Source organism: Sinocyclocheilus rhinocerous, unplaced genomic scaffold (assembly GCF_001515625.1).
Source record: "Sinocyclocheilus rhinocerous isolate Xijiao unplaced genomic scaffold, SAMN03320098_v1.1 scaffold287, whole genome shotgun sequence".
NCBI classification, from domain to species: Eukaryota; Metazoa; Chordata; class Actinopteri; order Cypriniformes; family Cyprinidae; genus Sinocyclocheilus; species Sinocyclocheilus rhinocerous.
In genome coordinates this window covers 726,271-798,359 of record NW_015633524.1, presented here as the reverse complement: position 1 = coordinate 798,359, position 72,089 = coordinate 726,271, and the positions used below count along the sequence as shown (strand labels likewise).

The 72,089-nt window shown below is 36.8% G+C and overlaps 3 protein-coding genes, 1 long non-coding RNA gene and 2 pseudogenes across 4 annotated transcripts; 5 read left to right on the top strand and 1 right to left on the bottom strand.

Moving 5' to 3' along the window:
• The first annotated feature begins 1,274 nt into the window (after nucleotides 1-1,274).
• On the top strand, nucleotides 1,275-3,277 carry LOC107744094 (apelin receptor B-like). Its single transcript, XM_016557581.1, has one exon. It carries the CDS (start codon nucleotides 1,353-1,355, stop codon nucleotides 2,430-2,432), a length of 1,080 nt encoding a protein of 359 aa, XP_016413067.1. The 5' UTR covers nucleotides 1,275-1,352; the 3' UTR covers nucleotides 2,433-3,277.
• Nucleotides 3,278-7,562: 4,285 nt separating this feature from the next.
• On the top strand, nucleotides 7,563-8,161 carry LOC107744095 (uncharacterized). The gene is made up of 3 exons (XR_001640459.1): nucleotides 7,563-7,743; nucleotides 7,856-7,956; nucleotides 8,081-8,161. It is a non-coding gene; the product is annotated as an uncharacterized LOC107744095 (long non-coding RNA).
• Nucleotides 8,162-19,396: 11,235 nt separating this feature from the next.
• Nucleotides 19,397-22,292, top strand: LOC107744168 (membrane-spanning 4-domains subfamily A member 12-like). The gene is made up of 3 exons (XM_016557676.1): nucleotides 19,397-19,506; nucleotides 21,407-21,463; nucleotides 22,089-22,292. The coding sequence occupies exons 1-3, from the start codon at nucleotides 19,399-19,401 to the stop codon at nucleotides 22,257-22,259; spliced, it is 336 nt and encodes a 111-aa protein (XP_016413162.1). The 5' UTR covers nucleotides 19,397-19,398; the 3' UTR covers nucleotides 22,260-22,292.
• A 9,057-nt stretch (nucleotides 22,293-31,349) lies between these two features.
• Nucleotides 31,350-36,998, bottom strand: LOC107744148 (Golgi phosphoprotein 3 pseudogene; annotated as a pseudogene).
• Nucleotides 36,999-38,643: 1,645 nt separating this feature from the next.
• Nucleotides 38,644-41,852, top strand: LOC107744147 (insulin gene enhancer protein ISL-2A-like; the record flags this gene model as incomplete). The annotated part of the gene is made up of 6 exons (XM_016557656.1): nucleotides 38,644-38,668; nucleotides 38,808-38,997; nucleotides 39,879-40,120; nucleotides 40,413-40,666; nucleotides 41,515-41,628; nucleotides 41,707-41,852. Coding segments are annotated over 6 exons (942 nt in total), but the record flags the coding sequence as incomplete, so codon positions are not given.
• Nucleotides 41,853-62,524: 20,672 nt separating this feature from the next.
• LOC107744092 (integrin alpha-1-like) overlaps nucleotides 62,525-72,089 on the top strand; it is a 49,509-nt pseudogene continuing 39,944 nt past the window's right edge.

The window sequence follows — 72,089 nt, the reverse complement described above, 5'->3', positions numbered from 1 at the left end:
TTTATTTATTTACAAATAAATAAATAAATCAATCAATGATAGATAGACAGATAGATGATAGATCGATCGATAGATAGATAGATAGATAGATAGATAGATAGATGATAGATAGATAGATAGATAGATAGATATTGTTCTCATTGTTCACTATTTATTTATTTATTGTTTAAAACATAAATTGTATAACCTTTGAATATTTAAAACATGCAATGAACTTACACTGATTTTGATATTTTTAATTCTATAAAATAATTATATTTAAAATAATTATAAGGTAGGCTATTTATTTATTTATTATTTTAGGTTATAGGCTATTATAAGACACTGTTTGTTCAGCACAACATATGTATAAGTTACTTTCAGTAGGCTATTCTGTATACATTAGCTTCATTATTTGATTATTTGACACTCTGTCATTGTACTATTTCGTTCTTAATGGTTCTTTATTTTTTAAACATTTTTGTAAAATAAATCGAGGGAAAGCGCGGAGGTTGAGCATTTTGTTAAAATTATTGCGTAGTTATCCTACAATAAGTTATGGGCTACGGCGCGTAATTTTCAGCATGAAAACTGCGTTAAGCACGTACGAGTTCTTAAACTTGAACGTTTATGACATGCATTGTTGATGCTGCATAATCATTTTTCGGGTTAACTTGGACATATGTGATCTTGCTCGGGCAAGTCCGTGGGTGCTGCATGTCAAACGCATTGGGATGGAAATGAGAGTCCTCGAATCGTCCAACTAATAGACAGTTGTTCACACCTTCGCATCCGTCCATTAAAATATCAATTTATCCGTACAGGGCAAAAACACAGGTCCTGACATGTCAGACCGAGACGTTCCATGTTTAATGTTAAAAGTAGTAAACCCCCCGAAAAGTTAAACCTGTATCCTCGGGTATGCAGTAGTATAGTTTATTCGCGATAAATAAATAGTCTAAATAAATGAATAAAACTGTAAAGCTGAGCTCTATCAAGATAATCCTCTATTCTCTTTTTGCAGCCTTATTTACAGCAGTGATTTGCGACTGTGATGCCCCTTCTGAATGTACGTGCTGTTTATCAGCAGTTCTGCTTGTAAAATATTTGTGTTTACTTGTTATTTTTATATTTCATTCTCTAATCCGCTGGGTTTTTCCTGAGGAGCTGCAGTGCTGAGATCGATTTATGGGGCGGGGTCTCCGGGGCAGAGGGGCGTGGCCAGGGGCGAAGGGAGGGGAGTGTGAGATCCTGAGGGTTTAAAAGCCACAGTTTGTCCAGCTGAAAGCACATTCTGACCTGAACACATCACAAGCTGACTTCTCTGTGATCATTACTTTAGATACTTTAAACACCGAAAGATCCTCGGTGGAATGAATGCCATGGACAACACGACTGCTGACTACAGCCAAGATGACTACGACGAAACAGTAAACAACTCAATGTGTGATTTTGACGAGTGGGAACCGTCATATTCGCTGATTCCTGTGCTCTACATGCTCATCTTCATCCTGGGCCTCACTGGGAACGGTGTGGTCATCTTCACCGTATGGCGGGCTCAGTCCAAGCGGAGAGCTGCGGACGTCTACATTGGAAACCTGGCTCTTGCTGACCTGACCTTTGTGGTGACCCTGCCACTGTGGGCTGTCTACACCGCCCTGGGATACCACTGGCCCTTTGGCATGGCCCTCTGCAAGATCAGCAGCTATGTGGTGTTGCTCAACATGTACGCCAGTGTCTTCTGCCTCACCTGCCTGAGCCTGGACCGCTACATGGCCATCGTTCACTCCCTCACCAGCACACAGCTGCGGACCAGAGGACACATGCGGGCCTCGCTGGCCACCATCTGGCTCCTCTCAGGTGTGCTTGCTGCACCCACCCTGCTGTTCCGCACCACGTTGTACGACGCCGAGACCAACCGTACCTCCTGCGCCATGGACTTCAACCTGGTGGTGAGCAAACCAGGCCAAGAGCCCTTTTGGATCGCCGGCCTCAGCATCTCCTCCACCGCTCTTGGCTTTCTGATCCCCCTTCTGGCCATGATGGTGTGCTACGGATTCATCGGCTGCACCGTCACACGTCACTTCAACAGCCTGCGCAAGGAGGACCAGCGCAAGCGTCGCCTACTCAAGATCATCACCACATTGGTGGTGGTGTTTGCTGCCTGCTGGATGCCCTTTCACGTCTTGAAGACCATGGATGCTCTTTCGTACCTGAACCTTGCTCCTGACTCCTGCACCTTCCTGAAACTCCTTCTTCTGGCTCATCCCTATGCAACCGCCCTGGCGTACGTCAACAGCTGCCTCAACCCGCTCCTCTACGCCTTCTTTGACCTCCGCTTCCGCTCCCAGTGCCTCTGCCTCCTCAACCTGAAGAAAGCCCTTCACGCCAGTCCTGCCAGCTCCCTTTCTTCACAGAAGACCGAGGCCCAGTCGCTGGCTACTAAGGTGTGAGGAGGTGGGTGGAAGGGTGATCCAAACAAGTCAACAACTGTTACATCCTTCACAAGAACTCAATTGTTGGGGACAAGCAGACTTTCCTTTTGTATCTGACTGTGGGAACTTGAGGAACCAGCTTCCCCTGTCCCGGGACTAAACATTGGTACTCTGTGAACCGTTCTGGTTCTGAAGAACTTGATGTAGTCTGTTTGTCCTGGAGACCACAAAAGCAGACCGGAGCAGACCCCCACTGACAGCTGCGCTCCAGACGTGTGGGACAGAGTTGGGGAGAACGAGCGAGGGCTTTTCTGCTTTTCTCTTAGTTGCCTCTGGAGCTTCATAGACTTACAATGGAGCTGCAGGGTGGTGGGTGGTCCACGGAGGGGTTCGAGAGCAATTTATGGACTCTGTACTTTTGAAACTGTATTAGTGCATTTAACCGTGCTCTTTACCATCTTGTTTTTCTCGGTTGCTTGTTTAATTTTTTGTCCTTTAAGCACTTGTTCATATGGTGCAGAGATAAGAACGGTGTCCAGTCTGTCTTATCTAAACCATCAAGATAGGGTGGGAGGGATGGGTGCCTTACTTGAGAAGAATTGTTGCAGCTTGATTAAAGACTTTCGAGGGGGAGGTGGGTGAGACGAAAACATGGAGGGGGTGAACTCAGACAGACAGATGGCAGTTGACAAATGTTGTCGGGGAAAGGGACGTCCAATTAATAGGTGGCAGCTTCGACAGATGAGATACTGTGCGTGTAAGTGTGAGCTAATGAAATGTGTGCCAGTGAATTTTTTATTTTGACATAACCTTGTGGGAAAAAAACTGCTGTATGATGCTTTTATGCAGTACTCTATGAATAAAACCTGTATAATGAATTTCTCGTTTGTGCCTCATCCGTTAAAACTCATGGATTCAACTGGAATGTTTGTAACGTTCCGTCATGTGTGGTGTTTTCCTGTTAAATGCGGGAATGAGGGTAGTTGCTTTGTCCCTTATTGTCCTCAGTCAGTTCAAAATCAAAGCAAGTGACTGACAGGAAATGCATGTTTAAATCTGATTTCCTTGTGTTTCTTGTTTTGTACTTTTTGTACGTCTATGTTGCATACTCAGACTCAACACTAAGGAGCAATTCATTGAGAGTATGCATGTATAAAAAAAGATCATGACCTAAAATATTAACCCCTTTGATGTCAAGTAATAAGCCTTTCAATAAATATCTTCACGTATTTGGTCATTTTAAAAACCATTTCAATTAACCATTTATATAAGTGTTCCATTTTGGTTGTATTTATTTAATGCATTTAATTACTTTAATATATGAGTCATCCTTTTGGTATTTTGCAAAAAAAGAAAAAAAGAAATGCCTACTCTGCATATGGAGGGTCATCAGCCCCTAAACAGACCTCTGATGATTAAGCTCCCTAATAAGCTTTGGTCAGGACATAATCATTGTCGGAGAGACTGTGCTAATCTGAAGTAATTAGTGGGACTGATGTCTTCAGCATGGATTAATATCTTCATAATAAAGGGTGTGGTTATTATCAATAACAGAAACAACAGAGATAATTCCAGTATGTGCATCAAGATTAAATTTAAACCACAAAAGTTGAAAACAATGAGTTCAGAACTTTATTTGCTTATATATTTACCACTTATGTAATAGTTAGAAACACAATAAAAGACAAAAAATAAAATAAAAGCATAAAAAATGAAAACATTACTTTTTAATTAAAATGTAAAAATCATTCATTTGTAAAGACATTTCACTATTTGCGTTACATTCCTCACTCTGGATAAAATGTATCTGCTAAATGAATAAATGTAAATGTACACAACCCAATAGCTGGGTTTGTCCCTTTTTAACCCAGCAATTTTTAGAGTGTAAGAAAACACTAACAGGCAGTTGATGAAAAAGTGAATTATATCCTTTTTAACCCAGCGCTGGGTTATATTTAACCCAGCATTTTTTAGAGTGTAAGAAAACACTAACAGGCAGTTGATGAAAAAGTGAATTATATTTAATCTGAAGATTACCACATAATAGATATTAAATAGCAGACAGACTGAACACGCTACAGTACAGAGATTATGAGGCGGGCAAAACACATGGCTGTTGAGTGGAAACAAAAAGCAGAAGCAAGAGGGAGGGACTTTAAGATAGTAGAGGAAAATGGAAAGAATAGAGGGTGTTTCTTTTATATAAATGGCCCGTAGAGACAGCACAAGTGTGTTTTGTGTGTGCAGTTGCTAGTGTGTGTGTGTGGGCTAGTGACCACCTTTGTGTTTATTTTGGTTTGTTTATTTGTTTCCTGTCAGGACTGTGAAGTGAACCATGGGTAATAGAAGACAGGAAACTGCTGCCTGTCTTAGATGCCCAGTGAATTAAATATTTCCTAACAGTAGAATGTGAGCTTGTATGGATGAATGATTCAATAAGGAATGTATAAGTGAAAGAACAACACTAGAACAGGGTCATGTGAAGCTGCTGCATGTTTCTGGTGTCTGCTGCAAACATGTTCCATATTTCTCTGCTAACAGCTGCAGTATGTGGGCACAGATCTAATGCTGGGCTCAGTATTGCCCGCAGGTGTCAAATTATACCTTGGGGTTTCAAAGAAAATCTGGATGATATTTCCAGGGACATTTTCAAAGATGCTGTAAAGATTTAGAACAGTAATTTAATCTCCCTGATAAATGTGAATTTCATGGTGTGAAGTTGCATGTGTTAAATGAGCTGCTTCCTGTGCTTTAAAGCGAAACATATATATGGTAGAAGAGGCAAACCTGACGGTGTCAAGTCAAACAAAGGGAACATGAAATCAAACATCAAAAATCTTTTGTAACTCACTCCACTTAAAAAAGTTAATCTCTACACCTTTAGAACACCTCTTTGTTGCCTAAGTTACATTCCTTATTCCTTATCTTGGCATTCTGCTGTCTTGTGCTTCACAATGTGTGTTTGTAATAAAAAATTCATCAAGACGTTTTAACTTCTTCGTCTTCTTTCGTCTTCCTCTAGTGATTGTTGCAACCTAGAACTATCCCTTTAATATACTCAGAGAATGAGGAAGCATTTGTGAAGCTTTGTAAATACCTTGGAACAAATCAATGTTCTGTTTATTTGAGCATCGTCTCAACGAATAACATGAGTTTTGGTGGCAGAGCAGTTTGGAAGATCGGGGCAACTGTTTGAGGAAACATGTTTGAAAACAATAATTTCTGTAAATCTATCGAGTGACACTAATGGTACAGAAATCACACACTTTTGTATTAGAGAAAAGACAGAAAACAATGAGATGATTGCTTGACCTACATCTATGTTTCGTGTTACCTCTCCCCCTTTCCTTTCCTGCCAGCTTTAATGTCACATGATTCACACATTGGCCACCAACGCTTTCAATTTGATTGTAGTTCCATGAAATGCAACGCAGTGCAACCTAAACAATCTGAAACCAGACAGCGTACACACATTATATTATGCAACATTTATAGATCAGAGATAACTGAGATTATATGTGATAATGAGGACTGAGACTGTGGAAATGGACAGAGGAGAAAGAGTGGAGATGATGGTGGCTATCTATGACAGTGCAGATACTGTGAGACATCATGATCTCAGGACTCACGCAGAGAGACGACAACCACTTCAACACACAGGTAATGTAATTTATCAGTCAGACAAAAGTACTGTAGAATGTCTTGCAGTTTTTCCTCAGTCGTTTTGGCTCATTTTTGTAAACATTCTTTAAACTGCTCACTCTTAAAAAATAAAGGCTCCAAAAGGGGGTTTCCACAGCGATGCTATTGAGAACAATTTTAGGTTCTTCAAAGAACCTTTCAGTGAACAGTTTTTAAAAGAACCATATTTCACACCTAGAGTGAAGAAGAGTTCAATAATATCCATTCCATGGATGTTAAAGGTTCTTCAGTGAAGATAAATATTCTGAGGAATCTTTTTCCACTATATCTTTAGTGGGATAGAAAGATTTCATGTATGTTACAATTTTTTCATGTCACTTTACTGCCATTTTCATTAACTATAGATGCCAATAAAGTACCTTTTTAACCTATCTTTAAGAGTGTAAGTGCAAATGTCTGCAAAATCTAATAATAACTCATTCAAAACATTTAATTCATATTTCAAAGCCTAGTCATAGTGTCAGTAAATTTGCCTATACCACCAAAATAAGATTTTTTTTTTGTCAGTGTTATAAGATTTTATTTTAGCTATTTAGATATTTAGCTATTTCAACAGAAGGTAAAAACTGACTGCTAAAAATGAATACTGTAGTACACAGTAGAACATTTATATGATCATTTGTAAGTAAACAGTACATTTTTGTAGAAATGTATTACATATAAAATTCATGTATCAAATTTTGTAACTCAAAAATGTAGAGCTCTCAGACCCTCCATAGACAGCAACACAGGTTTCTGGACCTGGGAACATTGCAGTTGTGTTGCTGTCTATTGAGGGTCAGAGAGCTCTCAGATTTCATCAAAAATATCTTAATTTGTGTTCCGAAGATGAGCTAAGGTGTTACGGGTTTGGAATGACATGAGGGTGAGTAATTAATGACACAATTTTCATTTTTGGGTGAACTAACCCTTTAACCTCATGTTTGTTGTCCACAGGAAGTGTCTCAGTGAAGAACAGAACGCACAGAGCAGCTGAAGTGTGTTTGTGTCTGCTGTGTTTTCTTCTGCTGACTGCTGTAATAGTGCTGTGTGTGTGTTTCACCTCTGAGAGAAAGCAGTTACTAACTCACATCAGTAACCTGACTGAAGAAAGAGAGAAGACACTTACCAAACATGAGCAGGTACTGAACAATAACAATAACCTGACTGAAGAACGCAAGCAAATACTTTCTAAATATGAGCAGATACTGAACCACAATAATAAATTGACTAAAGAAAGAGAGCAGATATTTACAAATAATATAAAATTAATAGCAGAGAAAGAACATTTACTGAAGGAGAACAAAATTATGACTGAAGAAAGAGAGCAGATAAAAAAGACCGGTGAACTCCAACAAGGACTTTTGGAACAAGGTAGTTCTGTGTTCATTCAAAATATTTCACCTAATTTAAATAAGTGTTGACTTAAACATCAAGTGAGAATACTGCATATGAACAAAGCTAACCTGTCTAAATTAATATCTAAACTATTCTATTAACAGATCAGCAAGAGGATTCCTTCAAATGGATTTACTACAACTTCAGTTTTTATTATATTTCATCTGAGAAGAAGAGCTGGAGTGACAGCAGCAGAGACTGTCAACAGAAAGGAGCAAATCTGGTGATCATAAACAGTTCAAAGGAACAAGTAAGTGATAAAGAAAAAGATTTTGCATTGACAGATTTTTAACTAGTAATGGTTGGTCTGTTTTTAAACATTTGAGATGTTTATGGATTATATTACTGTTCTTTCAAAACAGGATTTTGTACAAAAGATTGCTGTTTCTGATCATTTTTGGATTGGTTTGGGAAAGATGGAGGGAGAATGGAAATGGATTGGTGGCACCATAATGGCAAATGGGTGAGAGATCACTGAATTTAACTGATCATAAGCCTGAAACCTTCTCTACAGTCAGTATCATGTAGTATTCAGAACTGACTGAAGTCTACTGAAAATAAAACGATCTGCTTCATTGTTGTTTCAGGTACTGGAGTTCTCAGTATCTGCATTCATATGGTTCATACTGTGCTCTGATGACTTCATCAGGTTGGATAGATGATAAATGTGATTATAATAAAAAATGGATCTGCAAGAGAAGAATTTTAAAATAGCTCATTACATAAAATAAATATGTACATGCAGTAAAATAAACCCATCATGTTTTGGAAAAGCAGTCACTCTGATTTGTGATTCTAACTGTATTATTGTACAGTACAGTAAGTCATTTTGAAATATGACTTATGACATTTGAAATATATATATATATAATGTTATATATCTAAATGCTATATATATAAATAATTATAGAGATCAACTCCATTAAGGTCTCTGGATATTGGTCATGAGAAAGTGTCAGTGGTCTGGTGTCTTACTGTGAAGAGGGTCTTTTAAGCAGTTTTTCCTCCCTGCTGGTCATATCAACAGCAATCAAAGCCAGCAGACAGACTGTACTGGGAAATAGTTTGCGCAAAATCGTCCCAGTACTTTAGTACTATACATTTAGTTCGGGAACTAAAGCGGTGCGAAAGGCCCTATAGTCCCTCATTCTGCTCTGTGACTCTAGTGATAGATGGATCACTGCTGATGTGTATTTGTCTTTCCTCATCAAAGCCTCAGACTCTTAACCACTGCAATTCAATTACAGAAGCTTTCATCTACTTCCTTTTCCAAAAACAGTGAACTCAACAGTATCAGGTACTCAGATCCCAAATACTAATTTTACAAAGAGGGATGCTTAAAAACAGCTTAAAGGGGTTCACAACGAAACACAGCGTCACACACGGCGGGCTAGAGTGAGCGGCGGCGGCCTAAGGAGATGAGCCATTTAGTACACAATGCACTCATTAACTAATAAACATCACAACATATCAGATGGGGAAGTCGTGGCCTAATGGTTAGAGAGTTGGACTCGTAACCCAAATGTTGCGGGTTCGAGTCTTGTACCGGTAGGGATTGTAGGTGGGGGGAGTGAATGTACAGCGCTCTCTCCCACCTTCAATACCATGACTGAGGTGCCCTTGAGCAAGGCACCGAACCCCCAACTGCTCCCCGGGCGCCGCAGCATAAATGGCTGCCCACTGCTCCGGGTGTGTGTGCACTTTGGATGGGTTAAATGCAGAGCACTAATTCCGAGTATGGGTCACCATACTTGGCCACATGTCACGTCACTTTCACTTTTCTCTTTCAACATCACATTCCTGCCCCAATGGGCAATTACAAGTCCTGCCACAAGAAGCAAAAGCCAACATAACAGTTTTGATGTAACACAATTGATCTGTCAATAACACTACAGCATGTACTGTCTGTCCACACTTAACAGCATAACTAAAATACATCTTTTGCATCCAGTCCTTGCTTGCTTTATTTAAGTCACATCAGCTAACCACAGTTGTACATCAGGGCTCGGTGCTGGGCCCACTTCTCTTCCTAATACACACAACCTCAATGGGCCCAATCATTCAGATTTTCTTATCACTACTATGGCAGTAACATGCTCTTCCCGTCATTTCAGTCGGATGGCCCCATGGTACCCGGAAAAATCTCAATTTGCCTTTCTGACAGATTGACCTAAATGAAATAACACCAATTTCAGCACAGTCTAATGAAGGCTAAGTCGTTTGTCATCCCAGACAGTCTGGAATTCAATACAACATCATCAAACAGCTTAGTTTAACAACACTAACACCATTGAGGCCAGTAAAAACCTTCAGACATACGTAAGTCAGATTTTGAAAAAAAAAATCATATTTTTGTTCAGCAAGGATGCATTAAATTGATCAAAATTGACAGTAAAGACTTTTACATGGTTACAAAAGAGTCATATTTCAAATGAATGAGGGAGCATAAGAGACTTTAAAAATCTTGAAAACATTAAAAATCATATAAACCTTTAAACAGTAGTGTACACTAAAATGACCTGGGACAAGTTAATAAAATATATATTTTTAATTGACTGGCTATTTGATTTAATATGTTTTGTGTAATGCTCCGATATTTATCCATTTTCAAGTGTCCAGATACTTTCTGGGCCTACTTTTACTGGCTGACCTATCTGGACAAGTTTGGAAATTTGTATTGCAGCGCTTTATAGGTTGTAGCACTTCTCATTTATGTTGAAGAATTCCTAATTAGAAGTCACTTTGGATAAAAGCCTCTACTAAACGAATACATTTGTAAATGTAAATGTTCCTGATGGCCACAAACTGTAACCACACCTATGCAAACTGCCACACCCTTATTAATCCTTGCAATGAATATGCATTAAAACACAGTTGGACCATGCTTAAGTATTCATATGGGGTGTTGATATTGTAGCAGAGCTAAAACTATTGCAGTAGATGTCATTGAAGCTTGGTCAATGAGGCTTTGTGTTGATTGAGACTGTTTTGTCACTGCCCAGGTCAATCGTGAGCACAGGAAAAGAGGTGAACTAATCCTAGAGAACTAAAAAAACAGTCCTCTTGTCCAAATAGCTCCAAAGCTGTACATCAAGGCAGTGAAGCTCATTTTATTACACAATGGTATAAAAGTGGACAATGCGATGTTCTGGAATAATAAAGTCAATGGAAACCTCCACCCTTGAGGTGCAGTTAGCGAAATTTCAGTTTGCAAAAACAAACTGTCCGTTGTCAATAGTGTAATGATGTATGAAGCACAGATTACAAATAAGTCACTTTCAAACCAAGTAGTGTTCGTTTGTTAGCTCAGCAAATTCACTTGACTAAATTGAACATGAGTGAAATATGCATGGGGAACTTTTCACCCTCACGTAAAACTCCTGTTCATGTGGATTCCTATTGAAATGATTTCATCCACAAAATCTCATCAAGCAACAATGTGACCGCACCTTTAGAATAAAAAGGGAAAGACCCAGTCGAGACACAATCCATTATAAATCAAGGCAACAGAGCAAGTCAGGCAAAAATAACTCTTGAGGAAACGTGTGTGGCTTTACTAGGCCAGAACAATGGAACGAGAGGGCGGCTTGAGAAACAGCCTCATTCTGGAGGTCAGCGATGGCTACAGTAGAGGGAAACTAGCGATGACCCCCAAGGAGCTTGTGGAAGACTCGTGGCTTCCTGCCCTGGTTCATGCCTCCTGCGCCTCCTCCAGTGTGAAGAGGGGCTCTAGTGCACAGGATAGGGGTCGCAGGGCCAGAGAAGGTTGGGGGTCCAACGAGGGAAAGGTTCCTGTTCAGGGAAATCCTGTCTTTCAACTGCATCACGTCGTGGTTCAGGACCCTCACTGTGTCTTCGGGCCCCTTAGGGACCGTTAGCTCAAAAATGCAGATTGTCTGACAAAGCAAGCCACACTTCCTTAACACTTTATGATTGAACTCGAGGTCACAGAGAGCATACGCCAGGAGCAGAAGAGTTTCCGAACTGCAGAATCAGGCCAAAGATCATCAATACCTTCAGCATACACTTTTAAGAATAAAGGTTCTTTATTGGCATTGATGGTTCCATGAAGAACCTTTAACATCCATGGAACCTTTCAATTGCACAAAAGGTGCTTCATAGTAGAAAACTGTTAAAATGTTCTTCACATTAAAAAAAAACTGAAAGGTACTTTGAGGAACCCAAACTGGCCCCCTTTTAGAAGCTTTATATTTAAGAGTGTAAGCAGCATCTTCAGACACCTGAGGTTCATCCTGCGTGAGAAGCGAGACTAAAGACTGAATATAGTGGGTTGTAGAGGCACGTCGGCGGTATGCATGATGCGATCGCACCGGATCTATGGGTGTGAGACCAGGAGGACTCATCCTCCCTGATGAACAAAGCATCCCTTCATGAGCGGCTCTATTCTCTCCATTGTGAGCGCTGGTTTTAGGGCCGTCTCAAGCTCTCCCTCTCTCAGGCCTGTCACTGGAGCTAAATGACTTCCCTGTCATCAGCTGAACCCACAGCCGGTTCAGCTGCAGGCATTCAAGCGAGCTCAGCTGACAGCTCACTCCTGATCACAGAGGCTCACAGAGGCACATCTTAAATGGTATGCAGTAAATTAAATGAGGCTGAGCTACATTATGGCCTTAATGTGAAAACATTACCTGTCTGTCAGAACTAGAATGCCACATTGTCTAAAAGCAATGATACACTGAATATGTCTGTGTGTGTGTGTGTGCACCTGGTATACCCTACATTAAGTTTAGTAATACCAGTAAATTTTGACCTTGTGTGGACATTTTTGGTCCCCATGAGGAAACAAACTTATAAATCATACAGAAAGAAGTTTTTGAAAATCTAAAAATGCAGACAGTTTTTTGTAAGTGGTAGAGTGAGGGTAAGGGGATAAAAAATACAGTTTGTACAGTAGAAAAACCATTACGCCTAAGGAATGTCCCCATAGTGATAGGAATACCAGTGTGTGTGTGTGTGTGTGTATGTGATATGTTAATTTCAGTGTTGTTTACATGTTATTTTCGGGGTTCATGAAAGTATGTATGTATAATTGGTTTGCGAACTGATCTGAACTGAAGAAAGTTTGCAAAAAAAAAAATTTTTTTAAGATAATTGAAATATAAATTCCGTTTGTTTTGACAGAAATGAATGATTTTATTCAGCAAGGACACATTAAATTGATCAAAAGTGACAAAAATACTTATTATTTTTCAAATAAATGTTGTTCTTTTACATTTCTTATTCATCAAAGAATCTCTTAATAATTGTATCACAGTTTCCACAAAATATTAAGCAGAAACTGTTTGAAACATTGACAATAATAATGATGATAATCATAATAATAAATGTTTTTGAGCAGCAAATCAGTATATTAGAATGAAGACTGGAGTAATGATTCTGAAAAGTCAGATTGGCATCACAGGAATAAATTACAAATAAATTATAAAAATGAGAATTGGAGAAAGTTTTCTTATTGTATTTTAAACATGCATTTTGAGTTTTAAATCAGTAAACAAATGAAACAATTGTATTATCTAAATGTGCCATCTGGGGGCAGAAGCTCTAAACTAAATTTGAAGTGTGGAACTCTCCATAGGCGTAATGGCTTTTATACTGTACAAACCGTATTTTCTATCGACACCAACCCTACACCTTAACCTACCCCTTACAGAAAATGCAAAAGTGCATTTTTAGATGAAAATAATAATAACAAATCAAAAAAATTTAAAAACAACATTTATTATGTTTTTTAATCCTTTTGAATTATGGAGATAGGCAGTGTCCTCATAAACCACCCAAACACACACACACACACACACACACACACACACACACACTTCCGTTCTGACTCCTGATTAATGTGATTTGAGAATTTAATAGTGCATCAAATTACTTAATAGTTTTTTTTTTTGGTTTGTGGTTTGTTGGTTTTACACTTGATCTTGGTGTCAGTACATTTATATAGTTTAGTTGAAGACTAGTCGTGTTTGAAATGTCTGGAATCAGAGTTTAATGTCCATTGAAACAGGATTCTGTTTAATGAATAAGAATATGTCCCTGTGCATTGCAAGAAAACATGAAATTTGTAAGTGTGTGTGGTTTGCGGTCAGTTCTTCTGCATCCGTTCTCACCGTTTCTGACCAATGTTTCAGTAAACAAGCTAATGGCTTTTATACCTCAAAAGTAGATATTGATCAAAATATGGCATCATGTGTATGTTGCTCACAAGTTCATATAGTTAACTCGTCTTATTCTTGATTCCAATTTGGTCAGTGCTGAAAATGATTTTAATGATGTTGCAAAGTCTGCTCAGGTTAAGTCGTATAGTTAAATATTTTACATGACCCAAAACCAGAAAGGTACAGCTAGCAGACTGAGAAGGAAATATGAGACAACCACAAATGTTCCATGATGAACCGACTTCAACTTGACACTAGGAACATCTGCTGTAGGTGTCTGAGCTTGTAAATGTGACTTACATGCTCTACAGTTTGAACTGTAGCAACACCAGATTTCTGTTCAGTTCAGATCTTGGAGCAGATCTTAAGAGCTTTGTCCCTTTTTTTTTGTAATATGGTGTATTGAATAGTCTCAATATGGTCTGTGGCTGTTGTTGATATATTAAAAGTGCTAAAGATACAGTAGACTAAGTAACTATTTGAGCTTAAACAGCACAGCAAAAAATTATGTAAATATGGCTTTCAACTGATGAAACATTTACTTATTTGTATGTAATATATAATTAATTTACTGTATGTGTTTGGATCCTAGTGGATCCTAGTGCTCTATTATTATTAGTTTAAATAATAATTCATAATTCTGTGTCTAATTGTGTTAGACACAGAATGTCACTGATTGTCTTACTTTTTTTTCTTTTCAAGCCCCTCCTTATCTATTCTTCACAGAGTCCAAACACTCTAAGATTACTCTAATATTACACTCTAATATTATATAAATAACTTTCACAAATCTTTATATATATAGTTATATCTTTTTTGTTTGGTACTAAATGTTTTGTGATTTGTTTTTACATTAGGCTGGACAAAGACATCTTTGTCAAGAAAGTATTTAGCTACACTGTAAAAAAAAAAGAATCAATTTTAACAGTAAAAGACTGTAAAATGTTTACTTTCAAAATCTATTATTTGCTTAACAGTAAGTTTCCTTATTCTATATGATGAAAAAATGTAATAAAACTAAAACAGGACATTTTATGTTTTATTTTACAGTAAAATTACAGTTCAGTTTACAGTTTTTTTAAGTTAAAAAGACAAAATCATCTTACAATTTAAAGTGAAAATGCTGCTGTATTTTTATTTGTGTGCACCGTATATGTTAGTATTCACCTTGTGATGCGCTTTGATTCATCATGTGACTTTCTCATTAACCACCTGTTATTGGTGGTTGTATTATAAAGATATGAAACAGATTTTAGTATTAATATTATTTCTGTATGTTAATGGAAGATACATTTACAGAACATTCAGTTTTATTATTACTGTAAATTTAAGTTCAATCCATTAAAAAAAATAAAACCACCATAAAGGCTTGTGTGTGTGTGTGTGTCCAGTTTCTAAGAAGAGATATTTTTATACTCTTTAAACATCATTTCTCCTGTATGCAAAGTACTTTGCTCACATTTTTTATTGAACTTGACATGCATATTACAGAAATGGAAAACTTTTCCAAGAATGGAAAGCAGCGAGGTCATCTCAATTGACAAATCTACAGTTGTTATCCAGTTAAATCCGGCGGGTGACACAAGACGGGGTTATTTGTAATGAGGGACAGAAGGCTGGTGGAGAAAAACATGATTTTTCAAAGCAGAACCAAAGGCACTGGGGGTAATGCATTGAATGATGAATTATAATTATATGATGTATGGTTTGGAGAATTATCTGTTAATTTAAATATGTCTAGATCGCTGTGTCCAAACATGCCATGATGAATAAAACATCTAACTCTAGATAATGGTTGGACTGATGGTCTTCTTTCTTGGTATTGTACTCAGCACCAGTGTCCCTGATTACAATTACTATGCTGTTCTTGAATATAGTGGCATAACCTACTGGGGATCCCTTGTTGTAAGTTTAACTTAATGGTTTAGCTTTTTTGCTTCTCATTTCCAGAATCTTTGAAATGTCCTGTGTTTCCTTCTCATTACATCAGTGCTGGATCTCTGTCTGTTGCTGCGCAGAATAAACTTCATCCGTGTCTGGTATGTACAAATCAACCACCAATTCAGCCCATTATAACTCTTTATTTGTAACATTGTTTTTAATGTATTCTCACACTATTATCAGTTGTAACTTTAGGATGTCACAATACCAAGTAATCATGTAAGTTTACATCCTCAGGTATGCACAGTGTATGCAATATTTTGCATTCGTGTTTAATATGCATTCATTTGTTTTTAGCTTGTAATTACTGTGTCAATTGCAATTGCTTGTGTGTTCTGATTGTTGAGATGCTCTAATAACTAGCTCAATATACCTGCTTCAATACAATTTTTGTAGTATCGTTGTAATACTGGCATTCACCATCCTTCAGTTTATCATCTCCATCTGTATCTCAACATTTGCCTGCAAAGCCATAAGCTAAACTGACTCTACAGTAGTAAATGAGGCACTAAACCAGTTAAATGATTTAGAGATGATGTTATTATTCCCATTACCAGGGTGGCAGTCAGTCATTTGCATTGAAGTCAATTGAGAGAACGATGCAACTCCACTGAACAAGCCACAAAAGCTATTAGAATGAAAAGGAATGCAATAAAGCAATGTTTCATGGTAAACTGCCTTCAGTGCACATCATACTGTATGAAATGGGTATAAGAATATAACATAGCATGCTTGATTGCTTTTCTCTTTATAATTTAGCAAAGACAGTACAACCTAAAAAAGGTCTGTATGGTGTGGCTCTTAGCAGAATTAAAACTGAGTCTCTTCTGTACTAACATACAGTATCTTGTCTGTTGCTTCTCAGGAAAACTGAGTCACAGTGAAGAGATCAAAGGCTGCAGGAAATTAATATCTCACATTGTTGCTTTTTTATAGTGTTACAGTGTTGTATTCATGCATATATGAAAATTATACTAATGCATCTGTCCCAACGTTTTGACATGCATTTTCTTTTTTATGTTTGACATGGAGAAAAAGATGGTATTTGTTAACCAAGTTTCTGAATGAGTATATTCTGAAAGTATTTTAAGATCAGTGTTGGGGGTAACACATTACAAGTAGTGTGAGTTATGTAATCGGATTACTTTTTCAAGTAACTTGTCACACACTCACTGTTTGGACCCTGTTTGTGTTTGTGTAGTAAATTGGTTGTCATGGTTGTTCATTATGATGTTTAGGTGTGTGCCATTATCCTCCCTACTTAAGTTCAGTTCTTTTAGTGTTTGATTGTTGGGTCTCGTCTCTGTGTAGTTGTGGTAAATGTACTGTTGGACTTACCCTGTGGCATATTAAAGCCTGTTTACCTTCATCTTATTTGTGCATTTTGTCTCTCGTCTCACAGCCCATGACATATTACTTTTTAATTTACAGGAAAAATGTCAATAAGTCAACTTATCAAATAAGTAATGCCAGCTACTTTGTTTTGCCATTTATTGACTGACAGCTCTTCTGTCCCCATGTTGAGAGAAATCAGGAGTAAGTCTAGAGGCGTTGTGTGAACATGGTGCTTCCTGTAGTTCTAGACTAAATGTGAACATGCACTTGCACAAAAACAATAACACTCCAAAGAGAAAGGAAGAATTGAAATCGCATCATATGACCCCTTTAAGTAAAAGAAATATCCTTCATTTATTTAATCCCATTTTAATAATCAATGTCTTCGCTGCTGACCAGCGATGATCCAATTCCACCATAATAATAAAACAATAGATTGCTGAAGAGTGTTGAACTTTCTTCTCCTGCATCTTTTGCAGTTCAGAATGGCAGCACAGCTGAAAAGTTTGTTTGAGCTGCAGCCTCTACTGAATAGCTATGACTTTACATTTCCTTCCTCTTGAGGCTTTTTCAATTCACTTTAAGTGTGAAAGGTCTATTACATTTGCCAAAAGTGCATTTAAAAAAAAATCAAACAAACAAACATGCAAGCCCAGCCCAGATGAGAAAAAGTAAGGTAACGCATTACTTTCCATAAAAATAAGTAACACAATTAGTTACTTTTTTAAGGAGTAATGCAATATTGTAATTGTAAGACTGTTTTATCTTAACGTATGTTAATACAGCGGAAAAAACACAAACGCAGACAAACACACACACACTAAAAACTTTTTACAGATATTTGTGTTCACAAATATCTATAATTTATATGCTACCTTGTAGTTTTTATTTGAATTTCAGGAGGAAGAGTGTTACATAATCATTAAAAGTATAAAGCAAGTTCATATGAACATATCAAGCTCCTCCTTAACAGTTCTTCACAGAGCACACAAAGATCACAAGAGCGATCAGACATCCTCATCAACACAACTCATTTCACTTCAGGTAAAATATTTCATGCATCCATTAACATCTATGATTAGTTTAATTTAAGTCTATATTTATATACACACTTTGAAATACATCATTTAAAAATCAACCATCATCTTTTGAAATTTGTGATCTTTCACACCAGTGATTGTTTTAGTGTAAGTTTTTGCTCATTTACTGTTATATTTTGCTATATGTCAAAAATACTCTATACATTTTTTAAGTGTTTCTCAGACAATCAAATGATTATGATATGAGTGAGAGTGACAACATTTTTAGCTGTCCTCTTTTTTACTTATTACATTGCAAGCTAATGTAAGCCTTAGAAACATTCTTGATTTAGAAACCCTTGCAGTATGCCAGTTTTATAAGTCACTCTAGACAAGAGTATCAGATAATGTTTTAAATATTAATGCAGATGTACCGTACATGAAAAGCAGAGAAAATGAACTGTAAATGAATTGTAAACTGCAGAATTTTAATGCTTAAAGGGTAAGTTCATCCCAAAATGAAAAATTTGTCATTAATTACTCACCCTCATGTCGTTCCAAACCTGTAATACCTTCAACACAAATTAAGATATTTTTGCTGAAATCTGAGAGCTTTCTGAGCCTCCATAGACAGCAACACAACTGACACGTTCAAGGTCCAGAAAGGTAGTAAGGACATCATTAAATTATCCATGTGACATCAGTGGTTCAACCGTAATTTTTATGAAGCTACGAGAGCTACATCATTTAAGTCAGTTTCTTTCTTCTGTTGAACACAAAAGGTATAGTATTTTTATTTTTATTAAAGGTAGAGTATTCTGTTTTTTTTCCACGCCAATGGTCACCGGCCATTGGTGTTGATTACCAACATTCTTTTAAACATCTTTGTGTTCAGCAGAAGAAAGAAACTGATGTAAATTATGTAAATGATGACAGAATTCTCATTTTTGGGTGAACTATTCCACTAATTCCAGGTGAAAACTTTGCCTAGAATGGAAAGCAGCGAGGTCATATCAACTGACAAAGCTACAGTTATCATCCAAGTCAATCCACAGGTGGCACAACATACTGTTATTTCTGAGGATGGACAGGAGACCGGAGGAGCATATCACAATACGGCTCTTACAGAATTTGTCAGAGCACAACCAAAGGCACTGGGGGTAATGCATTTAATGATTCATCATAATTATGATTGATTTGGGGAATACTTTTAGTATCTAATTTTCTTCTGTGACAAAATAGAAAAAAATGTTGTCATAAGTCCTTAAGTGAATAGATGTGTGCATTTCTGTTTGTGTTTAGACTGTAGTGCATAAAACATTACAATACTGTAGATTTCCTTTGTGTGTGTGTGTCCAAACATGAATGATAATGTTATTAAAAACAAACAAACATTTGACCCTTTTCTGCCCTGTTTAGACTGTCCAGATAATGACTGGAGTGCTGGTTTTCCTATTTGGTATTTTACGCACCAGTGACTACAATTACGGTTACCCTATATCTGTCATTACTGGCATAACCTACTGGGGATCCCTTATTGTAAGTTTCAGTCAGTCACGTTCGACGTTACGTGACGAATTGGGATCTCGCCTGAGAGCCTAACCATCTTCGAGTGTAACAAAACAAGCCAATGGATATGTGAAATTTGCATTGCACACCGCGCCCCGCAAAGCAGGTATATGGAAGAGCACAGGCAATCGCACATTCAGCTTTTCGCTTTGGAGCTAAGTGTTTGTGCTTTAAGTAATCATCTGATAGTGACGAGTGTACGAGCATTTAAAAGTTCTTTATACAAGTGTGGGTGTGATGGCGCGTCAGCGGTGGTAGAAATCTTTACTGTATTTCCTGCAGCCTTTCAAAAAAGAGCTTCTTTGCATGCTGCAGATTGGAAACTGCCTGTCAGTTGTGCTGCGACCTTCCCCTGGGCACTTTAGCACTTAAAACAAAAAGAGCAGTTTCCCTAAAAGAGTGACTCAAATGTGACATTGCATCTTTTTAAAGATGCCATTAAACATGTCATTTACAGACTGTTATTCCTGGCCCCATCTGACAGTCACAATCACTGTCTTGCGTGCCTGGGCTTAAAGCACGCTGAGCTGGCTTTCGTGGATGAGTCATGTTCCCATTGTGGGAAGATGACCATTCCGATGTTGTGGTCAAAACTTGAGTACCTCAAACGAAGTGGAGTCCCTCAGCTATACCCCGACCTAGATCCTCCTTACGGGGGAGGACCACTTCAGCAATTAGCCAGGGTGGCCTGAGGATCACAGTAAGGGCTCCCCTGCCGAGTACAACTCCGTGGTGCCCTCACTTACCTCTAGTAAGCTGTGGAGCTTCCAGATGTGGTTGTTGGTCCTTCTCACGGGGGACCCAGCATCTCATTCGGGGCTCTGGAGGAGGATCGGATGTCGATCGCTGCATCGGAGGGTGAGCTAGACTCCTTTGGGGATGAAGACTTGGCTGCATCACCCCCTTCGGGGAAAGTAGCATTGACGGAGTCAGACCCAGAGCTGACAGCTATGCTTTCCCGGGCCACTGAGAGTGTCGGCTCGAGTGGAGGCCTTCTCCATCTCCTGAACATTCAAGGCTGGACGATTGGTACATGGGGGTGCATGTTGACCATCAGCATCCATCCCCGGTACGTTTCTTTGCGGAAGTGCATGACGAGTTCACTATGTCGTGGAGGGCACCTTTTGCTAGGCTAGGTTCCCACATGTTGTGATTCCCCCTTTGGGTGATCCCATATGTGTATTCTTCCACGGTACAGCTTACCTCATAGTGAGCCCGTGTCTTTTCCTGGCAGAGCTGCTCTGCCGTCTCTGCTTGGTATTAATTTCACCCGAGCTAGGCTGGGTCTACCACAAAGACCTTCCATATGTAGCACTGTCCTGATTGGCCAGTACATGCGTGTAATTTCCACATAATACCTCCTATATGCAGGATGTGGTCTTCGTAGTGTTCTCTTACAGGGGTACACTTCCCAGTGTTATCCAAATGTCTCACTGTACAGAACAGCAGTGATGGACACTTCTCTGTCTAAGCCCTGTCCTGTCTTCTGCCCCAGCAGGTGTGGGGGGATTTGCTGGCTTACGCAGGGCACTAGAAAGGGTAGCAATAGTGGCGCTTTGGTAGGGATCCCAATTCAAGGAGGGAACGGAGACGTTACGTCCCGTTGGCTCAATTGCTGTACCACCAATTGAGCAAATCTCGCAAATCTCACACGCCAATATCCATTGGCTCGCTTTGTTACACTCAAAGATGGTTGGGCTCTCGAGCGAAGATCCCAATTTGTCAGTCGCTCTGACATAATGTCTCTGTTCCCTCCTTCAGGGAACGAGGGTTTCATGCATAACCGAGACATTTAATTTTATGGTTTTAGTTTCTAGCTTCTGATTTTAATTTCTAGAATGAACATGAGCATGTCCTGTGTTTCTTTCAGTACATCAGTGCTGGCTCTCTGTCTGTTGCTGCGCAGAATAAACTTCATCCGTGTGTGGTGCGTACATCCAATGTGATGAACAATTTTTTTTCTTACATTGTTTGTGATGTATTCATACAGTATTATTCACATTACTTTTTTGCAATTTATAACACTAAAAGCACAAAGCAAGCCTTTCTATTATCTGTTGATTCAGTAAAGACTGCATGCAGTAGGGTACAATGGGGCTACAGGGTAAATTTTAATTTCGTCCCTAAACACAGTAGAAAACTAAAAAATAATGTGGCAAAAAACATTCTTAAGGGGACTGTTAGCCTCACTGATACATCAGCATAAACAGAATAAAAGGAAACCACGAGATTTCTATGGTAAACTCACTTTTACCAGTGTAGTCTGAAAACTGAGACACTTTAGGATGTGAACTAAAAGATATCTGACTCATTTTCAATTTACAAAGGTAAAAACTGCACAGAAAATATTTAAATTTCACAACTAATTACAAAGAAATGGCAAGTAACACAAATTGTGAAATTTATAGCAGAAATCATACTTTCCTGTAAAACATACTCCATTTTTTTTACTTCATATATATATATAATTTACAGTGTGACTTACAGCTGTTTTACAAGTATACACACCATTACTACTGTCACCCTTCATGTGTCAGCTTTTCTTCCTGCAGGTGAAAGGCTCTCTTATAATGAATGTGATCAGTGCAATAACTGCAGCGACCGCCATTGTTCTGATGAGCATAGAAATGCAACACCCTGCAAGGAACTATAGAAGATGTTACATGAATTACAGTGACTACGACACTTGTTTATTGATGGTACAATATAAAATACTATATTAATGTGATCGGTTTAAATTTATTTTTATTTTTTAATTGCAGTTTTATTTATTTATTTAAATAAATAGTTCACCCCAAAATGACAATGGTGTCATAATTTACTATTTTAAGGTAATTTTTCCTAATAAATATTGTGCTGCATACAATTACAATGAACTGGACATTTCATACTTCAAATAATGCAAAGACACCATAAAAGTATCATAGAAGTAGTCCATGTGACTTGTGTGCTATGTTTCAAGTGTTAGCTATATGTAAAGTGTAAAGCTATATGTATAATGCAATATTACTTTAAGAAAAAAACAAAAATTCATGGAATATTATTTGAGAAACTAATTTCATATGGGTATGTTGAATATTTTTTAGAGATATGAACTGGGGATCGTTGGAATATTGCTGGTGTTCTCCATCCTTCAGTTCATCATTTCCATCTTTATCTCAGGATTTGCCTGCAAAGCCAACAGCAACAATGACTCTACAGTGATAAATGTGGCACTGAAGCAGGTAAATGATTTAGTGATGACCACCAGGGTCAGTATTTTCCCCAATAAACAGTATGTACTTTAATTTTACATTAAACAAGTCACAACTAGGGATGTCCCGATCAAGTTTTTTGCTCCCCCGATCTGATCCGAGTCATTGAATATTGAGAATCTGCCGATACCAAGTCCTGATCCAATACTTGTATATTCCTAGTGTTTGATGCACAATACAAGTACATTAAAGTTAAAAGTAATGTGTGTGTGTACACATATATAGGATACACTCTCTATGTATGTAGTTGCACATACTGTATAAAGACATTGGTAGAATACGGGACTACTGAATAATGATGGGATTATTACAGGTTGAGTTAGACCCCATCAGCCTGTGCCATCTAGAGTTTCATGACAGAATTTTGGATTTATGCTACATACAGTAAAACATATCTTATTTACTCCTAAATAAAATACAACATCACGCTTTATTGTACACTACTTTTTCACTCTGCTAGACTGTTGAAGTGTGTGACAGTTTTCCGTTTGTTATTCCTCAAATATAGCTTATAAAAATAATTATTATAGTGTGTGGATGTTAGTAAAATTAAAACTGATAAGTCTGAATTTCTTCTGTACTAACATGTCTTGTCTGTTACTTCCCAGGGAAACTGAGTCACAGTGAGGAGATCCTACCGTTAAAAGGCTGCAAGGAATGAATAACTCGTATTGTTGCTTCTGTTGACTCAAGACATTTTTTAAATTTTATAAGTGTTACAGAACTGAACAGAAAAAAAGATAACTGAGAATTAAAAGTACATCAAATGATTTGTTTATTGACACAAAGACACTTTTGTGTCTCTGGTGTCTTTTATTATTTTAAACTAAAACAGTAATAATAATAAAATATATATAATATATATAAAACTTGTAAAATATTTATTTATAATCGAAACAACTTTTGCTGCTGCTGTTGACTTAATAGAGCATAAAACCATCATTAAGGTCCTTGCACACTGAGGCTGAAATTTTCATGTGTTTTTTCGTATTCGTCATCCTTTCCTATCAAAATTAGTGCTGGCTGAGAGTCGCTGGGTTAGAAAGATTGACAAACCCTGTACTAAAGGACCGAGAGAGATGAACAGTCTAACTCTATCTATCAAATACAATGCAAATGGTATCAGACATGTTCTTTGAAACAAGAACGTAATAGTCCCTGACTGTAATCCCTCATAATGACACACTTTGAAAACAATGGCAATCAACATTTTGTCAAAGGTCGTATGAAAGCATCCAGATGCAGAGTGCACTTAGAAAGAAATTAAATGCTCTAAAATGTTCTTTTGCTGCTTTCAACAGTTGGATACTGTCGGTGTAAAACATCTATTGTCTGCAAAAACAACGAGATGCCACACACACACTTCCAGACAGGTGTAAGAACCATCATCTGGTGTCAAAACTAGCAACATGCATCATTATATCAGTGCACTAAAGAACAACTGCTTAATTTAGATGTGAATGCCTCTTTTCTCTACATTTCAGCACTGACTTGTGTCTCAGTCTAATCCAGAGGTACCAATTGTGCCCTTGTGAAAAGTCCAGTTTATAAACTGGTAACTGTGCTTTTGGAACATGGTTTAGTTGGTAAGCTGGATATAGGCCTATTTGCTGGACCAAAATATAGTACTAATGAGCTACCATGTCTAAATACTAGCTATTGTTTCTGGTTCAGGATGATATAGCTACCAATTTGTAGGCTAGCAGCTAGAAAATGTTGTCATCATTTAGGCTACTAGCATTTTCACAAAACAGAATGTGTTTTGAAAGATGTCTTGACCATACAATGAAAGTAAATGGTGTCCAGTGTTGTTTGGACCTCAGCATTATTCGACATGAGAGAGAGTAAACGACAGATTTGTCATTGTTGGTGAATTATCCCTTTAAACGTGATTTCCCAGCAGAGTTGTTAAATTAACGCAGGTAATATAATAAGCCTGTCTAAATTGCAAATCAAATATCAATATACCGTATTGTCCAGATTCAGATTAAATATTATTTACGAGTTTACAAAAACTCGCCACTTAAAGGGGTCATATGATGTTGCTAAAAAGAACATTATTTTGTGTATTTGGTGTAATGAAATGTGTTTATGCGGTTTAAGGTAAAAAAAAACACATTATTTTCCACATACTGTACATTATTGTTTCTCCTCTATGCCCCGCCTTTCTGAAACGCACCGATTTTTACAAAGCTCATCGGTCTGAAAAGTGAGGTGTACGCTGATTGGCCAGCTATCTAGTGCGTTGTGATTGGCCGAATACCTCAAGCGTGTGACGGAAATGTTACGGCCCTTAACACACTGTGATGCCCTGTCCGGCCGGAGCGACGAGACAAAAACATTAAAACCCATTATAAACGAGGCATTTGTTGCATCCAGTGGGGACACTGTTACAGATTATGCTTGTAACACTTCAAAGAGAAAGGAAAAATTTAAATCGCATCACTTGACCCCTTTAAAGGATTGGGTTTGACTGAGTTTATATGTTGGGAAACAGCGCCACCTGCGGGTCAACCTACAATTTAAACACGTGTGGCTTTTATGGCAGTGAAGCTGTTGAACTGCAGGAGGTATAGCCTACTTTTCTACTACGTTTTCCCCAGCATGTCTTATTATTATGATTGATTTTTGGTCGATCCCTACTCTTTCTGGATCCATGAGGATATAAGTACAAATTTATGTTTTTGTCTTTATTCATGTCAAACAACTTAAGTGACCTTCATACAAGTAGTCTATAGAACAATGACATATGTAATCAAAACAGTAATAAAATAAAAACCAAAAGCCAGCAAAAAGAAACATTTAGGCCTATATAAGTTTAAGAATTGAATGTAATGCTTGACTTTTCAAAGATTTGTTTTATGCCCATCAAAGACAAAATATAGGAATTATATTTTTAAAAAGATTAACAGTAATGGATCCTTACCCCAAAATTTGTATTCATGAATTAAAAATGACCCAGAATTAAAAAATACATAAACAATGTACTCGAGAATATAAAGAAAAATATTAAATGTGTTTAAGCATAGATGTTTTTTCCTAAAAGCTTTCATACAAACACATTCACAAAACAGATGTACAATTGTCTCTTCTGTCACAGAAAGAGCTTTTTTCCCCTCAATATTTTTTAAATATACTTATTAAGTGTGCTATTACATGGGTAAATTTTAAAGGCCTACGTGACAAGGGTATATTTATTATATGTGACCCTGGACCACAAAACCAGTCATAAGTAGCACAGGTATATTTGTTGCAATAGCCAACAATACATTGTATGGGTTAAAATTATCGATTTTTCTTTTATGCCAAAAATCATTAGGAAATTAATTAAAGAAGTTCTATGAAGATATTTTGTGCCTACTGTCAATATATTAAAACTAAATTTTTGAAAACTTTAAAGGTGATTTTCTCAATATTTTGATTTTTTCAGATTCCAGATTTTCAAATAGTTGTATCTCGGCCAAATATGGTCCTATCATAACAAACCATACATCAACGGAAAGCTTGTTATTCGGCTTTCAGATGATGTATAAATCTCAATTTTGAAAAATTGACCCTTATGACTGGTTTTGCAGTCCAGGATCACATATATTACAAGGGTATATTATTTTCTTTTATCTTGTTTGTTAATAGATATTTGTGGGGAAAGACCAGACCAAATTACAGTTACTGTATAACTGCATCCATTGAAAAGATGATGCTGGAATAGGTTTTCTGTTGAAATTATAGCCAACAAAGTGATTTTTAATTTGTCATCAGTAGTAAATTTCCTCCATTGAGCAATAATAATTCCTCTGTGCTTCCCCCCGCCCAGTGGAGGAGTCCGGAACTACAAGATTATTGTGCTGACCATTACTTTTATATCAATCTTGTGTTCAGGTTATTCATTTTGTATTGACTTAGTACTATGTACATAGACAAAAGAATGATAGATATTTGTGGGGAAAGACCAGACCAAATTACAGTTACTGTATAACTGCATCCATTGAAAAGATGATGCTGGAATAGGTTTTCTGTTGAAATTATAGCCAACAAAGTGATTTTTAATTTGTCATCAGTAGTAAATTTCCTCCATTGAGCAATAATAATTCCTCTGTGCTTCCCCCCGCCCAGTGGAGGAGTCCGGAACTACATGAAATTATTGTGCTGACCATTAGTTTTATATCAATCTTGTGTTCAGGTTATTCATTTTGTATTGATTTAGTAATATGTACATAGACAAAAGAATGCATTATTATTTCTAGTTTTATTTTTATTTAATCAAATTAGTGAAAATAAATCCTCTGGCCTAAATTGTAGTTAATATTTTGTTCACCACTATTAGGTAATTTGTAGCCCAAGTCATAATAAACATTTTAAGCAATAAACATAGTTTTTATGATTCTCACATTCTTCCAAACGTAGGCTAAATGTTATCTGCACATGTGATAATGACATAGCAATCTCTTTGAACAACAACATACACATCGTCACATTACTAAATGAACACAGTGGATTGTTTGTTAGCTTCTTTTTCTTAGAAAAACATTAGTTTAGATCATGCAACAGCTCACCTCAATAACCAAGAGACACTTCCGTCTGTCTGAACAATGAGTTGCAATGCTGGAGGCATGTCTGAACAAGTGAAACTATAAGAGGGTTACAGGAAAAGGAATGCTTTCTTGTCATTGAATTTGTATATTTGATCACCTGATGAGGCTGGAAACTCCATTATGAACAAAACCACAATGATGTTAGGGAATTTGAAAGACAGATTAATCAATCAAATGAACTGAGTTAGAACTTGTGATAGCCCACACCTTAATTTTTCTCGACCCATATCACAAAATCTCTTCTTAACAGATTCAATGAATGGCAGTTTTGAGGTTAATTGACCTTTGTGTCCCTGGAAAATAATGATCTGATATTGTATTATGCAACATATCAAAGTTTCTGTGTGTCTGTTTGTTCATAATGGATTTGTGGACACGTCATTAATGTTTCTATTTGTGCATCAAAATAGTTGTTTTCAATTTGAAGCAAAAAGATAATTCCATCAGTAATTCCTAGATGTACAGTTCAGATGTCTTTGCTATCCACACAGGCTAATAGAGTGAAATCCTTCCGTTTGAATTCACAGAGTTGCTGTTATGACATATAGGCTACTCAATTATAATATGGCCAATTAAATATGTAGGCCTATATTAATATGCCTCTGTATAAGTCACAGAATACATTTACCTTTAAGATGCTTTGTCTGTCATTAGTTATTCAGTTTAGTTAACGGAAATTAACTTTAAAAATTTAATATTTTACATCAAAGACATTTTACGAAATATAGAAATATTATTATATATTATATTATATAAATTATATAAAAAGTTAATTGAGCATTTTGTAAAACTTTAGCTGAGAGGTTTCTTGCCCCAGGTGGGGGCAATTAATAATTCTAATCATTTTAATTATTTAGTTAAAAAAAAATACATTTTGTGATATAATTTATCTCTATTTCAATTAATAACACAAAAATAAATACACACTGTTCTTAAGGGGCATCTTCCCCCATAGGCCTATTACAAGATACATGGCCTTGCTATATGGTGTTATATTTTTGCTGTTATCGTTCTCACAGTGTACAAACTGTACTGCTTATGTAAGTAAAGGTGGTCAGTTGATCAGATGAACCGGACAGGTTCCCTCTCACGAAGAACAGAACAGGTAGACGCCATGTAAACAAAACATCATCAAGCGTGACGTGGACGGGAATTCTCAGATAGTCACGTTGTTTATTACGTCACTCTATTTAACTCTGCAGCTTCTAACTAGAACTATACTCCAGAGAAGTGCGTTCGTCGCAGTCAGACGCAGTCAACAGCTGGCGCTTGTGAATTCATACTAGGAACACACTTTTGGAAGCCCGGAACGTTTCAACTCTCTACGATCTGAGATGGCGAAGAAAGGTGAAACAAACTGACTAATCTGTTTAAATAAATTTAGTAAAATAGTCCGGGTGAATAAACTAACTTACTTTCGATTTCTTCCTCGTACAGAGCAAGCCGCTGTTGTCGAGTGCGCGCAGGAGCTGCGCAGAGTCGGAGATCTGCTCAGCTGGAAATACAGGTTGCTGGAGCTCATAACAACACTCCAGAAACAACAGACGGCCGGAAAAAGCTGAAAAAGACAGCTTTTGGGAAGGAATCTGTGAATACTGAACCAACGTGGACCCAACATCTCAAGAGGATTCATATCCGAAGACGAGGTGCGTCGTCTTCCAAAAACAACAACAACAACAAAAAAAGTTGAACAGGAATATGGCCTTCCAAGATGAAGACGTGGATACGATGGTCCTTGTGGACTTAGAAACACTGTGGATCATTTCTGGGCTCTTCTGAGCCATATTTATCTCTGGTCGGTTTCTCTGAGGGGTTTTGAACTGTTTGTCAGCAGGAAGAGTTTTCATTCATGAAGTCGAATGGTGGAGATCTTTACAAATGGACTTCTGCTTATTCATTCTCATAAGACTGTAAAAGTAGAGATGCTGTGAAATAGATGCCCTGTTTTGTAGCCTACTTATTATTTGTTTGTGTAACATATAGGCCTAGCCTAATAAATTGCAACCTATTTCAGTTTCAGACGTGGAAACTTGACCCCATTTAGCTAAAAAAAAAATGACCTGGAGACCAATATATGTAATGTGTTGTTTTTTTTTTTGAGGAAAAACTCAAAACAACTTTGAATATGTTGTTTGCAGGTGTCACTTTATGATATTTCATAAGTAATGCGGTGAAATTCATTTAAACGGTGACTTGTCCAAATTCTATTTAGGGACCGTTCCTTATTTTTAAATTTTTTTCTGAGGACCTGCAGTTGCATTTAAATTATTTTTTGTTGAATGATCCCCAATGTGCAAATTATGTAGGCCTATGTTAAGGAGTTGCCTATTTTAAAGAAGTATCAATTTTTATAAGCCATTTAAATTATTATATTTAAATATAAAGTTAAAGTTTGGGGCACAAATTGTCCAGGTGATATATAGGCTATTTATGATCTATAATACTTATAGGCAACACTTTTTAAGTGATCACAATGTAAATGTTCCTACTGTAGAACTCAATTTACTGTCAAAGCAATTGAAATGTTTAATACTTTCTGACTAATGTTCATGGTGTTTTCTGAAACTAATTAAATGTAATCAAGACTACAAAATAAACTGCCTGCAAGTTGATGTGTGAATTGTCCCTTAATTTTTTGATTTATTAGAACGTAAAACACAGCCAGTCTGACTCTTAAACAAACAACACCTATGAGCAGTTTTTTTTTCATTCGGTTTTATTCAGTAAATCAAGAACAGCGCAACCAGCGTAGACTAATATAAACTTAACCGGTTCTGTTCAGTGAGTCAAAAACCTTGAGCGCAACCACTTCAGTGTTCGTATTGATGGTAAATATGTTAAAATTAATGATTTTTTCCCCACATAATAAAACTAGTTGCTTGTACAAAATATGATAGTACACCTTAAGTATGATTACGATAGATTATTCAATTTAAAGCAGCTTCATGAATATTTTATAAAGCACATACATACCTGACGTGCATTTTTGTTTCTTTTTTTCCATTGGTTTGTAGAAGTAGAGTTTTAAAAAAAAACAGTAGCCCCTCAGTGCAGAACACAAGATCCAGGGGGATCCACATCTAGGGGGTGGAGCTGGGTGGGTTTAGGGATCAGGGGTTTTGCCATCCTTGTGCAAGACCTTCAATATGAGCAAAGTGATAAAATCAAAGTTTAAATAGTTTAATTTGACATGGCCACCTTCCATCTCTAGAGTGTTTGGGAGCTGCTGTCAAAACAAGCTTTTGGAGTCTCTCAAAGGTAGCATGTTTTTGGGGAATGTGGAATTTGTGCTGAGGTTTCATGGTTTGGGCATAAATTGCAGTAGCCTCTCACTGCAGAACACAAGATCAAGGGGGCGTGGTTGGATCCACATCTAGGGGGTGGAGATAGTAGGTTTAGGGGTGGAGATGGGTGGGTTTGGGGATCAGGGGGGGGAGATGGGTGGGTTTAGGTATATGTAAGGTGGGAGGAGTTGGATCTGATCCAACCACGCCCCCTGGATCTTGTGTTCTGCAGTGAGGACCATCTAAAAAAAACCGCCAAATTGTTTGTAGAAAAGGTACCTCGCCATCTTAAACACACCTGACGTTGTAATAATGACTTCCAATAATACGAACTTCACAAGAGGACAAGAGCGCATCATAATACTTCACTGAACTGAATCCATGAGAGCGATTTCTGAATCAACAATCAACTAATTTTAATGAACAGGTGAACTTGCTGTTCAATCTTATCTGAACTGCTCATATATGACGTGTTCGGAGGAAAAACTGTACAATTTTACCTGTAGCATAAGCAGTCTTGAGGTTAATTTACTCAGGTATGCATTCCTAATCATGCCACATTTACACCATGTTCTCAGTACACCAAATGAGCATTGACTTCATTCCAACTAAATCACAGCATTGAAAACTAAAAATCTACAAGAAAAGATCTGTGATACACAAAAGAAGGAGGACATCTAATATTCATATACCTTCCAGGCACTTAAAGATATTCCTTTATTATAGAATAAAAAGCAGATGTACAAATCAGGGCACCCATTTCACACCATCTCTACTTTTACAGCTCATTAATTATTGTTTACTAACAGTAAATCATCATGTCAAACACCTGCTTGCTTACACAGGAAGGGCATATCCCTATCCCGTGCTTTACCTGTCCTCTTTCAGAACAAGAGACAACCAAAAACAGGACAAACGACTCTGAAATATTGTGCTAACGGCTAAAGGAAGGAACAAAATAAAAATGATTAAAAACGCAGTATAAAATTGGAAATACAGTGAGATGAGAGATTATGACATGAAGAAAACCATATATATGTGATGAGACAGCTACATCAATGCAGTGATCACTATGAAAAGGCCTCGGGAGTGAAAGCCTTTCTAAAGTTGGGGCTCTGCTAGAGCTTGACTGGCCTTTTGCATGAAATGAATGAAGTTGTGAGGCAACTTAAACCCAGACGTTTGATTTAAGGTGTATTCGTGAACTTAATGCTTCCTTGACCTGTTTGTGGTGTATTGGAGTACAAAACCGGAGCCATTCGTTGTCAGAATGAACTGTGGATCTTGTATGGGAGAGATGAACCAGATTTGATCAGCCGAACAAAGAACAAAAAGGCTGAGAGTAATATAACAATCCCTATCAAGTTATAGTCAGTTCATACACAGGCTGATGTGAATCGGCAAGCAAAAAAACTAAAATATTAGCACACATTAGAACATATTATTCTTCGAGCATTTCTGGAAAGAAGACTTGCAAGGAAGCAGGGTCATGTATCTTTAAAGTACCAAAGAAAAACCGATGCTTGCTTTTCAGTCTTTTGAAATGTGAAATGGTTTATTTTCTTTCAACTCAAGACCCATTTCAGGTAGCAGAATTTAATAGAACATTTCCTGCTGATTATGCAAATACAACCGAAACAGGACCTTTTCATGTAACCACGACAAGGATCATCAAGCCTGTGTGTTTGGAAGAAGTGGCTCCTTATTCAAAGATACATGGAGTTTGAGATAACTGTAGAATTATACCAGGATCTGGATTAAGATTAGAGTCACGGCCTATTAAAGTACAGACCCTTTACAAACCACCTCCTTCAATGCGCTCATTTTTGTTCTTGCGTGAACTTTATGATCTAAGTGCATGAACTACAAGAAGCCTCACAGTGAATTGAAATCATGTAGCAACTATTGGCCATTTGAAGTAGACAGAGCAACACCTTTATGAAGGTCAGAGACAAAACTGTGACAATGAGACAAAGCCATTCCCTTTCCAAGTATCGTCATCATCAGCATCATCTCCTTCAAAATTTGTATTTCCATCATCACCATCACCAATATTAGTCTGAATCAACCAAGCTTGGGGCCAGCGGTCTGAGTCCAATGCCATGAGCACAAAGTTGAGTCCCTTTCGCTCTACTCTGGAGGTTCATTTGGTGAAAGCGGCCACCACAGCCCACAGCAGCTCGTTGGCGCCCGACTTGGCAGCTTCAGCCTCGGGCTCGAGATCCAGAAGCATCCGCACCCTCTTCATGGCCAGATCGTACTGGTCGTCCAGCAGAGGAGAGAAGGCATTCTCTAGAACATCAGAGGAATGTGCCAGGAACAGCAGCGCCAGTGCACGCTTATCCATCCGTTGGGGATCGTTGACCCATTTCTCCAGGACGGCCTCCTGGACCTTGCGCACCAGCCGCTGCTTGATGGTGTTGTTGGTGAGCGGGTGGGTGGTCATGTCAAAAAGCAGGAAGTTTTGCTTCTCTGTGGTGAGGACGCCCTTCTCCACCAAGTTCTTAGCCAAGCGCTCTCTCACGTTTCGCAACTGGTAATGCAGCTTCAACGGATTCCAGGTTTCACCTACAGAATGTAAAAATGGCTCTTGAAATGACTAGAACAACTGGACTGACCCATTTCTAGTACTTTGTTAAATGTGTGTACCTATTTTAAATCTTACAAAACCAATAATATCTTATATGTCAATATTGTCTAATACAACAATCTTATTTGCAAAAAAAAAAAAAAGTCTACATGACATCAAAAACACTTTGAGGCAACCTTTCATTTTGGGCGACGCCACAAATTCCTCCTATTTTTCAGGCACTTCCACCATTTGAACCAATGAAGTGCAACAGTCGTGTTCCGGGAATAAAAACTCTATTCATTTTCTCCGTAGGGGAATTGAGTTTTAACAATAACTTATAAACCTAAAATAGGCAAGCCTATTTTGAGCTCTGAGGTTGTTAATCTATATTTTCGTTGAAGCCATCAGCCCACATCATTTCAACTTATTTTTTTAAATAATCATGTTTAACAGCACAATTTGTGGTGAAAAACTATGACTTGTGATTCTGTATAGAAAATCCCACCAATCAGAGTTGGAGTGATCAAATTGCTCCATAAGAGCTTGCAAGGAATGTCCAATCCCATGAAGCACTGCAAATGATGTAATTGAGACAGCCTCGAATAGTATTTATGTATGTATTCTTATTTATAGATACAGTCAACAACTTTAAAGGGGAGGTCTAATGCTATTTCATGCATCCTGACTTATTTTTACTGTTAAAGAGTTGGATTCTCATGCTAAACATGGCCAAAGTTTCAAAAAACAAGTTGGACGTATGACAGAGTATTTCTGTGCAAAATACACTCCTTCAGGGTTCGTATAGTAGTATATATTTATTTAATGCCATGTCAGCATCTAAGGCTATTTTCATGGCAAAAACTATTTAAAAAATACAAGTATAACAAATACAATAAAAATCAGCAAACAAACAAACAAGTTATATTACATTAACATATGATAACAATTCTAAATGTTTTTCTGCCAAAATTATACTAAATAACTCTTTGAGTTCACTTCATAAAAGTTTTCTACATACATTAAAAGCTGGACAGTCCAATAAAATATGTTTGACAGAAAGAGGAATCCTGCAGAACATGCACTGAGTAGGGTCTCCACCTTTAAGCAAAAATGCATGAGTCAGTCTTGTATGACCTATGCGACATCTGGTAAATACCACTTGATCAAATGTAGTTTTAAAAAAGATTACAAATCTGTTTATAATTTTCGGATGTATTTCATGTAATTTATTATTTGTACATGTATCTCACTCTTCTTGCCACTTATTTAATATATAACGATTAATAATAGGTCTGAAGGAGGAATCTGACATTTGTTTACTTCCTGATTAAAAGCCTTCTTTGCAGCTGCATCAGCTCCCTTCAAGGGTTCGTATAAGGTTAATAAAGGTTTTTTTTTGTTTTTTTGGACATCATACAGGGCCATACTCAAATAAAGGGCGGGATTCCTTGTATGGGCACTTCTCCAGGAAGAGCGCGAGCACAGGTCAACCAGAGCGAGAGCAAGAGCACACCCATCAAGAGTGCTTCATTCGGACCACTGAAGTCATCGGCAGCGCTACACAGGGCTTACTTAAGGATTTGTCATTTTTTTTAGACCACGAAATCAACAGTCACCAAAAAAGTGTGTTTTTGGTTGTGAAAGAAAGATAACCTTGTTTAGCTTCCCAAAGAACCCAGCATTAAGGGAACAGTGGATGCTGTTTGTTTCTCTGGGGCAGCAATGGAGTTATGCAAGTATGTGTTTGTTCTCGGCATTTCGGTGACGGAAGTTTTATAAACAAATTAAATAAAAGTTAAGTCAATAAAGTTTTTGTCCTCGTTTTATTTATATCCATGTCACAGCTTGCAGATGATCGCTATGCAAAAGCTTCGGGTGCTCGTGACTTTTTAGCTCCGTCCACGATGCCTCCTCCAAACTGTTTTCAGAGAGAAGCATTAACCCAAACCCGTAAGACCTTCGTTCATCTTTGGAACACAAATTAAGATATTTATATTTTTTTTACGTTCAGTATGCGTGCGCTGTCTACTGAACGTAAACAACGCTGATTACATTGATTACGTTCTGGGGTACTCTCCAAAATGGCGGAAGGTAACTCGGGGAGAAGAACTGCTGAATAAATTATGTTATTATTGTTTTCTTTGCGCACAAAAAGTATTCTCGTAGCTTCATAAATTTACGGTTGAACCCCTGATGTCACATGGACTATTTTACCGATGTCCTTGTTACGTTTCTGTGCGTTGATCGTGGTAGTACCCTTGCCGTCTATTAAGGGTCAGAGAGCTCTCAGATTCCAATAAAAATATCTTAATTTGTGTTCCAAAGATGAACGAAGGTCTTACGGGTTTGGAACGATATGAGGGTGAGTAATTAATGACAGAATTTTCATTTTTGGGAGAACTATCCCTTTAACATGAGATTGGCTGAAACTGTGTGTGTTATGTCCCCTTTAAATGAATAGTTTCATATTTCTCCATTGTTTTGAATTTTATGTCATTCGCAATGCTTCGTGGGATTTGTAGTTCTAAAGCATAAAGAAACACAGAAAGCCATTAAGAACAAAGGCTTTTACATTTGTCTTTACAGATTTTTAAATACTTTGCTTCAAATCAGTGTTCGTAATGTGATTCACCTTGTAGCTGGTCGGTTTGGGTTCATGGCCTATAAAGCTTTAATGAACACTTTACTAAAACCCCAATAGCTGTTTATTCTATCAAAATTCCATTTCACTCTAAAAAGCATCACATCCCAGAAGTAGAATGGGTTGCGAACAATGTTTCATGTAGGGTTGGGTATCGTTTGGGGTATTTTTTTTTTTCCCGATACCGGTGCCAAATCGATACTTATTAAAAAAAAAAAAAAAAATGATGAATTGGCCATTAGCACTATAAGCACATGATATGTTTCATTCATACTGGACTCCAGAGGGTGCCCTCACACAGAAAATCCACATATCCAGACATAGAAGTAGCGAAACTCAGGAAATCCCTTATATGGACATTTGAAGTTATTGGTCTAACCTTTACAAGCTATGTTGTTTTGCAACTTTAATATTGAGGGACGTTGTAAAGAGTTACAAAATTTACACCTATACAGCTCTAGAGACCTTCGCCTTTCAGCCATATTTTACTAAAAAAAAACACACACACACGACTGGGACCCTTCTAGAAGGCTAAATGGTGAAGCTCTCCAGGACCAGCTGCTCTTAAGACACTTAATCTCTGTCGTATTACAAGATTTATCTAGTCCTTCAGTTACTAGCCGCTTCCTGGCGACCATTTGACTAACAAAGCCACAGAAGTCACGCCAAACCTCTCTATCCTTCAGTCCGAGCAGCAGCACCTCTTCCATCAAAGTCAGCCGCGTTTCTTTAGCGTCTCCCTTGTCGTCGTCGTCCTCCTCCTCCTCCTCTCCGCGGCGGGACTCATGCTCATCCTCGCCGGGGCTTTTCTCCTTCTCCGCGGCGTTACGCGAGGCCTCGGTCCGTCTCTGCACCAGGCCCGAGCTTCTCTGCGTTAGGGAAGTCATTGTTTGCACAAACCTAAAAACACCACCGTGTTTAACAGTCTTTTAATTATACATCCGCCAGAGCCGATAATGTCTATATTAGCGCTCTTCCGTGCCCTTATAACAGTTTCATAAATACACTTTCTGTTGACGTGGATGTTTACATGCATCCGGGACGTTCCTCCTCTTCCTCTCTTATTTCCTTATTCAATATGGCGGACATTGATGACGCAATGACGCATGTAATGTGACGTCAACGTGAACGTTTAAGTGAGAATCCTATTTCTGTGGGTGACACATGTATATTAATAGAGTGGATAAATCTGGTTTAAATGACAACGCGCTGTTGTCCTCCTGGCTTTTTTTCTCAATAAAGTGATATCTGTGTGTTAGGTTCAAATAAATGAAACCGTGTTCCTGTAAATAAATGTAGCTATAGAAATTAATAAATTCAAAAAGAATGTATTATGTGGAAACCTTAGCTGGTGGAAACCTCTCTCTCTCTGAAACCAAATAATAACGTTCTAGAAACGTTATTTTTCTAACCAAAAACTAACCTAAACGTTGCAGGAAGTTTTTTTAGTAACAAGCTAAAGATTGTTTATTTTTTATTTTTTTTATAATCATAGTAAAACCAAGAACGTTGCACTTATTTATTTGTGTGTGTGTGTGTTTGTGTTTGTGTGTGTGTGTGTGTGTGTGTGTGAGAGAGAGAGAGAGAGAGAGAGAGAGAACTTTCACACACTATAATCATTTAGACACACATTAGCCTATATGATCAGATATGTTATAAATCCACATTTTTATACCAGAAAATTTCAAAACAGGGCTAAACAATGTGCTTACTGTCATAAATCTATGGATATGTTAATGAAAATACCATTAAATATATTTAAATCTATTCAATTTCAATAAATGACACCGAGATGCAATTGAAAATTAGACAAAAAATCTCACATAAATAAATGTTTTAAAATATACAATTTATACCATTTATTATACCATTTATTTTACCATTAAATCTATTTAATTTCAAGAAATTGAATGAATGAATGAATGAATGAATGCCCTTTATGTGTTTATTAATCATGAGGAAAGGTCATGTACAAATAATAAAAAAAAGCATATTGCTTACAGCACTGTCATTATCACTGCAAGGAACACCGTCGTTAAAACACTTTAGTGTACCGAACTTGAACAGATATTCAATAGTTACATAATTCAGATTCTATTAAAAAATGCTTATAGGTGTCTGTGATGTGATTGAGGACCATCATATAGGCTATTGCCTATATCTTATCAGTTTTCTTTAATGAATCTTTATTAATATTTGTTTACATTTTTGGTACCCTGATATATAATTAAATAAGCAAGCATTCTCTATGTTATTTATTTGTTTATTTATGTATAATACAGCAATATCAGTTTTCCACATATTACCTGCAGTGGGTGTGTCGCAGTGTTAGTGGGCGGGGATTCCGCTGGCGGGTCATAATGTTTATTATTTGCAGAAGGCTACTCAAGTTCAACACTGAGCAGCTGATTGGCGCTCCTGCACTATGCGTCACATCAAATAAATAAAGAGGAGTGAGTGCCCAGTAGCCCCTCACTGCAGAACAAAGATCCACATCTAGGGGGTGGAGACGGTAGGTTTAGGGGTGGAGATGGGTGGGTTTAGGGATCAGGGGGTGGAGACGGGTAGGTTTAGGTATATGTAAGGTGGGAGGAGTTGGATCTGGATCCAACCTCGCCCCCTGGATCTTGTGTTCTGCAGTGAGGACCATCTCAGTGAGTGAGTGAGTGAGTGAGACGCTTACATTAGTGGCCCTGTAAATGTGTAGATCAATAGTGTCTTTCTTTCTCTTTAGTGTTTGATATAAAAGATAGCCTAACGGCATTCTGACATGGGAGATCCCCAGAACAGTAAGTTATCATTGATCAAATGTTTAACTTAGTCATAGCATTAGATGAGATGCTTGAGTAACTGTAATTAGTACCTTCGTTAAATGTCACTACAATTGATAGATTAGACATATAAATAATGTAATGTGTGTTCTCAAAGGAAGTAAGCTGGGTTCCTACTGCGTGGGTTGTGGGCATCAGATCCGGGATCGCTTCATCCTGCGGGTTTTCCCTGATCTGGAGTGGCACGCTCAGTGTCTGAAGTGCGCGGAGTGCCAGCAGTCTCTGGATGAGTCCTGCACCTGCTTCTTCAGAGACGGCAAGACCTTCTGTAAAGACCACTACAGCAGGTGCGTGCCGCTTTGCTTATCAGAAGTAAGTTACAATAAATCGAAAGGGATAATAACAAAAATAAAACTTTTTTAATTGTTTAGTTTAAGTGTTGGGCCAAACACTTTTACCTTTATAATATATTCCGACCTCCACCAAAAACTACAGGTGGTAAAGAGAAAGCACATGATGAATCAAAGCTTTTCCTGATGTAAAAACTTGGTGCACCATGACATTCACAAATACATCATTACACTCTTAAAAATAAAGGTTCCAAAAGGTTTTTCATAGCGATGCCATAGAAGAGCCAGTTTTGGTTCCCAAAAAGAACCTTTCAGTGAACAGGTTTTTCCTAGTGTGAATAACATTTTAATAATCTAAAGAACCTTTATCCACTGTAAAGAACCTTTTGTGGAATGAAAAGGCTCAATGGATGGGACTTTCATGCATTCTTTGTGGAACCATTGATGCCAATAAAGAACCTTTATTTTTAACAATAAACATTAATTTAACAACATAAGATGGAACATATGAAGAACAATTTCAGTGAAAAACCAAACCAGTATGAGCTTTTAACTGAGAATTCTGGGAATGTAAATTGTAAGATGTGTCTTCTTTTTCACTCCCATTTAACAGTATTTTACTGTCTATCTTTCCCATTAGATTTAGATTATAAGGTATCTTATTGTTGTTGTTATTGTTTTTTACGTTGACAGTCATTTGCCCTAGAATTATGATTATTATAATTAATTACATTTCCATGTATTTAAAAAAAAAATAGACATTGTATTCTTAAGTGCAATTTTCTTCCATTCAAAAAATGTAATGTTTGTGATCCATAGCATTCTGTAACAACTCCAAAAATTCTCTTGGCACTTTTCTCCTTTCTATTTTCTGTCAGATTATGCACCAGTAAATGTGCAAAATGCCACAAAGCCTTCATCAGCAAGGAGTATGTCATGCGAACACGAGTGAATATTTATCACGTCCAGTGTTTTCGCTGCGAGGGCTGCAATCGTCCGTTAGTCCCTGGAGATGAGTATGTGTATGTTCTGCAGGACGGTCAACTGCTCTGTACAGACCACCATGAGCTTTTTAACAAATTCATTGATAACCAACAGAAAGAGACTGTTGATCCATCTGGTAAGTGGAGTTTATGAACAAGTTATAACACTTATGAACAATATGGAATCACTGTTGAATTTTGTTTTGATTTTGCGTATTGATAGCGATGTTGTTTCAGTGTCTTACTTTTTAGCATTTGTGAATTCAGATTTCACTCATTTATCAACCTTTTATAACCATTTAGCATTACATTTTATTTCATGTTTTTTTCAATGTTGGAAGAACAACTGACATTACTTCAACCACGTTTTTGCTGTGTGTAAATGAGCAAAAGGCTTTGAGGTAAAACCTCTCATTATGTATCTGACAGAGGGCATCAAATCCACACCGTCCTGGTCATCGATGCCGAGGAGGTCAGAGAGATCCACACGTGTGAGGACGGTGCTCAGCGAGTCCCAGCTCCACATGCTGCAGACCTGTTACAGTGCTATTCCCAGACCGGATGCTCTCATGAACGAGCAGCTGGTGGAAATGACGGGCCTCAGGTTCCAGAACAAGCGATGCAAAGATAAGAAAAGAGGTCTGATGATGAGAAACACGCAAAAGCAGCTTGAATGCTGTCTGGTGAGTGAGCAGTTACTTACCCATAGTAACCCTGTAACTTTAACTTTTTATTTCAAAGGAATTACATCATGCATTTCCTCATATTAACAATTGTCCATGGCAGCATTTCATATGCGTCTGTAAGTTTTCTTAGTGGTGCATGAGCTGATGTGGCTTATTAAATTACTTTTTTTGTCCAAAGTGCTTTTAAAAATAAGTCTCTTCTGCTCACCAAGGCTGCATTTATTTGATCAAAAATACAGTAAAAATAGTAATATTGTGAAATATTATTACAATTTAAAAGAACAGGTTTTTTTATTTGAATATATTTACAAATGTAATCTATTCCTGTGATGATCAAAACTAATCAAAGTGTTTGTAAATAAATTTTTAATGTTATTTTTGTTTCAAATAAATGCTGTTCTTTTGAACTTTCGATTCATCAAAGAATCCGGAACAATTAAATCTATCACGGTTTCCACAAAAATATGAAGCTGTTTTCAACACTGATAATAAGAAGAAATGTTTCTTGAGCAGCAAATCAGCATATTAGAATGATTTCTGAAGGATCACGTGACACTGAAGACTGGAGTAATGATGCTGAAAATTCAGCTTTACTGTTTATCGTGTATTTTTGATCAAAGCATAAGCGAGTATAAGAGACTTGTTTTAAAAACATTTAAAAATCTCATTCATTCCAAACTTTTAACAAATGCATTGCATGGATGCATTTTATTTCTTATTGTACTGAAGACAAAAGCAATAAGAGATCCTGGAACAGAGAGCTCCTCTACACTCTAGCAGCATCTATGGCTTGGTTAGATTGCATTAGAGAACTCAAGTGGGTTTTGTTGTTGCATTCTCAGAAGGTTTCAGAGGAGCCGCTACTGCTGGACAGTGACTTGCTGATAAACCCACCATGGAAACTACTGACAGACTTCATTCTGCAGAAGGATGCTGAACACAGATCATACCAGCAATTGGTAAATATCAAGATACACAAAAGATGGCTTACTGACATCCTTTTGTACTGTTGTTCACTTGATTGGTTTGGTTTTCAGCTTTCTTTATCAAAGGAAGGTCCATGTTCCGCTGGAAGTGACGTTGTGTCAATATCAGCTCAGCTAGCAGACACACCCAGCAGCCTGACAGCAAGTCCTGCAGACATCAGCGAGTAAACAGAGCCATGCGGTGAACTCAGCCTCTCCCACCACTGAAACAGCCAGTGCTTGACAGTTAACTGTGAAAATGATGAGGGTCTCCTTTATATACACTACCTTTTAAAAGTTTGGGGTCTGTAAGATTTTTATTTTTATTTTTGAGAGAAGCCTCTTAGGCTCACAAAGGTTGCATTAATACAGTAAATTGTGAAATATTATTACAGTTTAAAATAACTGTTTTCTATTTGAATCTATTTTAAAATGTTATTTATTCCTGTGATTAAAGCTGAATTTTCAGCATCATTACTTCAGTCTTCAGTGTCACATGATCCTTCAGAAATCATTCTAATATGCTGATTTGTTGTATTTATAACATTATAAATGTATCTAATGTACCTTTTGATCAATTTAATGTGTCCTTGAAAAATAAAAGTATTAATTTCCAATCAAAAAACCTATTACTAATCCAAAACTTTTGAATGGTATATTATTAGAATAATAGTCAATTACTGTGTTTAAAGTTCATAATCTCAGGATTTTCCTGCTGGGATAGAGTTTGGCAAAGTATTAGTGCTCTGACTACTATTATTTTACCATGTATTTTTCAGTTAGAATGAATTGTTATTGTATTTTATTTCTTAGCATATGTAATTATACATGGTTTTATGAACCTGTGTGCCTCATTTTGTTAATTTGATCAGTTTCTAACTTAAAATGTAATCTGTGAATTGTCTAAATGTGTGTATTTTATTATATATAGTTTTTGTAGAAAGTTTAATTGTTAAATTATTGTATTTATTTCTTGAAATATTATGTAGTAATTTTGTAAATAAAATTTACAAGTGATGTGTTGTTCAAGTGCCATTATAGTCCAATAAACACATTACAAATATTATTTTGGTGATTATCAAGCAGTTTTGTACTTTTTGGTTCAAAAAACATATATTATTTATTTAAAAATGTTAAACAATCAGACATTAACATTGAGGACACTCTGTAAAAAAATGTTTTTTCTTTCTTTCAATATTTCAAATAGAACAAAGATAACTGCAGTACAATTTACAAAAAATACTATTTACTTAACGTGGAATAAATTGCCATTATATTATTTGTAAAATTTGTGAAATGTACTGCAGATTCTGCAGAAATAATAAGAAACTGGCTATGTATGCCCTTTATGTTTTGTTCTTAAGCAAGGAGGGTTTCCATTTTTAATACTGTTCCTTGAAGGAAAAGAGAAGCAGTTGTTCTGTTCTGTAGCTCATATTGCTCTGTGAAGTACCTCTCTTATGCAGGACCCGTGTTTTGAACTGAATCATGCGCCGCATAATCAAATCACTGCATCTACTATTTCCCCCATTTCTCTGCTGTTAAGCATGTGAGTGAACTGAAAAGATCTTGTTTGGAGATGGTGCTTTATAGCATTGGTCTGGGCTCTCAACCTTTTGTGCTCCAGATCAAATAATGAAAGAGGTGCTGCACTTCAACGGGGCAATTCATCCTCACAGAAAGAGATGAATTAATGGATCAAATCGCTGCTTTTTGCTCTCAGAGCTTTCATCTTTGCCCCTATATTTATTGTCAAGTTACAAAACAGAGTGAGAAATATCAAGCCTCAACCGTAATTATCAACGTCTTTGAGAAGGTTTTATTAAAATGCTAATTTTGTGAATGTGCCGCAACAAGGGAAGTACTTCTAAGTGGTTGCATGAGACTGAAACATTGATCAACCATTGTTATTTTACTATTTATCTATTCTTTTGTGATTTTTAAATAATTTTAAGAATTACATTTTGTTGTGTTTTGTGCTTTGTTGTGTTTTTTGTGTTTGATGTTTTGTTTTGTTGTGTTGTTTTGGTGTTTTGCTTTGTTTAGTGTTTTGTTGTGTTTGATAGTTTGTTTTGTGGTGTTTAGTGTTATATTGTTGTGTTGTTTTGTTGTGATTGAAGTTTTGTGGTGTTTTGTTTCGTGTTTTGATTTGTTTAGTGTTTTGTTGTGTCTTGTTTGCTGTTTTGTTTCTTGTTGTTTTGTTTGATGTCTTGTTTTGTGGTGTTTAGTGTTTTGTTGTGTTATTTTGTTTTGTTTTGTGGTGTTTTGTTTAGTGCTTTGTTGTGATTGTTTTGTGTTTTGTTGTGTTGTTTTGTTGTGTTTGTTGTAGGGCTGTCAGTTTAAAGCAATAACTTAATTAATTAGTTATGAAAAAACAACGTGATTAAAATATTTTAACGCAATTAACGCACTGGCCCCGCCCCCAGACCTGTATCTTACATTTAATACAGTTGACTGTTGACAAATATGATGCAGGGCAACAACTCCATAAATGCAGTTATGCCCTAAAATTCAAGATATCGGGGCAAAAATGCTCCCGTATGAGTTTTGTCTCATATTTATATCATATATGACAAGCAAAATCACATGAGCAGTGAGAGCAATAGCCTATCACATAAGTGCTGCTTTTCCCGAATATAACTAGTGCAAATGTGAATTTATACAACAGTTCAGTAAAGAAGTTAATACTGTGTTATATTTTAAACACAATATTGTCTGTTTTTGCTCAGTTTTGCCAACAAAAATATTACCTATAAAGCCACAGCAGAATTGTTGTGCGTCTCAGAGCAACACAGCGGTGTTTAGTTTCTGAATGAATCCACATTTTGAACGAATCGTGTGAACCAATGATTCAAAGGCCCATTCATAAAGAGAGCTGTTTACTGAATTCCTGAATGAATCGGCCGTTTGAACGAATCGAATGAATGACTCAAAAAGACATTTACCTCCAAGTTAAAATAAAAAATTAAAGGGACAGTTCACCCAAAAATATTTAAATTATGTCATCATTTACTCAAACCTGAATGACTTACTTTCTTTTGTGGAACGTAAAAGAAGGTATTTTGAAGACTGTTTGTAACAAAGCTGTTTTACCAATGACTTCCATTGCATGAATGAAAAAGTTGTAACCTAAACATTTATGTGTAATACATTTTATGTTGAATCAAATAAAATATTTCATCCTAAAACTACAATTTGTAATGTTTACTTAATTTTTAAAGGTAAGACATAAGATTTTTTAAAGGCACATTTGAGCAGTCATTACTGTTAATACTTTTTACCTCTGTTCCGCCAAGACCAAATGCATTAACATTGTCATATCCATCACCATGCTAAAATGTTCCGAGAGTTGTCATGATTTATATATATTGAGATGGTTTTTGGTACTTATACCGCAAATATATATTCTTAAGGACATCAAAACCTAAAATAAAACTCCAGAAACGTGTACAATATGTGACCTTTAAAAGAAAAAAGCGGTGTGAGATGATTATTGCATGAAAATCAATTTAAACATGGGCCGATATCAACATCACACTTCAATTACAGATGCAAAAAATCATGAAGCAAGCACATTAATATGCATTCCCCATTGTCAAAATGATTACATAGAAATTTAATTAGAGATCAGACAAATGCATTTCTTTCTTTGAGGCAAGTGATTTCTCTTTTGGATTTTTTTATTTTTTACTTTAGTTCTAGTTTGCATCCTCTGTTGGCAAACAAATACAATGTGTTTTGTTTTGTATATGATAGTATAATCAGTTGAGTGAATTCTCGAATTCCCCCAATTTCTCGACTGTTAGACTCAATGTTGTTGAACTGAAAAGATCTTGTATGCTTTATACTGTTGCTCTGGGCTCTCAAGACCGTACAGACACCATTGTGCTCTATAGATCAAATAATGAAAGAGCTGCTGCACTTCAACAGGCCAATTCATCCTCACAGAAAGAGATCAATGAATGGATCTAATCTGTTTTTTGCTCTCAAAGCTTTCATCTTTGCCCTGATCTATTTTGTCACCTCAAGTTACAGAAAAGAGTGAGAAATGTGAGACCTCTAACATAATTATCTCCTCATTTTGACTGAAAGTGACCATTTTGACCAGTCATTATTATGCACCCTCATGGTGTTCCAAATGACTTACTTTCTTCTGTGAATCATAAAAGAGTATAAAGAGAAGATATTTCCCGGTGTCATTGTGTCAGATTACAATGACATAAAATAGATTGTAAATATTGCAGTACCAAACTAATAGAATATTAATAGTCATTTCAAAATGACAATTAGCCTTCCATTTTTAAATATGCTCCTATGACTTCGATGTTAAGTATAGCCTATGTTTTTTGAGGTAGTAAAACGATCTGAGACCCCAGACAGAACAAGAGGGCCAGCACAGCACAGCCTGTACACTTCTGATATATGTTGTAAAATAAACAAAGCAAATACACCGTGCCAACAAATGTACACTGGTAATATTAGTTTAAGCTGTTTGGCTTGTGGTTAAGCGACTGGATCTGTTCGAACTGAGGAACACACGCAACGGCCTTCTGTGTGAAAAACACCGGCGGCCACTAGATGGCAGATTAAACACTTGCTATTTTAAAGCTGCTATCTTACCAGCTAAAATCCAGCTTGGGTAGACTGGGAGACCAGTGCAACCAACTTAAACCAGCTAAGACCAGCAGAATCAGACTGGTTTCAGGTTTGAAGAAAAAGAGAAGAAGAAGGAGTAGCAATGCACATCTCACACATGTGTGTTCCCACAGTGGGCAGAAAGCTCAGCCTTTGCCCCTTGTGGCTGACAGTGTAACTGAGAGCTGCAGCGGTCTGTGAGAACTACAGATATTTATACTATTAAACTATTCACTTCCAGACCGCAGACATCCAGCTGCACTCATTACTGATGATGAGAGTTATGATGATTACTGACTGTTCAGAGGAAGGACAGGCCTTTCTGGGCCGTTTTGTTTAGCTTGTTCTGCAGTTAATGGGACAGCAGGATTCTGTCCTGATGAGGGGTTTTACAGTCTAATCTGATCTGTGTGTGAAACGGACAGAAACAGAGAGGAAAGGAGAGCGGAGGGGAGGGTTGGATGATCCTGAGGTTGCATCTCCACATCCCCATGAGGAACTATCCCCAAAAGGTATTGAAATATGTCCTGTGTAAACACAGTCTTGAATAAACAGTCACATCCAAATGCCTTGCCTCCCTGACCATTTTGGTAACATATTTGTGTGTTATCCAAGAGGACGAAGTATCTGATTTAGTTCTGTGAAGATGACAATGCTCTCCTACACTAACACCGACAGTTCAAGTCTATTAAAACCAATATCAGTCACATTAAAACTATACTGGAAGTGTTTTTAAAGGGGTCATATGATGCGATTTCAAGTTTTCCTTTCTCTTTGGAGTGTTACAAGCTGATTGTGCATAGATAAGATCCCTGAAGTTGCAAAGACTAAAGTCTCAAAACCAAAGAGATATTCTTTATCAAAGTTAAGACTCTGCCACGCCCCCCTAAAACGGCTTGTTTAGTTGAAAACTTATTTTTTTTTAATATATTCTTATATACTACAATAGTATATAAACAATACTAAAATAACATGGCATTGAGTTTTGGAATCATTTACTCTGCATTGAAAAATTATGGCCTGCTGCATTACGTACAGTTGTGCTGCTGAAAAATGAAATGAAATTAAATAAAAACATGTCAGCTTAAGGTAGCTGGTCACCAAGTACAGCTGGTTTGTTTTGCTGTTTTAGGGGGCCACCAGCTAAACAGCTTATTTAAAATATCTGCTATATAAAATAACTGAAATAAAATGTTTATAAATAAATAAAACTTACAAAATAAAAATAAAAATAACACTGCTCTTGAATATATATATATATATATAGTACTGAAAATACACCATTTAATATCAGGGAGAAGAAAATGGCAGAATTCCTCTGTGATGCATAGCCTATGTACACTGTTGGACAGATTAAATAAACTGTAGTGAGAGTGTAAAGAGATTATTTCTAAAAATCCACAAGTTCAAAAGCACCAGCAGCTGAAGAAACACCCATATGTTGTTTACTAGAACATGATCGGCTCATCTAAAACATCATTGTGCTCATTTACACAGTAATGAGTCTATCATAACTGTTAATGAGCCTATGTGAAAATGTGAAATGCAAGCCAGTCTAGTAAATCGATGATAATTACTGTAATAACTCTCAATGAAAAGTTTATGGTGTTCTTCACTTAGTTTCTAGCCCCTGCTGCTCACATCAAAGAAAACACGGAAAGTTTCAATAACGGAAGTTAGAAAAGGCAATTAACAGGCCTTAAAAAGAGAAATAAACATTCGCTTTCTCTACATTTCCGCGCAGTCGACCCATGATCCAGCATGAGCTGCGCTGACAGGCGTGCACTAAATCACTCCAGAGAGGTCAGTCATGAAGACCTCCACTCACTCCAGCCCATATTGGAGCCATTTCCTGGCCCATTCATTAGCTATAAGCCCCCCGTGTGATCCTGCAGCCAGTGCCCCTCTTTAAGACAACAGCCGCACGCTGAGAGATACTCTTACCCCAAACACACGCCTCAGACACCTCATGAGCTTAGGTAAGCATGCAGAGGTCTCTAATAGCATATGTTATGTTGCTCCACGAAGCAGAAACTATTGTGGATTATTTATGAGCCGAGGGGACAGCAAATGCAGATGATGGGCAGCTCTTTAAAAAGCTTTTTCCTTGCGTTAGTACATCAAGTGAGCTCCATGTAATCTCATTTGAAGGTGCAAAGACCCTATAACATGTTTAGTAATGGACCATATTATGGTCCGAACATATTAATTTATACAAAATAACCTAGGCTACAATAAGAATGCAAGTCCGTCTTACAGTGACATAAACATATAGTTCACCCATGAAACACTAGATGGGCTGATGGGTCGTTAACTTAAATTGATGATATTCACAGCATTAAACTACTGATTGGTTCATGTTGCATACGCAGCCAATGAGCTTGCTGCTTTACATTTAAATGGCTGGTTAGCATCCACTTGAGCATTTTGCAGCGCGCTTTCAGAGTTCCTCTGAAACCCTCCACCTTCCCCAGCTCCACCTGTATAGATCTGCTACGGGTTATTTTATATGCTATTTGTGCAGCAGCAGTATATCTTAAATACTTATTGTCTTAATCGCCATGTGCATTGGCAGTAGCAAGTTCTCGTACTTGCAGCAGCAGCAGCAGCAATAATCTCAACTACAGCAATAACCAACAGCAGCAGCAATTCAGCAGCAGCAGCGGAGCAGATCTATTCCGCCAAGACCAGCCACATTAACATTGTCATGTACATTACCATGCTAAAATCTTCCGAGAGCTGTCATGATTGAAATAGGCTTACCTCTTCCCCAGCTTATACAGTTTTGGGGTAACACGAGTTACGTAATCAGATTACTTTTTTCAGGTAACTAGTAAAGTAAGGCATCACTTTTTAATTTAGAAGAAAATAACTGAGTTACTTTTTCAAATAAGTAGGCTAATGCCAGTTACTTTGTTTTCATATTTATTGACTGACAGCTCTCCTGTCCCCATGTGGGAGTGCAGAAAAACAGATTCAGTATTCCTCAAAAATAATAAAAACAGTAAAATGCAAACTCAGAATATGAAGCAGACCTGCAATTATTAAATGTTAAGGAACACAAATATCCTTTATGTATTTAATCCTATTTTATTAACCAATGTCTTTGCTATTGACCTTCAAAGATCCAATTCAACCATACTAATAAGCAAAGCTTACTTTTTTCTTCTTCTCCTGTGTCCTATTCTTCCTGCAATCCAGAATAGCAGCACAGCTGAAAGGTTTATTTGAGCTGTACCCTCTACTGAACAGATATGACTTCCTTCAGTCTGAGGCATATTAATTTTACTTTTGGTGTGAAAGCGCTTTTACATTTGCCAAAAATATAACTTTTTTTATAATTAAAACCAAACATGCAAGCCCAGTCCAGATGAGAAAAAGTAATGCAAAAGTAACATAAAATATTACTTTCCATAAAAAGTAACTAAGTAACGCAATTAGTTACTTTTTTTAGGGAATAACACAATATTGTAATGCATTACTTTTAAAAGTAACTTTCCCCAACATTGTTAACATAAATATGTGCTAAGAACATTTTGCTAATGTTTTCATTTAGCTATGAAAATGTTTTTTTTTTAATTATTATTATATGAACGTTAAGGTAACATTCCGTTTGATAATTTCCCAAACATTATAGGAACATGAAAGCAAACAAGTAGTAACAATTAACAAATGTTAGATCAGCTAAAATGTTTCAGAAATATAATGTTCCATGAACAATGTATGTTTTGAGAACATTATAAAAACAAGATAACTCTGAACGAACATTCCATTAACATTATTAGGAGAACATTGGGAGAACCTTGACCAAAGTTCTGAGAATGTTTATTATTAGCTGGGTCTGTGATTACCATGTTTTTAATTTCTGTTTTTAAATTAATGTTGACATTTTTGGAGGGCATAAAGTCAAAAACATTCAGGTTCAGGTTCAGGTTTCTTTATTTTATACCCGTAGGTAAACTAGTTTTCAGTGAACAAGTTCAGAATATTTCTCATACATATCATAGACAATACAATAGACAACACTATAACACTATAAATCAACACCAAACACTAAATCATTAAAATAAACCCATTAGTTCATCTTATTATTGTTCATATAATGAATCGCTACTGGGACAAACTGTTCTTATACTGTTTTGTTGTACACTGTGGCATTCTAAACTGTCGATTAGACGGAAAATGCCGGAACTCATAATACAGAGGATGATGCCTATCACTTAGAATTGAAACACCCAGTCGCTGTACCTGCCTGCCTGGATACAGCGAAGCCGGGTAAAAGCATGATAAAACAAAATCAACTGTGTTTTATCAATTTAAAATTTGCACAGTTTCCTTAAAAAGAACAGACGTTGATGCCCCTTTTTACACACAGCTTCGCAGTTGGCTTCAAAACACAACTTTGAATCAATGTTTGTCCCTAAGTATTTATAAGATTGCACACACTCCACTGTTTGACCCTTAATGGATGTGTCATGCATAGAAACATTATTTCAAAAATCAATTACCATATCTTTCGTCTTCGATACATTCAAATGAAGGTGAGACTCCTCACACCACTCTACAAAGTCAATGATTAGTCTCATTATTCTGAAGCAGACATTGGAGTTATACAACTGTCCTGATATTATAATTAAGAAAAAACTAATTGAAAGAATTAAATTCTTGAAAAGAAAATATTAGTTTGGCATAATGTTATTATTATTATTATTATTAAATTGCTTCACTGCTTCTTTTCTTTCTTTCTTTTTTTTTGCAAAATCAAAATCATGTGGTGCAATCAACATGCAAAAACATTCAGGCAAAAAAAGTAAAACTGTAAATGAACAGTGTAAACTATCACCTTATTACAGAATTATTATTATTATTATTATTATTATTATTATTATTAAATGGCTTCATGCTTCTTTTTTTTTTTTTGCAAAATCAAAATCATCTGGTGCAACCAACATGCAAAAACATTCAGGCGAAAAAAGTAAAACTGTAAATGAACAGTGTAAACTATCACCTTATTACAGAATTATTATTATTATTAAATGGCTTCATGCTTTTTTTTTTTTTTGCAAAATCAAAATCATCTGGTGCAACCAACATGCAAAAACATTCAGGCGAAAAAAGTAAAACTGTAAATGAACAGTGTAAACTATCACCTTATTACAGAATTATTATTATTATTATTATTATTATTAAATGGCTTCATGCTTTTTTTTTTGCAAAATCAAAATCATGTGGTGCAACCAACATGCAAAAACATTCAGGCGAAAAAAGTAAAACTGTAAATGAACAGTGTAAACTATCACCTTATTATAGAATGCCAAGGACACATTCCTCATCATTCATAAACAAAACCAAGGCTAAACAGCCAATGCCATGTGTTCTCAGAAGCTCATTATATGTGTAAAATGAGACCAAGCGACACAGGCGTGCAGTTTTTTCCGAAAGCATTACAGATGTCACGAGTTCAAGATGGGACAATTAGAGGAAGCTCTGTCCTCTGTCCGGTTTTTAGCTTTTACTTGTCTTGAAAAAGGTTGCTAACAAGTGGCTAAATGGGACTATAGAGGCTGTCGGATTCGTTAAACGTCATCGGAAAGAGCAGAAAATCTCATCTACACACTAGTCACTTTCACAGCCTCATTGTGTTTATAATCGCTCTTTTGCAAACTATTCTAACTCAAACTTTCAGAGAAAGTTTATTTAAACAGAGACTAAAAAAGTTGTCGAAAGCTTAATGATGGTGTTCATTTACTTTATAGCATACGTTTAGTTTTTCCACTTCTGGCGATTGTATTTACGATTCAACCTTCATAATGAACAGTTGAAGAGTAATCATGATGAATAAAATGTTTAAGAATCATAAACTTTTGTTGGTCACAGAGCTTATTTTCTAAGCGTGTGGGAATTACTGTGGACACAATCTTCAAGAAAAGGGAATTCATCAATATTGCCATGTCTGCGGTTTTCCCGTGGAATTGGACTTCTTTTATACTGCTGCCGCGGGTTGTTTTTTTAGTCAACGGGTTAAAGCAAAACGCCTGTCCCCCCCGGGACTTGATTTTGACCAAGGTGGAACTCCCTGGAAGAAGGTTTTGACCCCCATGAACACGAATGTGGAGTGATTTCAATACAATTTTGATAGCCATTTCTCCTGGAATGCCATTGGGCTAGTTTTGGCCATGTTTTTGCTGTGATCGAGCTAGTTTTGAGTACCAATTGGGCTGGTTTTGTAACGCAGATCTGGCAACCCTGGAATTCATTAGCCACAACTCTCCCAGTGCATTATTTATTTCTTGGGAAATGTATCTATTTTTATATTATTTTGTCATCTTTATTTTGTTTTAAGAAGTTAAAATGGTCCTTATCAACCTTGATAAAAATGGCAAATTGGCAGAACATTAGCCAAAGTTCTAAGAACATTTCTGATTGCATATCAAAATGAATTTTAGAAATGAAAAACATGTTCAAGTCATTGTATTTGCAAATTACATTTTTAATGCATTTTTTGAATAAATTAACAGAAAAGAAAGCAAATGTCATGTCACTGACCCTAATATTGCATGTGTTGAGTAACAGTTTAGCCAATGCATTTCCTGTTGCAAGGTAACAGCTTTCTGCCAAAATTTCAATGTGCTGATGAAACACGCCCAGATTATATCCATTGATATGTTCTTTGAGCTTGCAAGTGGCTGCCAAACCACGCAGTAACCTCCCTTTCCTCTTCCCTCCACAGAAGACGTGCAGGAAGCATATAACAATAGGACCCCCTCTGCTCAAGACTTGCTTTGAGAAAAGACCCGCAGTGGGGACCATGCAGCTCACACAGGCCTGCTTACCATTAATCTACACCAGGTGATGTGCAAGCAAGGTCACGAGAGAGAGCAGAAGTCATTGCCTGGTGGTCTGGCTTTAACCCGAGCCAGTGTAGGTCCTGTCAAGTGAGTAAGTGAGGCCACATGGTCTCCCAGATGTGATGTAACAACATGCCGAATGCTTGTCAAAAAGATCATGAGACGTCCCGCTGTGACGAATTTTTATCGCAGTGCAGTGCCTTGATCAGACGCAGTGGGTTCACACATGATAGACCCTCCACGAAGACGCTGTGGTTGTGGATAGAGACCAAAGTGGGCATTAGATTACAGCAAAGAGGGCGAATCTCAATGAGAATATCACCATATCAGTCTCGTTCTTTCTCTCTAATGGCTAGATGTTTAACATTTGAACTCAAGTGTCCTGGTGCAGTAGGTAGCTGGTTTTTCTTCAGCTCTTGTTACATTATCGCAGTCCTCTTTTCTAAATCATACCAGACATATGGACTCTCACGCTCCTAAACATGATCATTGAGCGGCTCTTTGTGAACTCTGAACTCTTTCGATTGGTGTTGATTGCTTGGGCACCTGCTGAGAGCTGTCAAACAAGCAGATCAGAAAAGGGCTATCCTGTGTCTGCCAATCAGTGAACATGACCATATAAATTAAAGAGCAGAATCAAATGCATTAAAGCTGTCATTTGTTTGATTTGGCTCGTCTCAAACTAACATGTCCAGATGACAAATAATAAATAAATAGATCAATAATATTAAAGTCAATATTAAATCATAATTCATCATTTCAATCACAAATCATAATTAAAATTATGAATTAAAGGCACTACAACAAAATTTAATTTAATTTAATTTAATTTAATTTAATTTAAGCCTTAGAATATGGAGCATGTAATAAGAATAAGAATAAATTAATATTAACAATTGTATAATATTAATTATAACATTAATATTAATAATATTAATAATTAACAACTAATAATAATTTGGAGATTAAATTGATTATTTTATTATTATCATTAAATAATATAAATAATAAAATAATATTAAACATATGATTTATTCATTTGTTTGTTGTGACAATTTCACATAGTAATACATTCTGACATACATTAGATTCTCTTAGAAATATCTGTATTACAATAAATATGCATTACTTTTTTCATTTAAATCATCATAAATTAAAGGCACTACATCAAAAAGTAAATAATTAAAAAATTTAATAATAAATTAAAAGAAAAATGTTATTTTATTTAATAAAATTTTTGTGCCTTAGAATAAGGATAATTTATTTTTATTATTATTATAAAAATGTGGAGGGGGCACTAAATGATCTGGATCTGCTTAAAGTTTTCATGAGAGTCAGCCATATCCATCAATGTGTTCATGTGATCAGCTATGGGTATAAACATGAACTAACTATAGGCTACTGTACTGTACAACTGCACATTAATCAGTCGGTCAGTTTATGTTGCTTCTTTAGTTTAGTGACTTCGTAATGAACCTGCAATGTTCCAATAACTCTAAATGCTGGAGTCTGCAGAGTTGTGGTCACAAGTTGCAAACAACTGTGTGATGGGGGAGGAAGGAAAAAAAAACCATTGGCATACGCAGAATTCCACTAAGAAAGTTCACACAGATCCATGCCAAGCCAACATAGTTGCACAAAAACAAACAGGCATGAAACTGGGGTGAAGGGCGCTTTGAATCTTCATCAATGACCCGTATCACTGTCTCCAGCAAATTTCCTGATTTTTTTCAGAATCATTCCAAGGTCCTTTGTCAAACAACAAGAGCTTGATAATTCAGTGTAATGCAGTCAATCAGTGATTTCCTAATTAACTGTCAAAAAGCCGCCACTTAGTTCTGACAGCACATCTGACTGTGTTTAAGTATTCATTATACTGTTTACCAAAATTAGTTTAAGTGGGAGTGAGAATGCAACATTTCTAAAGCGTTGCTGATGTTACCTAATAAGTGAGTGGGTGTGGACGGGGTAAAACACAAAGACACTCAGCTCTAATTCACACACAATCATAGTCATCCAACTGGGCAGGAGGGCAAACACATTCATTAAACTATGAGTGCCATGATGCCACAAATCAGGAGAAAAGGTGCCATCAGGTTTGTTTGTTTCCCAGCATTCCTCATGTTCTTTCTATCTTCAGTTGAAAAGAAATTAAGGTTTTTGAGGAAAACATTCCAGGACTTTTCTCCATATAGTGGACTTCAATGGTGGCCAATGGGTTAAAGGTCCAAATTGGAGTTTCAATGCAGCTTCAAAGGGCGATCCCAGCCGAGGAATAAGGGTCTTATCTAGCGAAACAATCGATCATTAAAAAAAAAAAAAACAATTATACTTTTTTTTTTACCACAAATACTCGTCTTGCACTAGCTGGACTTCACGCATTATGTAGTGACATAGGCAGAAGAACTGACCCAGTGTTTACAAGTATGGAGAAGGAGGACTGTTCAAAAGTTGTTGTATGCTGATTTATATGTCTTTGTTTCAGTTTATTGTTTAAAATGGTCAGTTCATGTGCGTATTCTTGATGTTTAAATCTTTTGAAACCTAATAGATTTCTTACGCTAGGAAAAAACGTGACCTTTCCACGTAACTACAATTCCAATTCGGGTTCGTATGGTTTCGGTACAGCAGGAAGAAAAAAAAACTAAACATAAATAGCTTTTATGAACAATGGTTTACTGAACAAATTGCTCTTTTATAAATGAATTCAATTATTATTAAAATGGTCTTATAGGGATAAAAATCTACCTCGGCTTCTGCTCTAGACTATAACTTGAAACTTGAGCGATTACGTGAGGGGTGAGATGTTCATTCATGTTTATTTCGTGTTAACACTAGTAATAAAGAGGAGGTGATCGCGCTCCACGCTGCCGTTAGAACTGATGCATTAGTATACTGCGATATGTCACGCCACATCAAAGAGCATCAAAACGGCATTTATTGACTGAATTTCCTAAAAAAATGGAACGATTTGTTCGGTAGGCTACACATGCGTACCGAACCGAAAGACCGAAAATTTTCGGTACGAACACGTGTACCGTTAAACCCCTAGTTATTAGTGATCTGCAATAGGTTATTTTTGAGTTCTGCATTCTGAAATTATAACTATTTATCCAGAAAAGAATCTAGAAAATGGAGAAGTACAGAACATAGGCTTGAAGAACAGACATCTGACTGTCCTGGACACGAGAAATCAGATTATGTTGTTGTATAAGAGGACTCCTTGTGCTCCATCAAACATCTTTTCCTCCACATTAAGGCGAATTTATTATTTTTAAACCAATCTGACAGGCATCTTCTGAAATAATGGCTCATGTACGGCTGTCTGCTGAAAAGCAAATGACATCTTAAAAGCTTTCCTTTGGTAACAGGGTAACTAATCAAGATCATGCTGTGTCCAAAATAAACAGACCAGCCACAAACGAAATTCTGAAAGTGTGTGTGTGTGTGAGAGAAAGGAAATCAATTCCAGCATGTTGTTGCAAAGAACAGCTTTGTCAATAATGCATCCAAAGTTGTTATGTTTTATTTTGTTATGTGATTAAATGACACATAATTATGTCCAAGATGATGAAAAGGAAAAACCATGAAAAAGTAGGCCTATATAGTTTATGTTCAACCATCAAGTAAGAGTAAAATAATTTCCTTAAAACTTGAATATATGTTAGTAAACGTGCTATTTATTTATTTATTTAAAATTAAGGTTATTTTTCAGGATTTGTGAATCATGACTATTTTTCTTGGGGTTAGACCATTTAATGATTTAAAAACCTTAACTACCTTGCCAAAAGTGTTTTTAAACACTTTTAAAAGTTTAGTCATAGGAGTCATCTCTCCTTTTTTTTCTGTTTAATTGTATTCTTGTCACATGAGAGCAATATGGCTTCCTGCTTGTTTGTTAAACTTATCTGACTTTTTTTTTTTTCAAATGTTGCTTATATTTGAAAACAAAACTGCTTTATGTCTTGTTTAATAATAATAATAATAATATTATTATTATTATTATTGGTCAATATTGTTAAATTAATATGTTATTATTGATATAATTATATAATATTATTGATATTATTTTGGGCCATTTTGTCAGGAAATTTAAGAAGGTTTTTAATGAGGCTTTTTATTATTTCGGAACAGTTATATCATTATAGAACAGGTATATTGAAGTCATGGTCTGTTTTGAATTAATTAATTAATTATAATAGATATAATAACTCAATCTGAACAAAAAATATGTATATTAACAAAAGATACATATATGAATGATTAATTTAGTAAATTAGCAATTGAATTGAATTTCTTTACAGATCATTATGTTGTGATTTAAAATGCCCCAATAAAGCAAAAACATTGTTTGGTTATAATCTGACCTATTGGCTAAATATTTGTCTGTCAAACCCGCCTCATTTCCTTCAGTCAGGGGGAGGGGGATTTGTTTAGGATATCCATACCTATAAGCTGTTGGTGGGGTATGTCTTACATGCATCGGATGTGTAAGGTCTCTTCTGTAACAGGCTGTGTCTGCTCGTTCAAAGGCAGGCCTGCAGACGGGTGTGGTGGAGGAAATTGATTAAAGAAAGACACAGACTAAAAACACTAATCAGTGTTTTCCTGAAACGTGATTCTGGGAGGACCTAGAGAACAGAAGAAGCTGGAATAATGTAAACGGTCTGTTTTTCTAGAGATTCTTGAGATTACATTTTTGATTGTTTTTTTCTTTTCTTTCTTTGTCAGAAATACACATGACTCAAGGGAACGATACACTCGATGGCCTCTCGCTCACTGACACTTTGGACTTTTAATTTTTTATGTGACTGCTTGCCATCTGTAAATGTCATTATTGCAGGAAGAATTCTCCAGATCCCCTCGGTGCTGCTTTAGTCTTTGATGAAGAGCAGGTAGTGTATACGAAGCAGACTTATGGCCACATTATTGTCAGAATAACTGATGATTAGTGAGATTTCAGTTTTGCTTTGAAGGTTTGTGTTTGGTATCTAGCACGAACGAGCCGTTTTAGGTAGGCGTGGTTAACTCTTAACTTTTATAAAGAATATCTCTTTGGATTTGAGACTTTAGTCTTTGCAACTTTACAGATCTTCTTTATGCACCAAGAGCTTGTAACACTCCAAAGAGAAAGGAAAAATTTAAATCGCATCATATGACCCCTTTAAATAGACACAACAACACCAGAGCTAATGACCAAGTTGGACCAGCTTGGACCAGCTAATTACAAGACTAGACGAACTGATGTCCATCTTGGACCAGATAATAATAAGTTTAGACTGGCTAATGACCACCTTAGACCAGCCTGAACCAGCTAATGACTATCTTGAACCAGTTAATTACTAGTTTACAGTGAAGAGACTCATTGTGAGGGTGATGTCTCTTTACAGGGAGTCTTCAGGTGGTTCTTGTTCTGAAAGCAAGATAGCGAAGGAAAACAAAACAGGAGAAATGGTTAAGTGATGCTCCATCACATTGTAGTCCTGTGGCATCACTGCTCAGTCTGTTCCTTCAACACAGTACTTCTTTAGCTAAGACGTTTAATTATAAAATACAGTAATAATGTATAGATTTACTGTGATATATATAATATAATATAGAACTGGCACTTTTTCACAAAGAGCAGGGAAAGATTTGCCAAAACCAGTGAAGAGACTCATTGTGAGGGTGCTGTCTCTTTACAGGGAGTCTTCAGGTGGTTCTTGTTGTAAATCTACTAATTAAGTGAGGAATAATCTAATAATCATCTGTTTTAATGCACAGGGTAATTTGATTAGCTGTGCTGATAATATACTATTTTGTTCTATAAATGTCTTACCTTTTAAAAGTTCATCACAGCGGTCTCTTCTGCTGCATCTCTACGGCGCTGATAGCATGAGCGCTAACTTCCGGGAACTATTGAGCGGCTCCACGATCCGCCATTGCTGTAAAAAACTGGTCCATTGGAGAGAACGGAGCTGTCACAACTCTTTCTCTCTACAGCTCTGGTTTAGACCAGCTAATGACCATCTTAGACCAACTAACGACTAGTTTAAACCAGTTAATGAATAGTTTAGACCAGCCAGCTAATTGCCAGGTTAGACTAGTTTAGACCAGCTAATGACCACCTTAGACCAGCTAATTACTAGGCTGGACCAGGGGTGTGTTTCCCGTACAACGAACACAGTCGCATCTCCGTCGTTTGAACCACATTAGTTCAACAATATAGGGCTATTGTTAATGATGTCACACGCATGTGGTGGAGTAAAAACTTCTGCTATTTAACTGATTAGAGATCTCTAAGATGCTGCTGTGTTAAACATGGCACCTGATGACTAATTTGCTATTTTTTGTTCCCTGTCATTCTGCTTTATTTGATGTTTGATTCATCACGGTTTCCCTCTTACGTCATACTCTGGGGTTTCCTTTTGTGCATTTGTGCACATGCGCACATGCATTCATTTGTGCACTTCAAAAACTGCGCTTATTGAGGACGTGCAAAAATACAGAGATTGAAATGCTAAATTAAAATGTTAGCTTGCTTATTTTGCCAAAGAGCATATTTATTCAAGCCCACATGTCTTACTAACAACAAACTATGCTTCTAACCACAGGTTGAGAGGTGTAGTTCCAACCACGTAAGTTTGCGACACTGTTTGCGAATGTTCATTTGAATTATTGTTTCGGGAAACATAGAATCATTGAACTATGTTGGTAACGTCGGAAATTGCGGCCATAGTTGGCTAACGATGCTTTTGGCGCACCCCAGGTTGGACCAACTTAGACCAGTTTATTACAAGACTAGACCAACTGATGACCATCTTGGACCAGATAATAATTAGTTTAGACTGGCTAATGACCAGATTAGACCAGTAAATTACCAGGTTGAACCACCTTAGACCAGCCTGAACCAGCTAATGACCATCTTAAGTTAATTAAGCCAGTTAATTACTAGTTTAGACCAGCTAATGACCACCTTAGACTAACTAAGGAATAGTTTAGACCAGATAATTACCAGGCTGAACCAGCGTAGACCAGCCTCAACCAGCTAATGACCATCTTGGACGAGCTAATTACTAGTTTAGACTAGCCAATGACCAGCTTAGACAGCTGAAGACCAGCATAGATCAGTTGATGATAATTTTAGACCTGCTAATGACCATCTCAGACCAGCTAATGACCATCTGAAACCAGGAATGATCAAATTAGATCAACAAATTACCATCTGAGACAGCTAATGACTAATTTAGACTGGCTAGTGACAAGTTTAGACTTTAGTGACTAGTTTAGACCAGCTAATTACCAGGTTAGGCTAGTTTAGACTAGCTAGTGACCACCTTAGACCAGCTTATTACCAGGTTGGACCAATTAATGATCAGATTGGACCAGCAAATGACCATCTGAGATAGCTAATGACTAATTTAGACTGGCTAGAGACTTGTTTAGACCTACCTAGGTTAAACCAGTTAGTGAGCAGTTTAGACCAGCTTAATGACCAGCTTAGACCAACTAATGGCTAATTTAGACCACTTAATGACCAGTTTAGATGAGCTAATGACCACCTTAGATCAGCTAATTACCAGGCTGGACCAGCTAGTGACCAGTTAATGAGCAGTTTAAACCAGCTAATGACCATCTTGGACGAGCTAATTACTAGTTTAGACTAGCCAATGACCAGCTTAGACAGCTGAAGACCAGCATAGACCAGTTGATGATAATTTTAGACCAGTTGATGATAATTTTAGACCTGCTAATGACCATCTCAGACCAGCTAATGACCATCTGAAACCAGGAATGATCAAATTAGATCAGCAAATTACCATCTGAGACAGCTAATGACTAATTTAGACTGGCTAGTGACAAGTTTAGACTTTAGTGACTAGTTTAGACCAGCTAATTACCAGGTTAGGCTAGTTTAGACTAGCTAGTGACCACCTTAGACCAGCTTATTACCAGGTTGGACCAATTAATGATCAGATTGGACCAGCAAATGACCATCTGAGATAGCTAATGACTAATTTAGACTGGCTAGAGACTTGTTTAGACCTACCTAGGTTAAACCAGTTAGTGAGCAGTTTAGACCAGCTTAATGACCAGCTTAGACCAACTAATGGCTAATTTAGACCACTTAATGACCAGTTTAGATGAGCTAATGACCACCTTAGATCAGCTAATTACCAGGCTGGACCAGCTAGTGACCAGTTAATGAGCAGTTTAAACCAGCAAATGACCATCTTGGACGAGCTAATTACTAGTTTAGACTAGCCAATGACCAGCTTAGACAGCTGAAGACCAGCATAGACCAGTTGATGATAATTTTAGACCCGCTAATGACCATCTCAGACCAGCTAATGACCATCTGAAACCAGGAATGATCAAATTAGATCAGCAAATTACCATCTGAGACAGCTAATGACTAATTTAGACTGGCTAGTGACAAGTTTAGACTTTAGTGACTAGTTTAGACCAGCTAATTACCAGGTTAGGCTAGTTTAGACTAGCTAGTGACCACCTTAGACCAGCTTATTACCAGGTTGGACCAATTAATGATCAGATTGGACCAGCAAATGACCATCTGAGATAGCTAATGACTAATTTAGACTGGCTAGAGACTTGTTTAGACCTACCTAGGTTAAACCAGTTAGTGAGCAGTTTAGACCAGCTTAATGACCAGCTTAGACCAACTAATGGCTAATTTAGACCACTTAATGACCAGTTTAGATGAGCTAATGACCACCTTAGATCAGCTAATTACCAGGCTGGACCAGCTAGTGACCAGTTAATGAGCAGTTTAAACCAGCTAATGACCAAATTAGACCAGTAAGTGACCAGTTAATGACCAGCTTAGACCAGCTAATGACCAAATTAGACCAGTAAGTGACCAGTTAATGACCAGCTTAGACCAGCTAATGACCAAATTAGACCAGTAAGTGACCAGTTAATGACCAGCTTAATGACCAAATTAGACCAGTAAGTGACCAGTTAATGACCAGCTTAAACCAGCTAATGACCAAATTAGACCAGTAAGTGACCAGTTAATGACCAGCTTAGACCAGCTAATGACCAGATTAGACCAACTAATGACTAGTTTAGACCAACCAGTGAACAGTTTAAACAAGCTATAATCACCATTTTAGATCAGTTAATGTCCAATTTAGACCAGTGAAATATACACAATTGTAGGCTAATAAAAAAAATAGTAATAGTAGTAGTAATAATAATAATAAAAAATATATATTTATTGTTATCATCAGTAATATTTTAATTATTTGTGTACACGTTTGTAAATGTATACATACTGTATATAATGTTAATTCTGCCTAAAACTCTGCTAGTACAGCTACTTGAATGTGAATGAGTGAGAGTCCTCCTTCAAATGCCCACCTAAACCCTCCCTCACCGTCACTCCTCGCTTTCAAATACGCTTTGTAAAGTCAGTCAAGTTGTAGTTCATGCAAAAGGAGATCTGTAGACTTGCACTGGGACATTGACTTTGCGGATGAAATGCGCTCTAGCTAACTCTGAGAGTAACTGACTTGAGTGTTTGCCTCCAGAGAGTCAGGCTGCTGCTCAGTTGAGCGTCTGCGCTTCCAAGGAAAGGAGCCTCGTAGCCAGGCTCTGACAGCGAACCGGGAAGATGCTTTCTGGAGTCGTTCATTTCACACTAACAGCGCTTTTGGGTACGTTTTTTTATTGTGTCTTATTTAGTCTGTTTACGGTCAAATGAATGATGATGATGATGTCAAAATCCTGAGCGCGAAACTGCGCGTTGTTTATTCGGTGCATGTCATTCTACTGTATATTCCAAAGACCATACATGCATAATAATGTATTATTGATCCGGTTTGTTATATCCACTTTGACAGGCTGCGGTCTGTTATTCTGAACACAATTTATTGTTATTTATCTTCTCGTAGACGTAGAGAACATTACTTATAAACGCATGTTTACGCGGCGTAAAACGATTTTGCGCACCACATGCTTGCACAGTGTATATGTGCATATAAAATGTTTACTTGCACTTTTAGTCTTACATTAAGAGCAACTGGCTATGTTTATCAGACATTTTTATTCCCTACTGCTTTCTCATATTATTATCACCATTACACATGACATTCTGCATTCTGGTGCCCTTTGTCATGTTTTGCTAAATAAACATTTGTAAGCACGAAGACATAAATATGACTTCTGAGAAAAATAATTGAAAACATGTACTCTCACATGAGATAAAGACTGAAGAAATAAAAAAAATACAGTTTTATTCTACATGGACCTGGTTGCATCATCATGGCAGCTGACATGTTAAGATCACACACTTGTGCCATGCAATTGAAGAAGTTGCTAATCATTGTAGTAACAAAAATATATATTTTTAAACTTTATATAGAACTTTCAGCCAGTGTTACACAAGCTTCTTACATCCAAGCCAGTAGGTGTCAGTATACAGTACAAAACCATCAGTACTATTGAAATGTATAAGAGCCAGCTAAACAAAAATAAAAACTTCCTAATGGCATCTCAAAATATAAATCAGCATTTTGGCTGTTGTCCACAAAGCTGCATATTGGCAGCTTTTAAAACACCTTTCATGTAAACCTTTAATTAATGTTAGGCTATTAAATGGAAGAGCACTTTTTAAAAATAAAGAATAGCAATCAGTGTTCCCTCCCTATTAGTTTAACCAAATGAAGACAGCTCAGATCTCCTTGGGTGCAGTTTCTTAGGAATGCATGTGATAAAGGCTTGTGACCCGCGTTAAGGAATTGAGTTGTGGATGCAGCTGCAGTTAGAGGTTCACATTGACTCACATTAGGTGCAGGATCATCACACTGTCGCTTCATCCATGCACTTAATGGAACAGTTTACCAAATAATGAAAATTTGCTGACAATTTACCACCCTCAGGCCATCCAAGATGTAGATAAGTTGTTTTCTTCATTGGAACAGATTTGAATAAATGTAGCGTTACATCACTTGCTCACCAGTGGATCCTATGCAGTGAATGGGTGCCGTCAGAATGAGAGTCCAAACAGCTGATAAAAACATCACAATAATACACAAGTAATCCACACCACTCCATCAATTAACGTCTTGTGAAGTGAAAAGCTGTGTGTTTGTAAGAAACAAATCCATCATTAAGACGTTTTAACTTCTAACCTTTGCTTCTGGGTAAAATATGAGTCATCTATTTGTATTGCTTTCTCCACAGAAAAAAGTTGTCTTGTCTGAATCAGGAGACAAATATGCACAGATCAAGCACATTTTACACCTTTTACAGAGTTTTTCTAACTCTGGTCCAGTCCCTACTGGCTAGCACAGTTCAAAGTACTGGTTTATTAACAATTTCATGCATATATGGTGCTGTGATAAGCATAATATCACATTACCAAAGGAGTACGCTGATACTCATTGGTGGTTTTATTTTAGATCCTGTCATTCACTTACTTTTTTAGACGCTCCGAGATTACAGATATTACAGATTACCTATAGTGGACAACAGTCATGTTTGTGCATGTCTGTCTCCTTCACTGCTCCAGAGACCCAGATGTGCTTATTGTAGTGGCAACATTTAAGCCATGTAAATTCCTAATGGAGATGAGGGTGCAGGTGTTTTTGGTTTGAGACACTAAAGGAAATTCATCTGTTTTCAGTCAGCGTGCGTGTAATCTGCATATGGATGCGTGGGACATCAGACACATACATATTCACTTGCATGTCTAAGGCCTGTGTAACATGTTATAAAAAGCTCTGTTGTATTTCTAGATTACTGAGTCATTTCCTAGTTATTTCCTCAGATGTGCCGACTGTTAATTGCTGAGTCATTGGATTATTGCATTATTATAAGATTGCTTGCAGTAGTGTTTTCTTGGATAAATAAATACAATTGCATAAAAAAAATATAAACATGTTTTTGTTTGTATTTTTAAAATTCTTTTTATGTTATTATGTTGATAAATGGCACTGACTAGCAAATGCCTTAAATATCCCATACATTTTTTCTACACATTTTTATATATATATAATTGTACTGTTTATATTTTACTATTATAGTCATTTTTTATATTTAATAATATTGCTAATATTTTATGATATTGTAGACTAATAGATTTCATACGTTAAAGTTCAGTCTGTGAATGTTGAGATTTTTTTTCCATGGATAAACAGTGTGTCCGGTTTATCTCCAGGCTTTGATAGGAATGCATTCCTTCAGTGTGTGCTTTATGTACAAAACGCCTGCACTGTCTGGGATAAATAATGAATTAATTGAATGCTTAACAGATTCATAACAGCAGAATGGGTTGTGCACCCTGCCGCCTTTGAATTTAAAGATATATTTCACCCCAAAATGAAAATCTCATCATTTACTCACTGCTCATTTTTTCCCCAGTGTAGAACACAAACAAATATATTTTGAAAAATATCTCCATGTTTTTTGTACATATAATGAAAGCCACTGTTTTGGACCCCATTTACTTTCATTGTATGGACAAAAACATTTCTCAAAATATCTTCTAATGTGTTCCACACTGAAACAACATGAAGGTGAGTAAATTACAACCGAATTTTCATTTTACGGTCAACTATTCCTTTAAGGCATCTTCAGCGCAGGCTCATTAAACATGTTTCACTTCATCAAGTGATTCGTTTTTATCCTGAGCATTTAATATGGCTGACTGCAGTTTCATTTCAGCCCTTTTTGTCTAATTTAATAAAGTGAACCAAAAATAGTGTCATTAGGAGATGAATGGTCAAGTGTAGAGCGAGACGGGCTTAAGTTAGCCATCTGCCACTCCCCTCTCGCTGGCATGAAGAAGATCTCCACAGTTATAAATCCAGAGCACTTACTGGCAAGGGCTTCAAATCTCCCTTGCTTTGAACTGTCTTCTTCCATACTTGGAGACTTCAGATTGCCGAATGCATTCCATTACATGCAGACAAGCCCCAGTCCTTTCAAAGGAAACTATCTGACTCATAATTATAATAGAAGATGGTTGTAGACAGTAGACATGGTTCATATGCTTTATTTGTGCTACTACAGTATGTTTCCTTAGAGAAATCATCTCCAGACCTGGCAAATTTGTAGTTGATGGTACCCAATGAGGAGTTCAAGAGCAGGTTGGTCATGGAAAATGTCATAGTGGCATCAATACGATTTGGCAAACCACTTACTTGTCTGAGAACTGGCACAGAATGGGCAGTTCGGTTTAAATGATCATAATAGACATAATTACCGCTTTGGTCAGCCTCCAATTTAAACAACTACTCAACGAGCTACTGTGAAAACATTCACATTGAATACGATACATGGCTACCATGCGATCTGGAAGGTTTCTCATAAATGGTTGCAATAAGGCTCGTTTTTTGCTATTATGACATGATCGCAAGGAAGTATTCCGGGTTCCAGGATATTTTAAACATTCTTGCTAGCTGGGAAAAACATCTCCCGTCATCTGTTTTGTGCCAGCGGCTGTCAAATTCTGGAAAAGTACTGTTGCTTGTTTGGGCGAGTGAACCGGAGTCTGGCACATCCCTCACTGGTGCACCGTTCCTCCATCAGATATACCAGTGACTGAAGTTTCCATCCCATCTATGCATACTTTTAGCTTCCTTAGGTTCAAAACCATCTCCGACTTTGATCTACAAGTGACTACTTAGGAAAATCATGTCTTTTGTTTCCAGTCACTCAAAAAAACGTAAGCGCTCATCGGTTTAGTTATCCAGTTTAGTTAAATGGATAGTTCACTTAAAAATAAAAATCATCATTTATGTATGGACAAACAGTTTTGTTTTACAGAAGAAAGTCATAATAATTTGGAATGACATAACACCCTCAGTAAATGATGACAATTGTGCACAAGACCTGAACTTTTGGTGTAAAAGTGCATCTGACTTTAAAGCTTGTCTTTGAAGTGGTTCAGTTTCCTATGGAGCAGTTTCTTGTACATTTCAAACAAACACTTGTGACCTTTTACACTTACTTAAAAAAAAAAAAAAAGATGCACAGGAAGTAACACTTCTGAGACCGGAAGACTATCATTGTTCGCTTTAGTTCAGAGATCTGCTGATGCTTTTGCATGTCTTTGTAAGAACTATAAAGGCAAACTACTGTACAGTAGAGCTCATTTTTCTTTTCTGCTTTCAGCTAGTGCAAATTTCATGCATTTCACAGTTTTTCCTCGACGGATTAGACTCATTTTAATCAAATGTAACACATTTCTTAAAACCATAACCACAAAATCAGAACTGTCAAGTACAAACCTGGCAAAAATCAGTTCAAAACTTAGTGTTCTTTAATATAAATCAGACGTTGCCTTCAAAGACAGACTGATGGACTGAACACTCATTACACACTGTCAGATTTAATAAAAACAATATGACTATGGCCTCTTACAGTGAATGAGTTTTCACAGAGCAGCCTCTAAACATTTTAAGCCTTGCAACATAATACTGCAGTAATCTACATAAATTATAGTGATTATCCTGGTAAATATATGACTACAAAATTGTAAACAATTCCTTAAAATACAGTTTGTTTTTTTGTGCTTACAGTACTGGGTAAATTAACCATCATTTGAGGAAGAGGAGCTGGGAAAGCTTTGAGGAGCTTTGAAACTGGGAAAACTGTACGTTTGGATATGCATTACCGTCACACACATTTATGTTAGATAAAAATTAGATAAAACAGTTCGTATGACAAATGTGTGATCGCATTTATTCTGAATCAGCGTCTTATCTCCTGTCTGGATCAGGAAAGAAGTTACTGTAATACATCGCTCTGCTTTCTGTGATACACCTTCCAGTTTACCAGAGAAAAGGTCAAATGCAGTAGCACTGATCACATCTGACACAAATGTTTGGGTGTTACATACCAGGAAGGAGCCAGGCGGTTAGAGGGTAGGAGGTGAAAAGTAAGAGGGATCAAAAGGAAAAACGTTTCAAAAGCGCTTGTTCTTGGTAAAGCAGCATTCCTCAAAATGAGGACCGTTGTAATGAAACATTATAGGGGAAACCCCTGATCTCCCAAAAAATGTTCTACATAACAAGCCAGACATTTAGAAGCAGCTAAAGAACATGACCCCAGGGGTACGACCCGCTGACCTCTCTCTCAAAGGCCGTAAACATATATACTTTACAGGTGCTATTTCATCTGTGTGTGTGTTTATGGCGCTGGCTGGGGCATTGTCAAATGCTATTTTGCATGCTTTGTTTCACTAGGCCTTGCATGTGGATTGTGTTTTTATGCAAATGTAAACATTTGGTTTACTTTTATGTTTTGAACATTTGCTGTTTCTGATGTAAATGTCACCAGGGTAGCATTACTAGCTGGCTGACATAGTGTTTGGGTATTTTTTTAGGGTCTCTTTCTGCAGTTACATTGTTACGCCAGTAGTCATAAGTAAGTCGTTGAATCATTCATTTAACCAATTTGTTCAAAATCTGTGTGCTTCAGAAATGAAACGTGTTTGCCGCACCAAATTTGCATAGTGTACGTACCATATAATAGGTGAAAAACTGTATGTTAAAGAATAGTACTGTATGTTAGGATTCAAAGTATTCATAAAACAGTAGGTGAAAAGTACCTGAATGATCTACTACTTCCGATGAGATTTTAAGATGAGCATTCGATGGACACGTCACTATCCCATGAGGCCATGGGGGAGGATTTGTGAATGGTATAGTCATGTCACATATGTCCGAATTTCATTCATGCTACACACATATATAAAACATACCTTAAGTGGTTGTGAAGTAATTACTTATTGAAAAAAAAGTACCTACTCAGAAAGTATGTGATTTTAGACACGGCCTCTGTTTTTATGAATGAGTCATTGAATCATTCATTCAAACAATTTGTTCAAAATTGCTGATTCATTCAGTAAAAAATCAAGAGACTGTCTTTATGAAAGAATCATTGGATCATTCACTCAACCAATTAAAACCGCCAATTCATCTTGGAATGAACCATTGCTGCTATGTTGCTCATTTTGCTCATTTTTTACTAATAAAAACATAGTAACTTGTAATATTGTGGCTAAAATGTATAGTAACTCAATATTAACTTCCTGTTTATTGAACTGTTGTTTAAAAGACTGAATCTAACTACTTATTCCTCAATTAGTTATGTTTGTGTGCACTTCACCTTTAAATAACATGACAATTTTTTCAATTTATATTGTTTTTGATATAACGACACATTGCTAAAATAAAACATACTTTATAAGGCTGTATTTAGTAGGAGGACAGTGAGAGAGAAAGCTAAACAAAGTTTGTCTTCATGAGCCTTTTTTATATGTCATGTGATTGAACTTCACACAGTATTCGCAAGGAAAGGGCAAAAAAAGCCCGTACTGTGATTGCATTATCTCCACTTTAACCCAACAGCAAATAACATATCTTTGCCAGACACAGAAAAACAAAACTTTCAGACTATTAACAAGTTGACATGCTGCACAAGCTCTTGTTTTAACAGGCTTTTGAGGTCTCTGACATAGAAACTTCATATTTCTTGCCATATTAATGATTTTTGCTGTAGAACGATAAAGCAAGATATGCATATAAACCATATATATTGATAGGCCTATATATTTTAAAGCAAGGTCCATTTGCTGCCAGTCTATAAAATACTGCAGCTTTTTTCCCATCGCACCATAATGTTTGGCTTGAACTTTGGCCTCTACAGAGACCTAATCCCCAAACTCACATGAATCAAGTACCATCCGGGATCACTAAGCAAGCTTTGACTTAAACGGACACTCCAGCTGAGAGACATCAGTCAGTCCATGTACATGATGGAGGATTGTTTTAATTTCAGCTGCATGTAAAATGGCAGTCCCGGGGAATGTTGGCACTCAGCGCTGCTCCAGGAAGTGAGCTGGATAATGTCTGCTGCAGAGCATCGAACTCCCCTCCAGCGGGACAGGCAGAACAGCCTAACTGTTTCCAGAGCCGCACTTACACCTGTGATTAGCCACGGGGGATGTTTCGTTTTATTCTCATGCTGCAGATAGACAGCCTAACCTTTTCCTTTTGGAAGGAGGGCTGCGCTATTTATTTGACCTAATTGGCAATAATTGCTAAAACATCTATTTTATGACTTTCTGATTGGAGGGGACCACAGGATCTGAATGGCAGTGTCATGAATATGGGAAAAAATATATACACAGTCAGAAACGTAGAATAATTAAGATTTTTTATGTTTTTGAAAGAAGTTTATACTCACCAAGGCTGGATTTATTTGATCAAAAATACAGTAAAAACAGTAATATTGTGAAATGTTATTACAATTTAAAAGAACTGTTATCTATGTGGATATATTTTAAAATGTAATTTATTCCTGTGATGAAGAGCTGAATTTTCAGCATCATTACTCCAGTCTTCAGTGTCACATGACCCATCAGAAATCATTAAAATGTGGATAATACTGGTGCTCAATTCCTACTAATAATATATATATATATATATTTTTTTTTTTTTACATTTTTCATGATTCTTTGATGAATAGAAAAAAAACTACATTTATTTGAAACAGAAATCTTTTGTAACATTATAAATGTCTGACTGGGTTAATGGCTGTTCAAAAATCAGCTTTCTCATCACAGGAATAAATGACATTTTAAAATATATTCAAATAGAATACAGTTCTTTTAAATTGTAATAATATTTCACAATATTAATGTTTTTACTGTATTTTTCATCAAATAAATGCAGCCTTGGTGAGCAGAGGCTTCTTTCAAAAACATTAAAAAATCTTAATTATTCCAAACTTTTGACTGGCAATGTATATTTTTGTTATGAGCAAAATATATGCTAAATATAATGTGCCAGTGGAAAATATATTTCATTTAAACCTTCAAATGCCAAATGTATTACAAAATACATTTCCAAACTTAAAATACATTATGTATTTTTTAAATATACTTTGTACAAAATATACTGGAAATGTATGTAATTAAACATGCAAATTATTCTTTTTGCAAATATGCTTTTGTCGTATGGGTTATCATGACATTAATCATTCACGCTCGATTGTTTCTTTACTGTATTGGAAAGTGATACTCTGGCTATTATTTTTTGGGTTGAGATGCAGGAAGTGACCCGCTTTGCCCTGCACTGTATTTTTAGTCTCAAAACATTTGTGTGTGATGCTTGAGCAAGCTTGGGTTCCTGGCCCATCTGTGCACCGTGTGGCTGTGTTTTCGGGAGTGTCTGGGTGTGTTTGCGTGTGAGTGTTTGTAGAAGGTGGGCGTTTGACAGAACATGATCGGGGTCTCTCCCCTGTTAGTGCGGAGGAAACTGGAATGAAAGCTTCTGGAATCAGCAGGGAGCATTATGTCATTCTGTGGGCGGACTTTTTCATGGCCAATAAAACGCTAGTCCCCCAGAGAGGACACATCTGAAGGCAGCACATTCAGGAACAGGATATTGGGGTTGTGTGGTGAATCCACTAAAGAGTGCTGCCACTTTTGCAAGAAGCATTTCAGTGCAAAAAATTTTGAATTTACTAATCACTTGCAATACAACTTAACACTTAACCGAAATAAAGTGAATTTAAAGTCATTATTTTTCCAAGCAAACGCACCTCTTTCTATGTGCGAATTGCATTCACTGCTATATCTGTGGGCATTGTTGCATATGGGCCTCAACTTTATTTTCTTTTCATTGAGTAATTGAGTTAAAAATAAAAAGGTAGTTGAAAACAAAGATAGTAAATGTATTTGTGTGGGCTATGCTTTGCAATATGGGGGGGAAAATTACATCATAGTAACACTTTAATATCTTTTGTTTATACGGTGAATGTATTTTTTAATTATAGTTGTTCCCTGAACTTTTTTGTCTTGTCCAGATGTCAAATATTTACTTGAAGTACCCTCTGAGATTTTAAGTTAATATCGAATAATTTGATGGCACATTCAAATGTTCACAGGTTCTCTAATGTTGTTTAATGGTCATATGATATGTAAGTAAACAGATAAAATATTTAATCTTTTTTTGT

What these genes read in the sequence shown, in the direction of transcription:
- LOC107744094 (XM_016557581.1), top strand. Translation starts at nt 1,353, where the DNA reads ATGAATGCCATGGACAACACGACTGCTGACTACAGCCAAGATGACTAC.
- LOC107744168 (XM_016557676.1), top strand. Translation starts at nt 19,399, where the DNA reads ATGACTGGAGTGCTGGTTTTCCTATTTGGTATTTTACGCACCAGTGAC. An exon ending in CCTACTGGGGATCCCTTATT is followed by an intron (nt 19,507 to 21,406) that starts GTAAGTTTCAGT and finishes TGTTTCTTTCAG; the next exon opens with TACATCAGTGCTGGCTCTCT. An exon ending in ATAAACTTCATCCGTGTGTG is followed by an intron (nt 21,464 to 22,088) that starts GTGCGTACATCC and finishes TTCTTCCTGCAG; the next exon opens with GTGAAAGGCTCTCTTATAAT.